The following is a 71215-nucleotide window of genomic DNA, read 5'->3' on the forward strand; positions in this document are numbered from 1 at the left end:
AGGCGGTGCCGCAATGGATCTTGATTGGCTTTGCTGCTACTTTGAAACCCAGGGTGGGCCGCAGTGTTGAAAGTTGTAGCCGTTGTGGTCCCTTCTGAGTCTCAACAGCTTGTCTTCACCTTTCAATAAATGTCAAGCGAGCAGGCTGAAATGGTGTGGAAATTACCTTTTCCATCCATTGAAGGGCAGTGGGATTTTCTACCAGAGGTTTCAGTAATAAAAAACAAAACAAAATTCATTTTGTAACAAGAAGAGGAGCCTGCAGGGCTAGGGAGAAGTGGAGGCCCCGGTTCCTTGCGGATATCCTGAAACCCAGACTAGCAATGGTGTCCCCAGGACAGGTTGGGAAGAGGAACTCCTCCTCCATGCTAATATCTGTCTGTTTTTTGTCATGCAGGCAGGTTTTTTATTCTGAGCTCCAAACCATCCCCAAGTCTGACGAACAGGACACAGAACACCAACAATGCTTTATTTCTTTATTTGACCTTTTTTTTTTTTTTAAGAAATGCGATGAATCAGATGCAAAGCACTATCCAGCACTTGCAGGCGGAGCAAGGTTTGGCCCGGGGGGGAGCCCGAGTGCGGGCTGGGAGGAGGAAGAGGAGGGGCCTGGCCAGGGCTGCAAACAGAGAGGAGGAAGTGCAGCGCTGGCCATGGCAGCAGGATTAATCTTCAGGCAGGTAAGAGCCTGGGGCAGAGGCGAGGGATCCCTCGCAAAACAGAAGAGGTCGGGAAGGTGAGCGGATAAGCCCCTTCCCCACCCCCCACCGGGAGGCACAGGCTGGGCTTTGCCACAGTGCATCTGTGGACACAGTTTCTGCCTTTCGTGACATTTCAAAGCAGATTACATCCAGGTACTGTAGGCATGTGCCTGTCTCCCAGTTACAATTTAACTTTATATCAGGGGAAGGTGGAGTGACTTGCCTTGGGTTAGGATCTGAACCCCTGCTTCCCAGGTTCACAGCTCTAACCACGACTTTCCAGGGAAATCGGAGGCATGCATGCACTGAGAGTACTATCGGGACTGACTCAAGTCATCCGGCCCCCTAACTCGCATGCTACTGCCCTGGCACCTGAAGAGACATCGTCGTAGGCTGGCTGGTTAGAATACTGAGTAATACTACCATGAATGTCTCTTATGATATAAGAGGTGTTGGCTCGCCGTACCTGCTGCTGGGCAAAGCTCTGTGCTTTTTTATTTGTATGTATTTATTTTTTTTTATCTCAACCGTTCTGAGAGGGCCGTTGAGAAATGCTGGTCCCAGGTTCTTTAAAAAAAAATGTAACCAACCTGTTATAAAGTGGGAGCTCCTGGGCAAACAAAACTAATTATCCCTTGCAGTCCTCATGAGTCTGGCTAATTATCAGCCTGGGTACAGCGGTCCCAGCAGCCCGTGGAAAGTGCAGCGCATATAAAGATGCCCAGGTTAGCTGGGAAACCTGCCCTCTCTCCCCCCCAACCCCTTATGAACTAAAACCAGGACTACAATTCCATGCATGCACTGGGGCAAAATCAGAATTTAGGTGAGCCTGGCATGGAGGTAGGTGGAAACCCTGGCCTTGATCCACACGGAGAATGTGCTTTCCCGCAGGAGAACGGACAAGGTCTGGCTGGGTGAGGAAGGGGAACTTGGAAATTGCAGGTGCGTGAGAGGCGCAGCAGCAGCCGTCGATGGCCTGCTTGAACGATTGGGGCCGACATCCCTGACAACTTGACCTCCAAGTCGCCATCATTTCCGCGGGACTCTCTGTCCTTTGAGCCCTGCATTTCTGCTGGAGCTGAGACTCCAACTAACACATCCGAGTCTCCGGCAAAACCTGAAACTCATCGAGCAGGGTGGGGAACATAAGAAATTGCCATACTGGGTCAGACCAAGGGTCCATCAAGCCCAGCATCCTGTTTCCAACAGGATGCTGGGCATGAAGGCCGGGGGGGGAGGGTCCCTCTTGGTTTTGGGTGGAATGGGTGAGGCCGGTGGGCAGGATGGAGGAGGAGGCGAATGATCTGTAATTCTGTGACGGTGCTGGCTCACTGTGACTCAGCTTGTAACAGAAATATGTTGTCAGACTTCCTTCCCCCGCCGCGCCTGCCACTAGACCTGCAAAGATTGTGCTGCATAGGGATGGACGAAACTGGCCAGAAGCAGCTCCCTCGCTGTACAGCACGTGCCAGCCTTGGAAAGCTCTCGCTGGGGAGATTATACGGGGGAGAGGGGGCGTTATCTCTCATCTCCAACTCAAAGGCTCGGAGGCCCGGGGATTCCACAGCTCTTGGGAGGGGGAAAGCGGGAAACAGCTCAAGGTTTAGCCTAATAAGAGGGAGATTAGGCCTCGTCAAGGAGCATTTGGGAATGCCTCACCCCTTCAAGGTAAACGGCTGATGCCAAATATCTACGAACCATACATTGCTGTCCCATCCTGGTGCTGGGCTGGCTGGATCCGGAGACAGTGAATTGCTTTGTGCTTTTCCTGGGTGCATCGTGTCATTCACACGCAGTTCCATCTCCAGCTCAGGGAGAACGAGGCATTGCAGGGTACACGAGGCCCATGGCTTACTTCTCAAGACAACCGAATAGGACATCTCTGTCCTGTCAGCGTACCTGTGTGTGTGTGTGTGTGTTTGTCAGGAGGCAGGCAGTACCAGCAGTAACCACATGGTGTCAGTAGAGGCTGTGCTAACTGGAAGCAGACACGAGGTGTGAGCACAGCAGATTATTATTATTATTATTATTTGAATAGGGCAGCTGCAGTACCAATAGTGACCACGTGGAATCACTAATACGGATTAATCAGAGTTTGCAATAACCAGTGGTGGCCACAGGGTGTCGGTGTGAGCACCGTGAAGCAGGGACTCGGGTGCGCCTAGTAGCGCTAATGAAATGTTAAGCAGTGATGCTGTAACGGATTAATTAGAGGCTGTAGTACCAGCAGCAGCCATGAGGTGTCAGTAGAATGCCTGTAATGGGAGAGGAGTTCCACTCACACAGCAGCTGGCTCATCCGGTCTGCCCAGAGATGTCTGTAGTAAGATATATTCTGTATTGGGAAGTCGCTGATCTGCTGAGGCGAGATAAGCCTGAGTTTGAGGAGGCCTCATCTCTCCGTCCCTGCCTTGGCTACGCTGCTGGGGCTCCGACTCAGCTCAGTCTCCCAGGTTTAATTATTACAAGGGAGGATCCCCTCTCACACCACAGCACAAGCCCTCTTGTTGTAAATTAGACCACACGGGACCTACCTTCCCGGAGGAGAGCAAGGTTTATTTACAAGGAATTGGTCATATTAGGGAGTTCTGTTTGGCATCTGCAGAGCTGCCACAGGCACCAGCTATCTAAGTGGCAGCATAGTTTACATGGCTACCTCCCGCCCCAGGCTTCCCAAACTTTTAGCCAATGTGAGCCCCATTTTAGCACTCAAAAATTCACATGACCCCCAAAGGATGACCAAAACAAATTAGCAAGGGTACAATTGGTGAGAAGAGGAGGCAGACTAATGACAGGCATAACATTTCTCACGGGTAGATTCAGTGGTGGGTGAGGGAACGGGAACTATGGCGGCCTTCATGGGCCCCATGCACGTTCAGCCCTCTCCTCTCCTCATGGCCGGTCCTAAGCACGACTGTGATGTGCCAGCAGCAGCAGCGTTAGTAGTGAAAGTCAGCACTGGGTCAGGGCCACCGCTGGACCTGTGAGTGTGTGCTGGCTCGCAGGCCCCACGCTGCAAACAGCTTCTGGCATCTGAAGCGTGCATCTGTTTGAGGCCCTTGTGACCCCCAGCTGAAGGACGCGTGACCCCCACAGTCTGGGAAGCCCTGCTTTAGCCAGAGTCTGTGGAAGAAGCAGAGATGGGAGAGGGCGCGACCGAGGCTTGCGGTTGGTCCTGGCTTTCTGATCTCCCCTCTCTGATGCAGTACTGATGTCAAACAGAAGAGGCACGGCCAGAAGTCATCTCTCTGGGAACCAGGTGACTTGGGAGCACGCCGACCAGAGTCAATCCTCTCTTTATCGCCATGGCCAGTGTGGCCCCTGAGAATACCAGAGCGGCGCCTATCCCAGAATGCATTGCAGAAGCACTGCCACCTGACCCAGGTTTGCCCTGCCAGGCGGATCCGTTCCTGGTTTTCCTGCATGACGTTTGCTGATTGCAGAGAAATGGGAACTACAGGTCCAGAGATGTAATGGAGTAAACCCAGGACTGGATCCGCCTGGCAAGGCCACTAAGAACCACACTGTTGTAGGTCAGGGCTGCCATTTTCAAAGTGGGACGTCAATAGCCCCCACCAGCTCTGGGTGCCAAGATATCTGCCACGAATATTCATGAGCTGGAGTTGCATAATATGGTCTAAGAGCCAGACTCAGCTGCCAAGTTACCCAGTTCCAGGAGGGACTTACATCCCAGTGCAGTGTGGGATTTGTAGTCCTTGATTCTACCCATTGAAAACAGCACTGCAGGTACCAGAAGGCACCAGAATGGCATTGTGAGAAACCCCGGACTGGCCTAAAATCTCCTTCCTGGAATTGGGTAACTTGTCAGCTCTGCCCAGGCTGATTTGCTTCTTTTGCTTGCCCTGAAACTCTGCTGCACCAGTGTCCATGGTGAAAGCAGGTTGTTTCTTTCCCCTAACCCGGACCTCACCCCCTGTCCAGGGAATGCAGGATCTGAAGGTACACAGACCTTTCCTGTTGCTGGCGGGTCCGTGCACGTTCCACTGTTGAGATGGAGGCGCGGAGCAGAATTGGCTTCCTGCCAGCGGGCTCCCTGCTATGCCCCATGCCCCTGCTCTGCATGCACAACAGCCCTGTGAACAGTGCAGTGGCTTTAACGTGCTCTTACGCCCTCCTTGGGTCCTGTTCCTGGTTTAGGAAAGCCTCGCGTTTGGTGCAGAGCATATCGTGATATAATACTGCGAAGCTGTGGTGCTGCCTGCCGTATCGTGATATATCGGTCATCACAAGGATGCAGGCGGGCTCTCTGAGCCTGGGAGCTCTGTGAGAGGCCAGGGCTCAGCTGGATCCTATTTGTGTCACAGACAAAGCCGCTGACCCTGCACCGATCTTATTTATCATTCTCCCTCTCTTCCCACAGCTGTTTGAGCAGAAAAGCTCCACCTACAGTTACCTCCTGGCTGATGCGGAGACCAAGGAGGCTGTGATCATCGACCCAGTTCTGGAGACGGTGGAGAGAGATGTCCGTCTGATCAGGGAGCTGGGACTGACGCTGTTGTATGCAGGTGCAGGTTTCAGCTCGCTCTCCTCTTTTCCCCGGGATAAATAGTGGAGGCCATTCTCAAGATCAAAATCATAGAACATATAGAAAGACATGGTTTAATGGAACAAAGTCAGCATGGCTTTACCCAGGGCAAGTCTTGCCTCACAAATCTGCTTCACTTTTTTGAAGGGGTTAATAAACATGTGGATAAAGGTGAACCGGTAGATGTAGTGTACTTGGATTTTCAGAAGGCGTTTGACAAAGTTCCTCATGAGAGGCTTCTAGGAAAAGTAAAAAGTCATGGGATAGGTGGCGATGTTCTTTCGTGGATTACAAACTGGCTAAAAGACAGGAAACAGAGAGTAGGATTGAATGGGCAATTTTCTCAGTCCAGGCTCAAGGCCCGGGCCCGCCAGCTTACGCGTGGAGCCGTGCTCCCTGACCAAGGACGGCAGGAGGGGGGGAGTTAGAAAGGAATTCATTGCCAACCCCCCCATCCCAACAGGGTGAATCCTGGAGGAACTGGAAGAAGCTGCTGGGGGCAGGGGAGATGGGGAAGGGGGGTGATTAAAAAAAAGAAAATCCCATGCAGTATGGATTCCAGATGTAAATGCATCACTGCTACGGACGTTCTAGTAACGAGGAAATACGCACAACATTTGGCTAGAGCTGATACTTTTACAAGAGCAACACGTGTTTAACAATGCCAGCATTCGGGGCTTTCTCGGGGACACGTTAGTAATCCGGGAAACCTGTATTTTTATTCTAATCTGACATTCATGCCCCATTTCTCCCTAAACTTTCTTTTATCTAAAATAGGTTCTGGTGGACTAATGCACTTTTGTATTTGCTATTTTGGTTCCTGACAGTGTTGCAGACTTTCATCTGTTATCCATAGGGAGGGGGTTGATTTATATGGTACCGTTCATTGCCCCCGCCCCGCTACACACACACGCACACACACGAGATCCCAGTGCGCTTCAGAAACGTGTGCGCAGCCACCTCCACGGCGGATGGCCACGCATGGTGACTTGCTCACAGGGCTGAAGCTGGCAGGGGGTGCCCACCATGACCACGGGAATCTCCATGTGGCCTGAGGAACGGGCGCCAAAGAGTCTTTTTTTTCTCGGACTCGGAGCTTGGCTCCCGGACCTCTGGCGCCTTTCTGGCCTTTCTGGCGAATGCGAGGATGCGCGCCGCTTGCTAACGTGACCGGGCTCTTGCTTTCCAGCCAACACACACGTCCATGCTGATCACGTGACGGGCTCCGGGAGGCTGAAGGAGAAGATCCCCGGGTGTCGCAGCGTGCTGTCCAGGGAGAGCGGCGGCAAGGCCGACACTTACATTCAGGCCGGCGACACAGTGAAGTTTGGAGGCATGGTAAGGAATCTGCTGCAGCCTCGCACCTTTATTAACATGGGAAGAGGGACAAACCTTAGACTGCTTTGGGATGGATGCTAGGAAAATCCCACTGTCAGCGTGAAGCAGTTCTAAGGTTGCCAGATGGCTCCAGGTCATCAAGGATAAGTTGAGCCAGTCCTAGCTCTCACACCCCCCCCCCCCCTTCTCTCCTCCCCACTGAAAACAATGAGAACAGAACCAGGCCTGGCTCAGTTTGTCCCTGATGACCGCGGCGGCATCTGGTAACGCAACCACTGACGAGCCCAAGGTTAGGGAGACCGTCAGGCCGAAAGCTGGCGTAAAGGGACAGAAACCGCAGAGTTGCCAAGTGACACAGCTCCAGGCAGGAAACCTTCAGCCAGTCCTGGATTTCTGACGACCCCCATCCTGATGCATTCTGGTATGTGCCGTGGCTGACTTCAAATGGTTGAAGCAGGGACTGCAAATCCCACAGTGCACTGGGATATGAGTTTGAAAACCAAGAATGGCCAAAAAGCCTCTCTCCTTAAGGTGGTGGTAGTGGTGGTGTGTGTATGGGGGGTTGTCACGTGGCAGCTCTGAAACTGCGGCGTTGTGCCTTCCCCTTACAGCAGAGTGACTGGATGATGCCAGGTTAGTAGGGACAGGCACTGTGCCAGGCTGGGTTTTACCTCTGTTGCATCTAGGGCATTGTGGCTCCCCTATAAGAGAAGCCAGAACTACAAGCCCCAAGATGCACTGGAGCAAACTCAGGATTGCTTCAACCTGTCCCCGACGACCTGGGAAATGGCTGGAAATCCTGGTAAAAGCCACATGGAAAGTGGCCATCGGTCAGTCCTGGCTGTTCTGTTTCCTGGGCTGTGCCGCTGGGAATATTGCCAGTTATCTGATTGTTAGCTGAGTTAGTTCTTTCCAGCTACATTCCTACCATTTAGCAGGCTAACTCGTTACCTGGATAAGTAGTTATCTAGCTAAGTGCTGGCTGCTGAATATGCAGACGTTGCCACTGAGTCGGAGAAGTCCCTATTTATCTGGCTGAGTGGCGCTGAATAACGACACCTTCTACTTAAACTTTTTTATTACATGAAATTTTATATTACAAAAGCCAAGTGTGTGTTGGTTCCTTAGGCACTCCCAACCAGATACAGTCTCTCAACGTTTTCATATTTTTCCCCCCTCTCAAGAACAGAGATAGCACGATGATAACATTAAGGGCGCCCTCTGCCTTTCTCTGCCCAGCCCCCCTACCCTCACAACCGTAAAACTATAAACCAGAGAATACGGTAGGCAGGTCGGTCTTCTCCGATGAGTCTTTTTCCCCTTCAACTCAATTGACGGAAAAGGAGGAGGCCTCCTGCAGTTGTAAAATTTTGGGAATCATGCTACAGGAGCAACGATTCCAGGCAGGCGGGAAGGGCCGTGGCGTTCCGCAGCGCCGGCCACGTTCTCCAGCTGCGCAGTGCAGTGTAGCACGTTTCGCCAATACCAAAAAAAGACCCTTCCGTGCCGACAGGATAACGAAACCCTTTCAAACAAATAATTGTTCCCCCTTTGTGCCCTTATCCGCAAATATCGACCTTTTTAATATCTAATTTTGTATTGAGCGAACTCCCTGAAGGGCTTTGAGCCAGGACTCTCTGCTCCTGATGACCTGGAGCCAGGCGTCACCTTTTCTCCCACGTCTAAAGAGCCTCTTCTCTCCCAGCACCACAGATACTGACTTGATTCAAAGGCCATGCTTGGGGGTCTGTCATTAACCAGCTTGATGGACTGCGTTACTGAGAGATTATCCCTTTTAAGAGAGAAGAGAGAGGTATTTGTAACTCAGGCTTGGGGTTTTGTCCTTTGTGAAGAGGAGCAGGGAGCGACTCGGGTTTCTCGTGCTTTGCGTAGTATCCGCGGAGCGTTCCTTGCACGCCCTAACTGATTCCGCACCACAGTGTGGCCGTGTCTGGATCCCGTCATGATTCCCTGCCTTGTGTCCCACCTCCTGCAGGCTCTGGAGGTGAGAGCCACTCCAGGCCACACAAGTGGCTGCGTCACCTACGTCCTGAGTGACCACAGCATGGCCTTCACTGGAGACGCTCTGCTCATCCGAGGCTGCGGCAGGACTGACTTCCAGCAGGGTAAGCAGGTCTGGGAGAGAGTCATTCCTTATGTGTGTGTGTGGGGGGGATGGGGGGGGGGGGGGAGCGGGCCTAGTGGGGTGGAAGGGGAGAGAGTGTGTGTTTTGGGAAACCCCAGGGCTCATGTACTTTACAGTGTCGTTCTAGTATTTTCATGCATAGAATATGTTTGTCAGTTTTACAAGAAGCTACGTATAATCCAGGAACTCAGTCTAAGAAAGTATGTGACTTAAAAATTACCCCATGGTTTGATACTTGTTCCTGTCTTCAACCAGGGAATCCCGAGATGTTATACAGATCAGTTCATGAAGAAATTCTATCCCTCCCAGACGAGTGCAAGCTGTATCCTGCACACGACTACACAGGTACACCTCGCTCCCTCTATAAGGTAGTGCTACAGCAAGAGGGGCCGATTCCTAGCTCTCCAAATGAAAATCTTCCAGTTATCCACAGGATAGGTACAGCTCGGGCAACAGCAATACAGAGATCCTCCTCCCCCACACCACTCCACCACAGAACAGGCACAGCACAGACAGCAGCAGCGCAAGCTGCCCTTAAACACATGCACACAATAACACACACACGCACGCACTAAATGCTCCCCCGCAGAACAGGTACAGCACGGGTGGCGGCAGGGCCCGGGTCCAGAGATGTCCCAGTTCTTTGAAATAAATATATTTGCCTTACTGACCGGACAAATGTGCAGGGAGAGCTGACTTTCCTTATTGACAGCATTGATAGGATCTGTGTTTCCTCTATTTAATTCCAGGGCAAACAGTGACAACGGTGGCTGAAGAGAAGCAGTTTAACCCCCGGCTGACAAAGTCTTTGTCTGAGTTCTGCAAGATCATGAAGAACCTCAACCTGCCGTACCCCAAGCAAATAGGCAAGGCCCATGCACCTTGGCAAGGGAGCTGGAGGGGTGGAATAATATTACATGGAAACAGTCTACACTCTGCTGCTACCTCTATAGTGATTCCAAGACTGAATGCTGGGAGGGTGGTACATGAAAACTCTGTAGCTACACCATTGTCTGAGGCGATCCCTGCTAGAAGAGGCTGGGAAGACAGGAGATATTAGGTCCCCCCAGAGTCAGCAGTCCTTTCCCTGCAGCAGTGGTTCTCAACCCTCACTGGAAGGAGAATATCAACTAAAATCACTGTAGTAGCATTTAACTTTAAAAGAGACTATGAAACACTAAAGAAATTGGAAAAAACTGAAAAGGAGCAAGGGGTTCAAAATTTGCATGAAGCATGGAGAATATTTAAAAATGCCATCTTGGAAGCCCAGATAAAATGTATTCAATGCATTAAAAAGGTCAAAGGAAGACCAAACAACTGCTAGCACGGTTAAATGGTGAGGGGAAAGAGGCTATTAAAATTTAAAAATCCATCTTTAAAGAAATGGAAGGCAGGTCCAGATGAGGAGAATAGATAAGAATATAAAATTTCTTAATGTTTTATTTCTAAGATACCCACACTGGTAATTTTTTAAGGTGATAATTTAGAGGAACTTCAGCAAATAACTGTGAAACTGGAATATGTAATAGAGCAACTTGACAAACTAAAGATTTAACAAATCATCAGGTTCAGATGGTATTTATCCCAGAGTTCTAAAAGAACTGAAATATGAAATTGCAAACCTGTTACTAGCAATCTGTAACCTATCATTGAAATCAGCCCCTGTGCCTGAAGAATAGAGGGTGGCCATTGTAATACCGATTTTTAAAAAGTGTTCCAGGGATGATTTGGGAAACTATAGACTAGTGAGCCTGACATCAGTGCTGGGCAAAATGGTAGATGCTATTTATTTAGTACTTTTTAATATACCGACGTTCAGGACAAAAAGTCTTATCACGCTGGTTTACATCAAACATAACCTGGGAAAGTTACAAATAACAAGGCAAGTAAACAAGATAAATTAATAAATAGATGTATACATATATAAATAAATAGATTACAAATAACAGGAGGAGTAACCAGAAAAATTCCAGAATCTAGACAGAAGTTAGTTAGAACTTGGCTCCTAACTTAAGAGAGGGTGGGGAGGGGAGGGGAAAAATAAGGGGGGAATGCCTGGGGGAAATGGGGTGCTAGAATTCTGAATACAGGGAACATTAAATTGTAAAAGTAGCTTAATGAAAGGCTGATCACAGCATGTTGGTGAACTGATGAGGAGGATGATGTGTTAGTGCCGCCTCCGATTAAGGAAAGGCTCGTCTGAAAAGCCAAGTCTTCAGATTCTTTCTAAATGTACTCGGGCATTGTTCCTGTCGTAATTCTGATGGTAATGAGTTCCAGAGAGATGGACCAGCTGTAGAGAAGGCGCGTTTCATTATGGAGGAGTGTAGCGTGAACTTGGCAGGTGGGGGTTGGAGGGTTGTAGGGATAGGCATAGCTTAATGGGAAGAGCCAACACAGATTCAGCAAAGAGAAATCTTGCCTTACCAATCTATTAGAATTTTTGGAAGGGTGTAAATAAACATGTAGATAAAAGTGAGCCAGTCAATACAGTGTATCTGGATTTTCAGAAGGCATTTAACAAAGTTCCCCATGAGACTCCTCAGGAAATTACAAAATCCTGGAATTGGAGGCAGTGTCCTGTGGTAGACTGGTAAGTGGTTCCGCGATTTGAAACAGACAGTTGGACTAAGTGTCAGTTTTCCCCAATGGAGAAAGGCATATAGTGACGTGCCCCCGTGGATCTGTCCTGAGGCCAGCGTTGTTTAACTTTTTATGATCTGAAAAAAGGCGATCGAATTTGCAGAGGACACAAAAATTATTCAAAGTTGTTATTAAAAAAAAAAAAAGAGTGGACTATGAAGATCTTCAGAAAGACCTTGACAGACTGGGGCATTGGGAATGTAAATGACAGAGGAAGTTTAATGTGGACAAGCGCAAAGTGATGCACATAGGGAAAAATGAGCCCAATTACAGGTACATAATGCAGGGTTCTATATTGAGCATCACTAATCACGAGAAGGATCTTGGAGTCATTGTGCACAATACTTTGAAATGCTCAGTTTGGTGGGCAGTGCGGTCAACAAGTAAATAGAATGCTCGGGATTATTAGGAAAGGAATGGAGAATAAAACAGAGAATATCATAATGCCTCTGTGTCGCTCCATGGTGCGACCTCATCTTGAGTATTGTGTGCAGTTCTGGTCACCGCATCTCAAGAAAGATCTAGCAGAATCAGAGAAGGTACAGAGAAGGGCGACCAAGATGATAAAGGGGATGGAACGAGTCCCCTATGAGGAAAGATTGAACAGGTTAAGGCTCTTCAGCTTGGAGGTGACTGAGAGGAAACAAATTGACATTTATAAAATCACGAATGGGGTGGAACGGATAAATAGGGGACAGTTATTTACCTTTTCAAACAGATTTATTTATTTATTTATTTAGATTTTTATATTCTGCTTTTCGCACTTTTTTTCGGCACTTCAAAGCGGATTACATTCAGGTACTGCAGGTATTTCCTGTCCGCAAATAGTACTAAAGCAAAGGGTCTCTCCATGAAACTAACACATTGGAGAAAGTATTTTTTCATACAATGCACAATCAAGCTGTGAAATTTTGTTGCTGGAGGATGTGGTGAAGGCATCTAGCGTACTGGGGTTTAAAAGGGATTTGGAGAAATTCGTAGATACACAGTTCATAAACCATTATTAGCCAGGTAGACTTGGGAAAGCCACCAGTTATCCCTGAGAGTAAGCAACGAGGACTTCTACTCTTTGGGATCCTACTGGGTACTCTTGGCCTGGATTGACCACTGTCGGAGGCTGGATTCTTGCCTTGATCGGCTTTTGGTCTGACTCGGCATGGCTCATCTCCTATACTGGAGGCATATCTAATTGGTCTGGGTTTCAGGATCTCCTCAGTGAATATGCACGAGACAGACCTGCTTACATCGGGTATGCGGACCTCTTACATGTTCAGTGTGGAGATTCTGAAAACCAAATCAGCAAGGGCAGGGTTGAGAACCACTGGGAAACTCTGGCACTGCAGGGATGGTTATATACAGTGAATATTTGCCCTTTTATCTTTGCTAGCCTGTGAAGGAGAAAGGGCACAGCCTGCTTATTCTCTGCCAGACTGACTGGGCGGTATCTGACACTGGAAAAGCCAGAATAGCCAGGGACCTGAAGGTCAGGGAAGAAACACAGAGTGTGCCCTGCGGCGGGGCTACCTAACATAGACGCAGTGCAGGCAAGAAAAAGCTGATAGGGAGGAAAACAGTGAGAGTGGAAATAACACCTCACGATTTAATGTCATTTCTTTTCCCTTCCAGATCGAGCTGTTCCGGCTAACTTGTTGTGTGGGCTACAGGAGGACTGTTAAACTGTCTGCAGGAGGGGGCTGACAGATGCCTTTTGCTAGCTAAGGGGATGTGGTCTCTGCTACGGCCTTCCCGCCCACCCCTCATCCCAATCCATGGGATGATATTGAATGAACTATGAAACCTTTTATAGAAATGCCCCCTCCCATGCTTGCTGGGGGGAGGGGGGGTTGCATTTAGATTAAGGCTACTGAAATGCTGGTTACGATGTTTAAAATCCAGCATCCTTCCAAGTGACCTGGGGCAGTCCTGGGCTTAACAGAGGGCGCTAGGAAGGGTCCAGCACTATCACAAGACAAGGCTGAACATCTGGGTGTAACCTGGAAGGTCACCAGAGCAGCCCTTCTATTGTAATTGGATGCAAATCTTTTTTTCCAAACGTTTTCTAGCACTGTTTGGTTGATCTCGTGTATGTACTGTATATGTACATATGTGTGTGTGTTTAATTGTCAGCATGTGGTGAATTTGCTGAAACTAATTTGGAGCAGAGGTAGTAAGGGACGTTGAAAATGGTTTGATGATGTTTTGAATGGGAAAATACTGGTAAGGCAATTACTGTTAGCTGCTGGATAGCATAGGGAATGGTAAACAAACTGTGTATGTTAAAGAATGGAAGATTCTAGGTGGAAAGTTTATTGGTTTCTGTTGGTGTGTGTCTGCGTGACTTCTACATAGAGTATTATTGGGACTAGTTGTGATGGAGAAGGTACAGAGAGGGACAATCAAAATGATAAAGGGAATGGAACAGCTTCCCTATGAGGAAAGACTAAAGAGGTTAGGGCTGTTCAGCTTGGAGAAGAGACGACTGAGGGGGGATATGATAGAGGTCTTTAAGATCATGAGCGGTCTTGAACGGGTAGATGTGAATCGGTTATTTACTCTTTCGGATAATAGAAGGACTAGGGGGCACTCCATGAAGTTAGCATGGGGCACATTTAAAACTAATCTGAGAAAGTTCTTTTTCACTCAACGCACAATTAAACTCTGGAATTTGTTGCCAGAGGATGTGGTTAGTGCAGTTAGTATAGCTGTGTTTAAAAAAGGATTGGATAAGTTCTTGGAGGAGAAGTCCATTACCTGCTATTAAGTTCACTTAGAGAATAGCCACTGCCATTAGCAATGGTTACATGGAATAGACTTAGTTTTTGGGTAATTGCCAGGTTCTTATGGCCTGGATTGGCCACTGTTGGAAACAGGATGCTGGGCTTGATGGACCCTTGGTCTGACCCAGTATGGCATGTTCTTATCTTCTTATTTAAGACCGTGTTCGAGGTTTGGGGGGAGGAGCTGGGATGCCTCCTTAAGGAAAGGATTTCTTCAAGGAGAAAGACCCGAGGCTGCAGTAATGTTTCTCCCTGCAAGGGAAACAGCCACAGGACTTGGCCTGGGTCCTGAGAGTGCAGGAGTGGCCAGGGGCGCCACCATCAGTGGGAGCCCTGGAGAAGAGGAGGTCTTGAGGTGTGTGTGTGTGGGGGGGGGGGGATGATAGCTGGGGAAATCCTTGGCTACTCTTGATTCATTCTTATGAAACGCTTCAAACGAGTCAATCAGACTAAGCGATGTACAGTGCAATAAAACATAAATCCTGTATAAAACTAACAAAAACATGTCTACTGCTTGAAAGAGATGGCGTGAGGGAGTGTATAGGAAACTCCCTCGGAGCACCTGAAAGGACTGACCCCAGTTATCTGGTCTGGGCCTCCTTCAGCACCGACCCAGCAAGGGATTCTGGGTCCAGGAAGGTTCGTTGGGCACAGGATAAGCAGGCAGGGCCCAGGCAGGAAGCTGCTGTATAGATTACCACTTACGTTTAAGGGCTTTGAACCACTAAGGTCTGCAAAGATAAGCAGCCTCTTGTTCTGTACTTTTGTGGGTTTTTTTGTAAATAAAGTTTGAGTGTGGAAGCAGCCAGAGCCTGGCTCCATCTGTCCTGGCTGTTTCCCAAGCTGTGGTCACTCCTGGTTGCCAGAAATGGATACAAGGAGGACATGGAGTTACCTGTCCTGACGAGATGAGCAGCGTAACCTTTTTTTATTAAATGAATGAGCACTGATGTGAATTGCTTAGTGGGGGGATGTGAGTAATGAAGACCCTTGTAGGAGAGAGTTAATGGGAATGAACTGATGAAAATCACGGAGATGTCAGGGGAGTAACGGAGTCTGCCAGGGTGGAGAACGGAGGAGCACTTTGGGGTATTTCTCCTCGCACAGGGGAAGAGGTTTCCAGATGACCTAAGAGAATTTGGTTAATGTTTATTGTGATGCCGCTGAAGCTGCAGCCTTGCCTCTGAACCTCCTGATTAAATCAGTGGGGCCTGATATTCTGTGCCACTTAGCTGGCTCAGTGAGGGCCAACTTGGGGCATTCCAGGGTGGGGACCCTTGTCCAGTTTATTTAGCCTGATAAGTGCTGATATTCAGCATTACTCGGCTTGGCCGGATAAGTCTAGGACTGCTAAAGCTAGCCAGATACGCTTACCCAGCTAAGTGTAAGATAACCGAGTACATTCTGTGGCATGGCTGTGCTACTCAATATCTCGGCCACGTTTATCTGGCTAACTTGTGCAGTTGCATAGTGGCTGAATGTCAGCCCCAGGGTCTTTTCATCTCTCTTACTATTTTGTATGTGCCTGACCTCTGGAAACCCCACAAAATAAAGTTCTGTTTTGTTGATGATACCTTGGTGTATGAGACTCTCCTTTAACTCAAGGTGAGTGTGGTACAGCCCTGGATTTGTCAGTAGGCAGCCATTTTACCTGTGCCCAGGGCGGCAGGGGCAGCAGGCTGTCTAATATTTGTTTCCTTCCAGCTCTGCTGAATCTCATTTAGCAGAGAACAGCCCTCTGCTGTCCTGTAACGACCTGTACAGGAGGTTGGGGGGGACCATAAAATCACCGAAAGTTCCTAAGGGCGGCATAATCCTAAATCCGTCCCTGCAGGTGGATATGTAAAAAGCCTGGTATCAGAACAGGAGCAAGGGGGGTCAGAGAGGGGAAGCAAGGCTGGACAGGTTTCCCTTTCCTTCTGGGCCTGGTCCACTACACCAGTGGTCCCCTACCCTGTCCTGGGGGCCCACCAGCCAGTCAGGATTTTAGGATATCCATAATGAATATGCATGAGAGAAAATTTGCATTCATTGCCTCCATAACATGCAAATTTTTCTCTCATGCATATTCATTGTGGATATCCTGAAAACCCGACTGGCTGGTGGGCCCCCAGGACAGGGTTGGGGACCACTGCACTACACCATCTGTTTGACCAAACTGCTAGTGAATCCAGCAAGAGCCTGGCGCTCCGCTCCAAAACAGACATCCAATATCTCTCACCTTTTAACGTGCTAATCTGCCGGCATGGCTGACTTCACAGTCTGACAAGTGATGCGAGCGTTTCTAGCACCTGTCCCCTTCCATGGGCTTTGCGGTTTCTAGGTGTGCCGTAGTCTTGCATATCGCCGAGCCCCTCCTTTGCTTAGGAGGACGGTGTCGTGTAGGTTGAGTGCGTGAGTACCTGCTATGGTAAGAGCTTTTCTCAGGCACTGTCGAAGACTTTTCCAGTTGTCTTCCAGGTTGCCAGTGAAGTTCAGGTCCGAGGCTGGGTTTGAGGTGCTCCATCCTGCTGCCTCCTCCCTCCGCACTGCTTTTTTTTCCCCCCGTTTTTTTATTTCTCTGCATGTTACTCCTGGTGTTGGCAAATAACACGATTTTATGAAAAGCACCACAGTTGCTTCCAGTTAAACTACCAGCCACACCCTGGATCTGAGAGGCATCAGTACTCAGACTTTCTCTAACACTTAAAAGAGACACTAACCAATATAGTACATCATCTTCTAGTGGTTAAAGCATTGAGCTAGGAGCTGGGAGAAGTCCCAGGCCAATAAGGGTAAGCCACCGACTCTCTGCATGACCTCGGGCAAGGAACGCTGTTGGCCATGCCTCCAGGAGTCAGTTGGTCTTGCTAGATTTTCTGGTCAACTAGAGAACAGATTAAATCTGTTTTGTATGTGGTATTCTGATGACCTTCAGGTAGAGCTGCTATCATCTCAGGCTGTACAGAGCAAGATTTGTGAAAGTCAATAGCAAATATGATCAAGCACCGAAACGAAAAAAAAAAAGATTTGATTTTGAAGCTGTTAGGTTAGCACTTTGATAGTTGACTGTGATGTCACTGATGACAGACAATGTTACCTCATGACAGTAAAAGCAGATTGCAGTAGCGACGCATTGCTTATGTTTTCACAGTCGTGCCTGCTTGTGATATGTTTACACTTCAAAGGAGACTGAGAAACTAAATGCTTGCTCTGTCTGAGCTGGGATGATGAAGCTTACACAGGACACAGTATTCCTAGGGTCTGTCGAAGCAGGGCAGTCCGAGCAGGCAAACAACACCGGTCCAGAAGCCAAAGCGAGAGGTGGAAAGCCAGGCTGAGGTCAAGATGCTGAGTAGTTGATCCAAAGCAGGAGCTGCTGGGAAGGATACAGGAGTAGGCTGGAGGCAGGAACGAGGCAGAGAAGGAGATACCAGAAGCAGGGCTAGTCAATATGAACAGAGGAATAGGTCATTCTGAGCCGTGGGAGCAGCAGGGAGCCAGAGCAGGGTCCAGAAAATAAACAGTGCTGCCCATAGAAGACTGAGTGCTTCAGGTCAGTCAGAGCCCTGGCCCATGCAGGCACACATGAGCGAGAGAGCATCAAGGAGGACCTGAGTGAAGGAAGGAGCCTCCTAGACATGCACAACAAGGTTGTTTTTAGAATGACAGTGCATCCATACATCCATCCCTAGCAGGAGCAGAACTGGCCATGTTGGGTGAGGGAGAGAGGAGTTCTGCCATCTCGCTCCTCTCTCCCTACTGAAAGATGTCGTGGTGCCTTCAGCCTCTGCACCATCCAACCATGCACGACCGAGTACGCCCCCCCCCCCCCCCCCCCGGCCTGCTGCCGGGGCCAGGATGCCTCTGCAGAGCTGATCCAAAGGGAACTGCCCCGTGGGGAGCTCTGCAGGGAGTGAATTAGTGGGTGTGTGTGCGTGTGGGTGGGTACTTGGTGGGGTCTAGGATGGCTTAGTCTTCTCCATTTGATCTATGTGTTAGTTTTTGGGAGTAGGTTAAGATGTGGGGATGGTTAATCAGTTAGGATGGGGATTGTTTAGGACTTAACTTTTTAATGTTTTTTTTTAATGTATGGGTTTGGTGGAGGTGTAAATTCCACCTAGCTCATTTGTTCACTATAGTCGGAATAGAAACATTTAAAAATAAATAATAAAATAAATTGATGTTTTGTTAGTTTGCTACGCAGTTTGTTTTAGCTCGCTGGTGAGACTGGGGGGCGGGGAGATTGTACTAGGGATTTGTATATTGACGCACTGTAGATGGATCTATTATTATGGCCTTGCATTGGATTATTTATATTGCTGTATTATTGTATGTTAGGCCCTTGGAGCACGTGTTGGGTGTGGGCTGTGCCCGCGGAAAGGCCGGAGTAAGCTGACACCACATTAGGTGCTGAGCAGCTCACTCCGAGCTGTTCAGGACCAGAGGTTGTGGACAGCTCCCTGCGCAGTTGTTCTGTCTCCCAGCGCTGCAGGTTCCCAGCTCAAAGCCCAGGCCTTCCCGCATAGCATAAGAAATGCAAGATCCTTTTACTAGGACTATGGTAAAACTCTCCCAAGCGTTTAAGGATTTGAGCTGCAGAGGAGGCTGAAGGGCGCAGGTAGGAAGTAAGCTGAAGCTGTTTAAAAGTTTAAGTCCAAGGGTGGGGGAGAGAGGACTGTGGTAAAAAGGGAGGAGGGAACAAGAAGGAACAGCAAAACGCCACCTCCACCTGGTGCTCACTTTTCACCCTGTACCCTCCCGCAAGTGAGATTGCAACCCCAGCACCTTTGAGAAGGAAGAAGGATCAATAGGGGAGGGGGGATGGGTGGGATTTCCCCTCATACTTTCTCTGGACTCCTCCTTCCCCCCCTATTGCCTCTTCTCTTCCCCCCTTCTTCTCTCAAATGTTCCCTTTTTCACCCGCTGCTGCCTTCCTCCTCAGGACACCTGCTCCTCCACCCTGTCTTCCCTCGTTCCTCCCACCGCTTACAATGTGGTTCCAACATCACCTGGCATGAGGGGGGCGAGACAGAAGACCTGAGCGCACAGGGAGGCAGGGACAGAAACATAGAAACATAGAAACATAGAAATGACGGCAGAAGAGAGAGCCCCCTGCAATGACAGGTACCAGAACCACCTGTCAGCCACACCCTGGGGTCTCTCCCGACCTGCGGCAGCAGGTGAGCCCCATCCCGGTGCTTCGGCTTCCCTTCCAAAGCAGAGCCGGAGTCTCTCAGCAGACCCAGGAGCTTTGGATTGGGAGCTGAAAAAACCAGTAGCAGCTCGCCGGGCGGTGCCTGATGCCCTGGAGTCAAGTGCGGTCACTGGATACCCCCCCCCTCTCCCACCACCATCCCGTGATCCATCCTATTAAAACACACACACACGACCTTCATGCCTTATGTAAGAGGATCTTCTCAGGAAGTCTGGGATGTTGGCCCAGGGCTCAGGGTTACCCCTACACCAGTGCTTCTGCCCCCCCCCCCCCCCAGTCCATGGGGCACACCTAGCAGGTCAGGTTTTCAGGATATTCACAACCAATATGAGAAAGATAAGATTTACATGCGGTGGAGGCAGTGCCTGCAAAACTCTCTCATGCATATTCATTGTGGATATCCTGAAATTTCTTATGTTCTTATGAAAACCTGACCGGCTAGGTGTGCCCCAAGGACTGGAGGGGGAGGAGCACTGCCTCACACCATGACTTGGAGGCGGGGAGGGTGTGACGGGGGGGGGGGGGGGGGGGGGGGATGGACAGCCCTGCCCTTGCCCTGTTTCTGCTGTAGCTGCTGGGGCAGACTTGGGTTTGACACAGTAGGGCAGCTTTTTTTTTTTGTTTTTGTTTCCGGGATCTTGTTTTATTAGGAAGGGCTCCTGGCATTGTACATTGGAAAGAAATTTCCGCCAGTATGAAAATGAGACAGAAATCTGACACATTCGGTGTGGTCCAAAAAGTCTGACACATTCTTTGTTGACCCATATAGGTAAGATTCATTTTTATTACATTTTTAATTATACAGTCTGGGGACAATGTACACAACTTGGGAGGGAAGGGTGAGGAGCAGGAGATAAACTTTAGTTCTTTTAGAATACATGTTCTAAATATTGTCTACATCCTGCATGTATAAGTCTCCTTTTATAGATTATATATATATATACACACACATACTTATACATACATTTAGAGGGCCTAGTAACACTGTGCTCCCAATTTTTCAACAGGGCAGTTCTCTTCCCCAATACTGCATTGGCTCTTAAATGTAAGGGTCTCTTAATAATCTCATAATCACACAAGTCATTAGGGACAGGCTAATCCAAGGCTATTTATTAATCCATCACTACATGCTGAGACATGTAGCTCTACAGTTGACCAGTAAGACTACAATTCCCAGCATACATGTGAGAAAGCAGAGCCTACTTCTGGGCCACATGGCAACCAGAATCTTCTTATAGAGAAGTTGACACCAATCCCTAGCAAGGGGACTACTCCAGGCTTTGCTGGCCAATGGAGTCAAATGCATTCTGCGAATTATAGTCCTGATTGCATGGGGGAGGAGGGTCAGTATCAAAGAAATAGAAACAACTCTTGCAGCCTGTTGACCCAGATCTAGTTGGGTTGATACTGATAAAAAAAAAAAAATCATCAAGGGATGCTGCTGTGCCTAAACACACAGCTGGAAAGCTACTTCCAGTCATGCGTTTGTAGCAAATCCCTCCCCCCCTCCCTGAAGTCCCCATCTCAATGCGTGATTACAGCCAGCACAGTGCATGGTGGGAAGACGATGATGGGTTGGGGATGACGCTCCATGGTGTCTTGCTATGAACAGAGGGATTACTGAAAATTATGGAGCCAACATATCTTTACAGATTAGTGAATCCTTGAAATACAGAGCAACCTACAGAGAAGGAAGGGAGACAGAGAGAGCTTGTATGTCCTCTCCAAAACCACGCAGCATCATAAGCCCCTCAGCTGCATGGTGGCAGAGAGGGAAAGGCTAGGAAATGGTAAGCATGCACAGCAGCACAGCAAGGCCGAAACGTTGTGCTAGGAGGCGGTCTTTCCAAAAACTAAGCTTAAAAGGAGGGAAGGGGAAGGGAAGGCCACCAGGACAACTCCAACAGGTCTTCCAAGCTCTTTGCCATCCCACCAGGCAGAAAACGGGTGACCAAGGAGGAGCGTGCTCCAGGGCACTGCCAGGGAACCGTCTGTAAGAAGCGAGCTTGCTGGCGAGAGAAGGGTGAAAAATAAGAAAAGAGCGTCTCCCAGCACAAGAATCATGCGGATTGAAATAATTACAGATGACACACACACAAAAGAAAACAACCCTGAACCATATAACACATCATTAAACAAAGAAAAGGTCTTATTCAAGGTTTTAGTAAAGAAATCAAATTCATTTCAATGCTGGTTTAATTCCCTTTGAAACTGGTTTGCGGGAGCCTTGGTTTCAGCGCGCCGGGTTGCATTCAGTGTCTTTCCATAGAAAGGAATGGGGACGATTCCGATACCAGGAAACAGCATGAGGCACCTGGTGAAGGATGGCGCCATGCTGGAGCCTGACCTGGTTTGGCTCCCATTGCATGCAGGGAGATGTAGTCCCTGCTTTTTATTAAGGGCATCAGAACTTCATCCCCACTTCATGCAATGGGGAAGAACCAGGACCAGCTCAGCTTGATCTTTTGACCTGGTCACCCTAGTGACTGCCTTAAATACGAGGGTTTCAGCTTCTAGGTCATGGGGAGATGAATGATATAAGGTCAGGTCCTCTGTAAGGCCTGCTGAGAGCTGCAAGGCCTATACATTATACCTTCAGTGGCTTCCTTTTAACCCACGACAACCTCTACCTCCTTGCATTGGCTTTGTTGAGGCTGAGGCGTGCCCCTCATTCTCCTTTAATTTCACGCTTGCCTTCCTCAATTCACCCGGTTTTCTCTTGGACCATGTCCTGACCCAACCCAAGTCCCTGTCTTGTACAAAGTGTTCTACAGAACACAAGTAGAAACATGGCCCGGTGGAACAGGGTCAGGAGCAGTGCAGGGTCGAGGTCCTTATAACGTTCATGCACTGCAGGGCCAAGAGAAAACATAAGTGAAACCATAAAATGTGAAGTAAAAACCTGATATTCTTCTTAACACTCCATGAGAACAGAAAACAGGAAGGTACAATCTGGCATCAAGCTGACCAACCCCCCACCCCAAAAAAGGGAATTAAACCAGCTTGAATCATACTGCAGACTTGCCTTAGTGATTCCAGGGCCTTAAGAGAACCTGAAGCCAGTTCTGATTGTGCCAGCTCCTTTACCATTGCATTCTGGGACTTGTAGTTCTGTGTCGTGACATCTTCACAACAGATTAACCAACAAAAGCCAAGGTAGTTGGGGAAGTTTACAGTTTAGCTCTATCCTGGATTTTTTTAACTCTTACCTTTAACGATTCTAGGATTTGTAGCTTTGCTTTTGCTGTTGAAGAAAAGAAGGCTACAAATCCCAGCATGCTCAGAGAAGGCAGTTTAAAAAAATCAAATCAAATGGTTTCTAATGGCTTGAGGTTAGTTAGGCCTCCAGACCTGTTGGAGCGCAGTTGGCCACTGCCGGACTACAAGTACCAGAAGGCACTGCAGCTGGAGTTCAGAAGATGAGTGAGGTCTTAAGTCATGGAGCAGAATCACTGGGCAGCTCAGCGATGGCCTCCAACAATACAAATAGATTTAGGCTTGGCTCCTTTTCAGGCTGAACATTATTCAGGCCAAAGCCATTATTAAAAGCATTTGGCAGTGGAAGGTACAAGATGGTGCATCGTTTACGGGATCACAAGACATTTGGGGTAAGAGGGTGATGGAGGTTGTGGTGAAACTGAAAAGAAATGCTCCAGTCGTCATGTTCAGTACAGTTCAAAGGTTGATGGGAGCTTTCTGCCATTAAGAAAATTCATTCTTATGAAGAGGACCCACAGATGGTAATGGTAGTTGTTGGCTTTACCCCTTCTTGGGTAAGAGAAGAAAGTGATCGAAGAGATGGCCAACTTCTCCACTTTAAGACATAGTCTTCATCTTTCCCTGGCCGGATATAAACCTCTCTCTCACCTTCTCCTAAGAGTTCTCTTGCAAAAGTGCGGGTGAGTGGAACGTTGACACCTCTCTGTGTTTATCATTCTATTTTTTCCCCTATTAAGAAGTTTCAAATCTTGGTACTATACTGGGACAGCGTAAAAACCCTAGTTAGGAAGAAGGTAGATAAACCAATCAAAAGCATATTGTTTCCAGGGTTTTGATTATTTTTTTCAGTACGATACTATTGCACTAGAAAAAAAAAGCAGTGCCATGCTGGGTCAGACCAGTGGTCCATTGAGCCCAGCATTTTGTCTCTGATAGTGGCCAATCTGAGTCACAAGCACCCGGCCAATGCTAATGGGAAAACCCATTTCTTGCAGCTCATTTCCAGAAGTAAGGGATATGAAGTCTGATCAGGGAATATTAATAGACCAACATCAAGAAGAGGCTGTTTTGTAAAACATTGAAACACATTGCAAGAACTTGTCTTTTTAAAGAGAATAAATGTGTTTTATGTCTGTGGGGGGATGAGATCTAAGTGAAACAAAAGAAAAAGGAGGAGAATGAATGCAGAAAGCAATATAATGAGCCGGTGATCTTATACAAAGTACAGGAGCTATTCTAAATATCGACACAAGTGGAATGTTAAGATTGCTCTTCTTCAAGGTTGTATTTCCATGACTGAGAAGCAGCCTCCATTTCCCGACTTGTAAGGATCATACACAACTAAAATTAAAAAGAGATGCAGGAGGGTTCAGACTGGTGAAAAAAATCTTCTGGCCTAAAGGGTTTGTCCAAGAGAGGTAATATGACCTCATATAGAAGACAACGTCTCTTATTTGTCACTTATGTTATCTGTGACAGACGTTGATTGTCCCAAGCCTTTGAAAGAATATTTGTAGGTTCTTAATGTTAATTAGATGCTATATACTCTTGTATATTAATTAGCCATCACAGAAACAATAGAAAGAAGAAGATAGTGCTAAGTTGACTGCACCTTAAGAATAATTCCAAATTTGAAAGAGAACTACCCATCAACCTTTGAGGGTCTATGTTATTTAGAGATGCCCCACTAATGGGTCTTATATTTTAAAAAAATTCAAGTATTTAAACCACCAACTAGTTGCCATCTGAATCAGGTGTACCCTGACAGACTTAGTCAGTCCTAGTTTTGCCCCCATCACATCTGTGGTCTCATAGTTTCCTGCTTTTCTTGGAGAAATTGGAATTGCAAGGCCGTAGATGCAATGGGGCACAACCGGGTCAGGGTTCAGCATGTCAAGGTTGAGTTGGGTTAGGTGGCAACCTTATGCCTGGCCTAAGTGGTCGAGTGATGCACTTCAAGTGACTTAGGTGTACATGGAAGCCCTCTTATAGGCACTTATTGAAAATTAATTATGCGTGCAATTCTTTTAGGTGTGTAAGTGCAGTTTTTGAATATGGTGCCCAAATGGTGAACACAACAAGGAGGTCTTTAGAGAGACTGAACAGACCGGAGGAAATGTAATCAACCTCCAATAAATACAGCGTCAAAGAAGACCACCCCTTCACACACTCTTCCCTCACCCCATAATTCTTGGTCTTGATTAATTGTGTTTATTATTCCGTGTCACTTTTGATTAAATTTTTCAAGGCGTTCTTGAGACTGGTCTTGCTGGGAGACTTCACCGCGGCTCTGAGAGGTTCTTCCTCGCCGGCCTTGTCCCCCTTCATTTCCAGCTCAATGGTCATGACGACCTTTGAACTGCGAGGGGACCCGTCTTCCGCCTCCGGGGTACCTTCCCTGCCTGCTAACTGCTATTTCCTATCCTTCCGGGAATCCCCGGCCTTGGATTTCTTCTCACTGGACGACTTCAGCCTGCTGGATTGATCTAGCATAGCATACAAGACCGGAGTCTGAAAGTAAATTGGAATGGAGAGAACCATCAGACATGTATTTTAACTACAGCAACAAAGTCAATGACAATAGAGATCAATTGGCGCATCCAGACTGCCCAGACTGAGACCTTTTCCTCCCTGGTTTAATGGTTTAATGGTTTATTAAATTTTATATACCGACACATCGGACAAACCTTCACATCGGTTTACATAATGTAAAAATCGGAAATACAATAGTCATAAATAGTAACAGCTAAAATTATATAAAGTAAAAGAAGAAATTTAGCTGTTAAAAGAAATAAAACCTAAAATTAATAAATACATAATCATAAAATTATTATAAAACACATTAAACTAAATAGAATAAAAGATCTAGAAGGTAACTCCTCGAGATGGTTAAATACATCATTCTTATACTGTGTTTCCATATATATTTTCCTTAAACTGTGTTTACAAATATATCATTCTTATACTGTGTGGCTTATTTCTTAAACTGTGTTTACAAATATATCATTCTTATACTGTGTGGCTTATTTCTGTCAAGGCTGGTCAACTGGTTCAACTTCACTTTTCTCATAGTCAAAGCGTGGTTATTCGCTCACTCTTTTAGTTCTCTTTTGTAAGGTGGCTGCTTTTTGTTGAAGTAGCTCGTTTTATTGTATATTACGGGATCTGAACCTTTCCCCTACATTGTAATTCTGTTTTGGTCAGCTATGATACTTTGTGGGAGGTGTAATAAAGTTTGTTTCGGTCTATTCTTTATTAATTAGAGAGGGTTTGTTTTTCATTTTTGTCTCTGTGTTTTAGTGTTTCTTACACTCGTCTTTTGGCGTTTTTCATAGATTGTAACTATTGCTGGTGTTTATGTTTCATATCTGATGATTCTGTGTATCACCTTGAATGCAGGCAGGGTGGTTTTACAAATAAAGTGGGATTCGCACAACCTCTCAGAATCGAGATGGAGGACCTCGGTTCGGTGTGACCCTGTGCCCTTTCATGCATCAATCCTTCCAGTCCTGGATTAGTTAATCTGGCTTCACTCCTTATTCCAGTGATAGTGAACTCCAGTCCTCAAGTGCCACAAGCAGGCCAGGTTTTCAGGATATCCACAATGAATATGCATGAGGTAAGATTTGCGTACAGTGGAGGCAGTGCATGCATGTTTATGGCACGCGAGGACTGGCGTTTGCCATCACTGCTTATTCTGTTCACACAGGGTGACTATTCCAAGCTTAAATGCTGGATCGGTTTTCTCTTGGGTTCAGATTTAGTACTGCTGTTGAAGCCAGCATTCCCACACAACTTGTCCGGTATTCACTGCTCCTGAAACGGGTGGGATTCATTAAAGCAGGACTGATGTGGAGCTAACCATCTGCTTTCATTCAAACGTGAGTGCAAGCAGAAGTGAGTCTGGGGTGAATGCACATTCATAGGGCCGGACGTCGAAAGCATCTCCCGCCACGGACAAGGAGTTGTAGGGAGCCGTACTGGTGCTGGAGATAACTGGAACCCGGGTAGACTGCAACTCCCTCTTACTGAACCAACATGAAAAAAAAAGGTGGTGCAGTACCCGAGCTTTTGAGAGCACTCAAGTCGGGAGAAGAAGAAGAAGCCACAGACACAACGGGCCTCATTCGCTAAGCTTTTGCTGCATAGACACAGATTGGGACAAAAAGGGGGACCAGAAGTGGGAACGCTGAAGGTAGTCAGTGACAGACCTGAATGAGCCTGTGCCCTCCGCTTCCTCCTAAGCAGTTACCTCTACCCTACTCAACGAGAATCAACGCTCTTACTTCTTACTGCCCTCAGATTACTGCCTCCCACTCTCTCCCTTCCTGCCCTGCTCTCCCCCTCCTCCCTGTGATATGGCCATGGCTTTCCATCCCTCCTGCCCCCACCTCCCCCTCACTTTTCTGTCCCAGGGATATGAAGTCCTCAGTTTGTTTTGGGGCTCGGTCTTTTCAGCGCCTTGGTTGGCCATCACCATGCTCTCTTTTCTCTTCCCCCTCCCCCCCCCCCCCCATCTTCACTTTCCCTCTGCACCCTCTAAAACAATTAGCAGGAGTCAAAAAATGTCGGTGCAACCCAAGCCCCGTGAGGTGAGATGTAAGGATTTCAACACTGTGAACCCCGAAGGACAGGTGAGGATGCGACAGAGGAACTCTAATGGCGCAAATGACACCCATAAAACAACAAACCCCTTTCAACAGGAAGACAGTTCTAGGTCACGAGACGAGGCTCCAATCGGGCAGGCTCGGGAGACATTTAAGGAACTATTTTGAATGCAGAGGAAGGGGTGGAGGCCTGGGGCACACAGGGTCCTTCGGAGGTGGGGAAGTGAGGGATAAAGCTGGAGAATATAATCGCGTTGAGAATGTGGTGATGCGACAAGAAGGGGACCCGGGGAGACAGGAGAGGCCTGGGGGAGCCTACTGACTTCACGTTCCACATCACGGCCTAATTATCTGCTTCAGGACCTGTGTTATTCTTTCCTCTCTTTCTCATACTCTCTCTTCCCCACCCCCCCTTTTCTTCTCTCCTTCCCTGCTAAGGATAATTCAGCTCTGGAGTTCCCTTTGCTCACCTGTCGGCCACGCTTTGAGTCTTTGCCTGATTTGTGAAATTTTCCTCTTTCCATGGCACTGAAAGAAAATGACCAGCACATTACTATCACTGGAGGTGAAAGACTCACCTGTGTCCTCTGCACCCCAGTAATAATCATCCCCCTCCTCACCCCGTGTCCTCTGCACCCCAGTAATAATCATCCCCCTCCTCACCCTGTGTCCTCTGCACCCCAGTAATAATCATCCCCCTCCTCACCCCATGCACCCCCACTATTTATTTATTTATTTATTTATAATTTTTATATACCGACATTCTTACATTAAAATGCAAATCATACCGGTTTACATAAAACAGAAAAAGCAGGAAAAAATATTTCCATAGTCAAATACAGAGAACATTTATAATAAAATTGTTAACAAATGCATAAGGTAGGAACTTGAAAAAAGGTTACTTAACAGAAAACGTAAAAGAAAAAATAGTAAATGAAGCACAAAGAGTTGACGTCGGGGGAGGGGCATGGTCACACAGCACAGTCACCCATTTCCCCTCACCTCCTGATGATAACCATCCCCCTCCCTTCTCCTCACCCGTGTCCCCTACACCCCCAGTAATAACCATCACCCTCCCCTCCTATCACTCCTCACCCCATGTCCCCTACACCCCCAGTAATAACCATCCCCCTCCCCTCCTATCCCTCCTCACCCCATGTCCCCTACACCCCCAGTAATAACCATCACCCTGCCCTCCTATCACTCCTCACCCCGTGTCCCCTACACCCCCAGTAATAACCATCACCCTCCCCTCCTATCACTCCTCACCCCATCCCCTACACCCCCAGTAATAACCATCACCCTCTCCTCCTATCACTCCTCACCCCGTCCCCTACACCCCCAGTAATAACCATCCTTCTCTCCCTCCTATCACTCCTCACCCTGTGTCTTCTACATCCCAGTAGTAACCATCACCCTGCCCCCTCCTATCACTCCTCACTCCGTGTTCCTTATACCCCCCCAATAATAACCATCACTGTGCCCCTCCTATCATTCCTATAAAAGTATTCAGATGCATTCACCTGAGCAAAGACACATAACATATCAAGATAGATGTACATAAAGACACATATATACATACATGCAGCAATAAACTCACACACAGATATTCCTAAGCACAAGAGGTCCATATTCCAATGCATTTAGCTGTTTAACTAAGAACTTATCTGGCTAAATGAAAATTTGTAACACAGCTAAGTGGACTCCACCACTAACAGTGATCTATATATACAATCAATCTAATAGAACATTAACGTCCTATCACTGTGATATTAAATCAAAACTTGCTTTTGACACAATTTCATGAAATATTTATGTTTTAAACTAACCAGCAATCTCTGGCTCTAGTGTACTTTTAAATGTGAAAAAATCTTTAGCTTGTTTGTTGAGAAAAAAACGTTTTGGGGGGGGGGTAGGTTGGAGGTTGCATAAGTTGGAATAGCGCCCCAGCACTGTAATGTATGTATAATCATTAACTTCCAGCCACCTCCATATATATATTTTTTTTATTTTCTTAATGTGCAAAAGTCCCAAATTCTTTTCAAAACAGAGGTGGTTGGAAGTTAATAATTATACATACATTACAGCGCTGGGGCACTATTCCAATATATGCAACCTCCAACCTACCCCCCCAAAACGTTTTTTTCTCAACAAACAAGCTAAAGATTTTTTCAAATTTAAAAGTATACTAGAGCCAGAGATTGCTGGTTAGTTTAAAACATAAATATTTCATGAAATTGTGTCAAAAGCAAGTTTTGATTTAATATCACAGTGATAGGACGTTGACGTTCTATTAGATTGATTGTAAATTAAAATGTGGCCACTCATCTGGCCACATTCTAGCCAAGTTAGTATTTCTACAGCTAGAATTTGACTGAATAAGGGAGATGCTCCAGGGACAATGCCGAGGTGTTCCAGTGATGAATGAGTTAAGCTTAATTGGCTAACTTCGATATTCAGAGTTAGCCAGATTACTTATCCAGCTAAACACTGGTCATCCCGTCAAGCTATCCTAAAGATAGCCGGATAAACTTATCTGTCTAACTTTAAGATAGGAGGGTATATTCAGCAGCATGACTGGTTATCCGGCTAACTGGCAGAGCCGCACAGTGGCTGAATATGCACCTCACATGTGCCTATACTTAGGCACAGACAAGTATCCAGAATCACGTGAACACTGTGTTTACACGCAAACATATACATATAATGGACACAGCACGGAGGAGTGTATTGTGGACCTCACCTGAGCTCCCGGCGCAGTCTTGCCTGCCTCTTCAGCCAGCAGTATCGGATAAGGCAGGTGATGACTGCCACGATGATTACTAATCCCAGTGCGCCTCCAACAATGGCACCCAAGATGACCCCGGCTCGGATGGGCACTGTGAAGAGGGAAGCGGGTCGTTATAGCACGTTGGGCGCCGGTGAGGACGTGGGTCGCCTTCACGGGAACACATTGAAACATCATAAGCATTGTTCTCTCACTCTCTCCTCTGGAACAAGAGTCCACTGCCCCAGTCCTTTGCAGATGAGGTGGTGGGACATTGTGGTATCAAGCTGGTCTTGCCCCTACTGCATCAAGAGAGGCTTGAAGCTGGAGCTACAAGTCAGTGGACGCAGTGTGGGTCAACTTGACCAGGTGGCCACCCTAGCCCCAAAGCCCTCCTTCTCCCTCACCTTTTTCAAAGACATAGAGTTGCACGGAGGAAGACTTCCCCACGGCGTCAGGCGGGTTCTTCACGTCACAGGTGAAGGTCCCGTTGTCCGCATCGTCCAGGTTGTAAATCACGATGGAGCCGTCCTTCTTCCGCAGGTTCCCCACCCACTCTATGCGCTCCTTAAAGATCCCCTTGTCGATGTAGGCCTGTCCCTTTGTGAAATGGAATATCTGTCGGGGGGGGGGGTAAAGAGAAATGGCAATGGAAGCGGAAACAGGGAGCGAGGAAGGCGGGATAAAAAAAAAAGAGGTGGGGTTCATCCACAATATTATGATTGCATCCGTCTAGACAGAATCCAGAAAATGTTTGAACAACTTCATAACGTTGACAGACAGAGAACTCTGCAGCTGATGGCCTGGAGGAACATCTCCGGCACTTGGACAGCACGAAGGTTTCCGAAAAGGGGAGAAAGAGAGAAGCAATGATGTCACAGTTATCCAGTTACGGCAGCCCTAGGTCACGGGGGGAGAGGGTAGGGGGTAGAGCCCGGCTTAGAACTGCGATCCAGGGAGAGAACGCGACTGGTGCTAGGGGGTCACAGGGAGTCGGCGGCAGAGCTGGGAGCACAGCCGAGGCGCAGGGAGCGACAGCGACTCCCTCTGGGGGCCCAGCGTGTCAGGGGGGCAGAGCTGGGGTGAGAACTCAGGCATGGAGAGGCAAAGAGAGCAACGGACTGTCTGAGAAACTGCCCAGCCCTTACCCGGCTGAAAGTAACTATGGGGGGATGAAGGCCACATCTACTTTAGCAGGATCAAAAAGGTTGGCAGGCCCGGAGGGGTGGGAATTAGATTTTAAAATCTGCGGGCATGGTTTTGAAGGGAATAAAGAATCTGTAGTAAAAAGCAGGTGCAGATCTCGGCAGGCACTTCGTTACGTACTTTTGCTTTGACAACCGAGGCAAAGCTTGGGCTACGAGGGCCAGCAGAGTCTGCCCCCAGAGATCACACAGAGAGCCGGCGGCACAGCCGGGATTGGACCCGAGATAAGCAGACAGAAATAGCAAGGCAAATAGGGACAGGTGAGAAGCGGAGGGGCAGGGTGGGTGCTGCTTACAGAATTACTGTCCTTGCTGGTCTGAGGCTTGAAGTACCAAGTCACGGAGACGTCATCAGAGATCCATTCCTCCGACCAGAAGGTGCAGGAGAGGGTGATGCGGGACCCCAGCGTGCCATGGACCTCTCGACTGGTGTACACTTCAATTGCCAGGGCTGGCGAGAGCGCTGTGGGGGACACAAACACACGGGCATGGCTGGAGCAGAGTGCAAGGTCGGTCAGAGGTCACAACTCTCCGGCTGACAAAGGAGCAGGCACCTCCCATCCCCTGGGACCAAAAACATTAAAAGGTCATCAGGTTAGTGGGTGAGAAGTGGTCCAGGGAGAAGGAGGAGGTCTAGTATATAGTGTAGGAGACTCTGACTTAGGAGTCCTCCTGGGATGCAAATTCAAGCCCGCACCTCTCTGTGACCCCAGAGTTAAAGCGGAGGAAGTGTCTCCCTCCTCTCTGGCCCTCCAATCTTCCTGGTTTCCTCCTTGGCCCCCGTCACCCTTCCAGCTCATATTGTACTATAATAGCAGAATGTAGTAATGACAGCAGAAAAGGACCACATGGTCCATCCATTCTGCCCAGCAAGCTTCTTAAGGTCGTATCTGTCACGCTGTGTAGGTTACCTTCATTTTTCTCTTAAGGGTAGCGACTGTCGCTCCATGCGGTTATCCCCAAGCCTTATGATAACCCATAAACAATGACTGCTGGCAACATTTTTACTGGGTGAGGAGCTTTCTTGAAAACTCAGACAGCGCTTGCTTGATGTGCTTTGCTTACAGACTTGGCCCTAGAAGCCGTCCTGTGCTTTTTCACTTGTGTGTGCGTATTGGTACCCCAGAGTGTAAAAGTCAGGGCCTGTGCTGTCGTCTGAATCCAAGCCCCTTTTCCCCCTGCCATTGAAGCAGAGAGCGATGATGGAGTTGCATCAACAGTATAAAGGCTTATGGTTAAGGGTAGTAACCGACGCACCAGCAAGTTACCCCCATGCACTCTTTTCTTCATTTCCATACTCTAGACTTTTGGGATCCACAACGCCCCTTTGAATTCTTTCACCACCTCCTCCGGAAGGGCATTTCAGGCATCCACCCCCCTCTCTGTGAAGAAATATTTCCTGACATTGAGTCATCCTCCCTGGAGTTTCAGTTCATGACCCCTAGTTCTACTGATTTCTTTTCCAACGGAGAAGGTTTGTTGTTGATTATGCATCATTAAGACCTTTCATGTATCTGAAGGTCTGTATCCTGTCTCCCCTGCACCTCCTCTCCTCCAGGCTGTACATATTTAGGTCCTTCAACCTCTCTGCATAAATCATTTGATGGCCACCACCCACCATTTTGGTCGCCCTTCTCTGGACCGCCTCCATCCTGTCTCTGTCCCTTTTGAGATACGGGCTCCAGTACTGAACACAGTACTGAGGGTGAGGCCTCACCAAGAACCTGTACAAGGGGATTATCACCTCCTTTTTCTTACTGGTTATTCCTCTCTCTATGCAGCCCAGCATTCTTCTGGCTTTAGCCATGGCCTCGTCACTTTGTAATCCCCCTGTCATCCTCTCTTCTCTTCCCTCTGTGACTTGTTGAATTCTTTAACCTCACCCCCTCCCCTTCATTTTTGCTTCTTTCCCTCACACTTTTCTCCTTCCCCAGTGTCCCCCCCCCCCCTTTTCTCACCCCATGTCTGCCCTCACCCCGCTCTTTCCTTTCTGATCCCTCCCCCACCTAACAGAGTAACAGAGTGAATGACGGCAGATAAAGACCGAAGGGGCCCATCCAGCCTGTCCAGGAGATATTTACGGTGTAACCGCCGCTCCACCCATGCAGGTTCTCTTCAGGGACCGTGATTTCTCTCCTCTTCTCTTTTTTTTTTTGGTCCCTCTCCCTTCCCGGTTCCTCTTCTCTTCCCTTCCCACTCTCTTTTGGTTCCTCTCCTCTTTCCTTCCCTCCACCTTTCAGCTGCTCCTCACCCTCCCTCACATGCTTCCTTTCTGAATTGGAAGACGAGGTGAGGACTGGAAGGGCGGGGGTGGGACAAAGGATGAGGGAGGGGGGCAAGCGATCATGAGGGACTGAGCGTGCATGTTCACTGTTTAGGGCTGCCACCTCACCCCGGGTCAGCTGAGCAGGGCTGATCCAGTCCTGGTTTTCTCCCAGTGCAAGCAGGGATTTGTAGTTCCCATTTTCCCCATAGATTTGTAAGGGGGTAAAACCAGGGCTGGATCAACTTGTTCAACTGACCCAGGATGAAGAGGCAGCCCTGTGTCGCCTGCTGCTGTCTTCTCTCTTTCTCTGCTGCAGGTTCTCTCCACTGACCTCAATCGCTTCTCCTCTATGGTCGGACTGGCAGGAGCAAAATCAGAGCCAGCGCAAGTGTATTAGGCACCCTAGGCGAACCTTCAGCCTCGCTTCCCCTCCCTCCCACCCATTAACTTTCAGATCACCCTTCCTTCCCCCCAGAGTAATATTTAAACTCAACCATTGTGATGACCTCACCCCCCCCCCCTCCCAGAACAATCCTGTGAAATAAAAAAGTAATTGGACATAGGAAAAACCCTAAACGTACAGAGAGCTCAATGGGAAATTCTGCCTCTACTTTCTCCTTGAGACTCGGTGCAAAGCTTGTGGGTGAGAAAAGAGCCAGGACCTTGCACCAAAATGCACAGTTCTGAAAATCCCCCTTCCCCCATCTTTTTCAATGTCAGACACACACGTGATACGAACGAGTTTCAGAAATCACGTCCCGGCATCCGATGAACCTGTCACCTGTGAGATTACAAAAAGGGAAAAAAAAAAAAACCCCAACCCTAGAAAGAGGGTTATTTTCAAAGTACGGAAAGTCTGCCAGGATTATTTCAACTGCAGGTGTTCCAGCAGTTTTCAAAACGAATGTGCGCTCACAAACTCTCTCGCCGCAAAGTTATGCCTGCTAAGGGCGAGGATTAAGCCATGCGGGCGGATATATGCATGCACCTTTGGCAAACAAAAGGATGTGTGCAAATCTGAACTCCGCCCCTCCCCCCGGAACGCCTCTTTTTTTTTGCGTAAATAAAAGGATTCGCAATCCTGATTTGCATGCATACTTTTTGGGGCAAAGACCGTCAAATTTCTAATGTAGAAATGTGTGTAAATGGCTTTGAAACTTCACCACAAAACTGATAAATTAAAATAAATCCACACCTAATTGACTGAAGGTAATAAAGTTGGCTGGGCTGAACTAGGAGGCTTCCCCTTACTACTCACCATACAAAAAAACGTCCAGGTCCTTTTGTCTCCTCAGTAGCAGTGTGATAAACTCCCTCAGACACTTTGTGAAATAACACAAACCCCTGCTTAAAAGACGCTCGGAACCTCCATAATAAATCTTCTATACCAAAACAGCACCGACACCCAGAACACAAACAGCAACAACTCTACCTATGGAAAGGCAGCAATGCAAGTTTTACAGCAGGCCCTAGAACAGCATTACTGTTCTTCCCTTCAGGGAAAAGGAGTGGCCTAGAGTAATGGGCCGAGAACCAGAGACACCACTTACTCCACTGTCATGCCTGGGAACCTTCGTCCAGACCAATCAGAACTGCCTACCAAGACACCTTGTACGCCCCACAAGCCAAAACATCACTTAGAAAACACGCCATCTCAACAGCTGGTCCACACCAATGGATTGCATTACCCTGTGACCTGAGACGAGAACCCTGCCCCACTGTCTTCAAAAAGAGACTGAAAACATGGCTTTTTAGCCAAGCCTTTCAAGACACCTAATCGCCCCCCGCCTTCAACTGATCTCTCCCAAGCAAATCCTACATCTAGTCACTCTCCCCCCTCGCCTTTCTCCTAACTCTCCCATTCCCTCCCTCCGGCTAGACACTGCATTCCTCTTCCTTGCCTTCTCTTTCCCCCCTTCTACCTTCTCCTCTGTGCCTCCGTCCCCTGAGCTTATTTATGCACATCAATTATATTGATTTATTTATATTATTTACTGTATTTTCTGTTAATACGAGTTTCATGAGTTTTAGATTATGTTAAAATGAGTCTCTAGAGTTTTAGGTTAAGTTTAGTGTTTCTACTGTTAACTGGCCTCATTGTTCCATGTACCGCCTTAGAGTGAAATTGAAGTTTCATTGTAAACAGAATCCGATATGATTTGTACTTTTACAGGAATGTCGGTATAGAAAAAAATAAAAATAAAAATAAAATAAATAAATAAATAACCTTGCTGATGATTCCGATGTATTCGATTTTGCAGGGATTCAAAATACCAGAGGAGGGTCTGGTAAAAATGCAGAGAGAGGGCAGGGGCTGAGGCTACCAGAGGAAGCTCTGGCAACACGCAGAGAGTGCAGGGGGCGGAAAAAGCCAAAAGAGAGACGCGAGCAAAGCCTCCTCTGGAGTCTCCAGCCCCTGCTCTCTGCCTTTTGCTGGGGTCTCCCTCTGATATTTTCCGCTCTCGTGCCCTCTGCGTACCAGAAGAGCTTCCAGCAAAATGCAGACAGGACGATGCAACGCCAAGCGCGAAAAAAATATGAGCTTCCAAACTGGGCGCACGTTTTTTTTCCAACGTGCACACAGCCCCCTTTCCTGGGTGCCCGATGTAGTGCGCAAATGAGCTGCTGAGCTAAAAAGGACACGCTAGGGATACACTGAGCGTCCCTAGCACATCCATGGCATCGGGCGCTCAGGAGATGTGGCTGTGCACTGGTTAGGAAAAGGGATGCTCAGTTAACAAGCGGCCGGTGCCCTAACCTGACCACCGGCAAGATTTTTTTTTCTTGCTGCTTCCTGCGGTTCCTCCTACTTAGTATGGGGGCGATACTAACTGGGAGAACCCCAGAAAAGCAGTATTTATGGCTTTTTTTGTGGCAGCTTGGAGCGTGTTAAGTTTCGCACGTTAAAACATGCACTTCAGGCGCACGGTGATTTTTTTTTTCCACCGGGGGTAATAGCCAATAGCCTCGTCCATGTTGCATTTACATGCGATGAGCGCCATCAGCTCCGCGCTGGTTTGGACTCGCTCGTCCCATTATTGCATGGGTAGTTATTGTCGCGCGTCCAAAACGCACGTCCGACCCCACGGCAAGCTGTGCGCTAGGCTGAGTGCACTTTTGTATTGCATCGGCCTGAGAGAGAGAGCGCGGATTGAAAATGCAGAGGAATAGCAGGAGATCTGTTCAGCTTCCCTTCTGCCCTCCGAGGCTTATCAAGAAACAGAGCAGGTTCATCAGTCACCAGAGAAATCCCGAGCCTGAAGGGAGAGAGAAGCCAGCCAGCTCTCTCTGCAGCCTTTTATTTATGGAGGTGTTTAGTGGTTTTCACAAATTGACTCATTTGCTTGACGGATGCACCCGTCCGATAACGGAGATGGAACGTCTGCCGCCTGGCCCGGGCTCCGGAGCTTCTCTTCTCCCAGCCATTTCGCGTAACTTCTCGGCTTCCCCTGCAAGTACATTCTGCCTCGTGACAGCTGGCACCGCAAGCCGAAACCCCGGTGAAGTACGAGCGAGTCAGATTCATAAATCCGCCCGACTGCGAGCATTTTCCGCCTCAAGGAGGACCCTGGCTAGGAAGGTTCTTCCATTAAACGCAGAGGGAATGGTTAAAAGGAGGTGGGAGGTGCAGGAGAGGGGGAGAGGAATCTGAAATCCGGACTCTGGGTGGGACAAAGCCCAGCTCCTGGCCCCAGATCCCTCCCCCAGAGCAAAAGATGCTCAATCCCTCGTTCCCCTCTGACAGCTCCGCTCCCATCACTTCCTTTGAACTGGAAATGTTCATTTTTTTTGCTGCTTTTCCGGGCCTCTGGAAAGCGCTTCTGTGCTGTTCAGGCCGCCCGTCCCTTTGGATAACTTTCCAGCTGTCTGGGACCGTCCCTGTGACTTACGTTTAGGTGGAAATGCATTTAAATGTATATTTTATAGGGGAGGCTTCAGGTGGTTTTGTCTTACACGTGCGGATGTACCTGGGCCCTTGTGGCATCCTTTCGCTGACGATTGCTGATGGAATCCATATTGTGAACCCTAACCCCCCTCTATGGGTTGTGCTTTATTTGCGTGCAAGAGATTTCTCGGTTGGATTTCTGTTCTAATCCTTCAAAATGATAATAAGAGGGGGAAAAAAAAAGATGCATCAAGTTCTCCCACTCTACGTCTTCGCCTTCCTTCTCCCAGACGTCCCTGGGCTGTGCTCAGCAGGAGAAGAGTTTCAGCTCCCTCTGCCGCTGCGGAGCAGGGGGGTTAAGCGCTCGAGGGCTGGGGCAGCCCACGGCAGACTCCGGCACACGCAGCCCTCCCCCTCGGCTCAGTGGCCGGGGACGGCCTCCTTTGGGATGGCGCGAGCTGCCCCTTATGTTTTGGGTGGGGGGGGTCGTTCGTGGCCCCCACCTCACGGACCTCCCCAAACTCTATCCCGTGCTTGGTTGTCCCGGCAAGGAGCAGGAGCACTGTTCAGGCTGCAGGGCCCGTCGCAAGCAGCTTTTTGCCGAAAATGCCAGGAGGGAGGCTGCATTGGCAAAAGGCAAAGAATCAACCTGCACAGAGGCAAGATCGCAGGTCGGAAGGAAGAACAAGCTGACTCGGACTCCACTTTTCCCGCAGGACCACCTCATCACTGACTTTATGGCCAACTCAGAATAATCCAAGAGGCCAAGACATTTCCAGTTTACAATGACCTGATATAGCAATCCTTAACAGAGCCTTGCTTCTTAAAACTCCCTATCAGACATAACCCTGCTATCACTCTGCAAACACATCAGCCACACACACGCAGGCACGCACCCTTCCCATTCACACCCACTATTGCAATGTGTTCATCTTCTGCTCATTTTATTTTGACCTGAGGAGGTGAGCGTAAGCCCCCTGGAAAGCTAAGTCAATAACAAGGTATCAGGGATCACCTTGAATGATTTGCGTTAACTGGCCTCGCCTTCCGTGCATTCGCCTGCACTGACGTGGCAACCACACTACTTTATCGCAGCGGTGCAAAACCAGTCCCAGCCAGCCTGCCCTTCAGGGTCAGTTATTCACATGACAGAGCTGAGGAAATTGCAAAGAGCAGCTCTGAGCACATTATCCGACCAGGTTACACCTGCGCACTTTGACCCTGACTAATACCACTGGTTGCACCAAACATGTTAGGACCAAGATCCTGATTTACAAATGGGAAAAAACTATAGGAAAAAAAAAATGTAAGAAAACCATAACTGAGACCCAATGTGTTATCTGCACGCACCATAACTCATCTCAGCATCGCACTCAGCACTTGAATATACCGTGATATTATCATCCGATTCCATTTTTCTGCACCATCTCACGGAATTGTTCTGCTTTTAAATATTGTTATCATATCTCTCATTTCTGTCCTTTCATTGCTTCCTAATCCTGAGAAACAGGGTTGGCATAACTTCACTGTGCAAGAGACCCATTGCTTCCTCACCAGGTTTCACTGACCTCCCAAGGAGGAAATGTTGCAGTTGGTATAAAAATGCATTTTCCAAGGCACTCCCCCGTAGGAGTGGCCTCAGTGGTTTAGCCCGGGGTTTAGTGGCGTGGTCCCAGAGAAGGTTACAGCGGGGGGGTTGGAACAGGAAGGCATTCTCCTCCTGTCTCCCTAAGCAGGCAGTGGGTGCCTCACAGACAGTCACATCGTGGTGGTACAACCTGGCTGGCCATTGCAGCTCTTTGATTGCTGCAACCATTAACAGGGCTTGGAATTTTCCCCATTCCGAGGGAGTGAACCTCTCTGCACCCTGGGTTCTTCTCCAAGGGTGAGAGGACCTCCGGCCCCAGTTCTTGGAAGGAACTTACCACCCGTAGCAGCGCACAAAGAGTTGGCAGGACCTGTGTTTGGAAGGGGAAGGAGACTTGGACAATTATCTTAGCTCTTGTTTCCAGTCCCAATCTGGTGCTAAAGATTTGGGAAGGAGAAGTAAGAAGGAGAATGTGCCCTTCAGCACTCATCAAGTGGAAGAGGGTTGGAGAGACTGGATACTAAAGGAGTTACAAGGTGCTATGGAAAGTCCAAACAAGTTCAGGATAGTCCGCTGTGGTCGCCTGAAGGGAGTCCTAAAGCCGAGGGCAGCCTCTGCTTGTGTCAAGCTTTGTACCCAGAAGGAAATGCGCCATGTCGGATTGTCTCTATTCACCACTCTCCGTGTGGCTGGCGATTATTTTCTGGACTGCAAGTAGGTCACAGAGGCTCTTCCCTCCTGTTGGAGGAGCCTAAGGCAGTGTATTATGGCCCATCAGCTCCCAGAAGGGTCCCCTTGTCTGGTGATAGATTGGGGGGAAGGGGGATGGGGTTATGCCTAGGCAAACAAAGGAGACGCAACATAAAACTGAAACACTGTAAGCGACTGGAAAAGCAATAGCAAGTCGGTTATGTACTCCTGATCGTGGAGCAACAGCCGAGCTACCTAGCAAAAGAAGAATCAAAGAAATTTGCTCTCATAATATCCGGGGTTCTGATAAAAAAAACAACCAACAGAGTAATCGTAAACCTCCCCCCCCCCCCCCCCCACCCCAAGAAATCCCACCCAGAACTGCTGGAGTTTGCTGTCCTGAACTTGCGCACACTTATGTGTGTATCTCCAAACTATAGCCGGTCAGGATCCTCTCTGATCCCGTGACATGTCCTGAAAATTTGATGTGGATTGGGCACACACACTCTCTCTCTCTCTCACACACATACACACTCTCTCTCTCACACACACTCTCTCTTACACACATACACTCTCTCTAACACACTCTCTCTCACACACACACACATACACATGCTGAGCTCACAAATCTTCTTTCCTTTGTAAAGTAGGTTACAAAAGGAGACATTTCTAAGAAGTTTTTCATAGTTTCTTTGCGCCAGTGACTGCACTGCTGTTCCCTTTCCCAGAACCCTGGATGATAGGTGAGTGCCTTCCTTTGATTTAGCCTTTGCAAGCGCAGCCTGGCTGTTCCTCCACCATCATTAGTTCATAAATGACTTGCTGCCACTTTTCTGTTCCCACTTTCCTTGTTTCCTGGATGAAGGATGACCCCCCAAGGCATTAACACCCAGAGTCAGGACTAGGAATGGAAGAGAACCTCAGGGGTTCACCCAGAATCACAGAAAGACCTCAAGAGGTCACAGGGTCAGAAAAAGGCAGCAGTGGCAGGTACCTGAAGATTTTGTCTAAAACCATGGAAAGACGGGACCAGGAAGGACCTCAAGAGAGCCTGTACTCCACCCCCCCCCCCCCCCCCCCACCGCCTGCAGGCTAGCATCCACTGAACCTCTGCAGCTCACATACATCACGCTGATGTCCAGCCGACCTGAATTTACAATCCTTTGGTGATGGAGATTCCACTGCCTCTCTGCATGGATAACCTGCTGCATTTCTTTTTCGGCATTGTAATTGCCTCCTGCGGTTTGGGGGCATTCCCCTCAATTGGTATGGTCTCCATTAGGCTACGGTGCCAGACTCTGGGTGTTGCCACTGGGCAATAACCAAAACTCCCCCCTCCCACCGCCCCCCCCAGGCCCTGGAGACTGTGAATGTTGCCTCTGTAATAAGCTCATTCCTGGCTGACCCGGGGACCCCCCCCGTCAACCTGTTTCAATTCTTAATAATATTACTTATGGTTATACTGCTACTGGACGAATGGCGATAAGTATTCAGGTTCGAGAAGTTCCTGCCCCAAAAAGCTGCTAATCTAAGTGGGTACCTGAGGCGAGGAGACATTTGCTCAAGAACACGAGGAGTGACGGTGGGAGAAGCAGGATTTGAACCCTGGTTTCCCCAGTTCTCAGCCCACTAGGCCTCTTCTTCACGTTACTAACGTCACTGTGCTCCCTGAAGGCAATCACTTGGCATACAAATGCAGGAGAATTAATCAGAGAATAGATTTAGTTGTTCCAACCCTCTCCCCCCGAATTGGCTGTCCCGGGGGAGGGGGGGTGGTTTCTCTGCCACAGGAATCAAAGTTGGTGCAAAACTACTTACCCATTAACATTAAGGAAAGAAGAGAGGTCAGGAAGGCAGCATTTCCCCAACTGTTCTTAGGAGCCATGTCTCCGCCGTTCAGATTAAATCCTTGGATACATTGGGACATGGAATCACAAAACCCAGGTTCCCTCAATGAAGGACTGAGGGTGAGGTCCAGCCTGTAGTTGGCTTAAAAACCGCCCGTGGTCGGCGGGCGTGAGGTTTGCAAGCCGCCCGGCCAATGGAGGCTTGGCATTCAATTAGTGGGAGCCTCGAGGAGGGGAAAAAAAAAATATCAGGCAGCAGAAAGGAGAATTTTGTTTTCTGTTTGGAAATGTGTGGTGGCAAACATTCAGTGGTGAAATATTTTGACACACAGCGGGGCCTTTGTCACGCCTGCATTCTCCCTGCAGATGTAGGCGAATGTGTAGCCCCCAATAGGAATGCGGTGACAGACACACAGAGGATAGAGAGAGGGCGAGAGAGACAGAGAGAGAGGGGAAGGAGGGGAAGAGACAGAGAGAGAGAGAGAGAGGGATACAGAGAGAAGGGGACAGAGGAAGCGTGGAATACAAAAAAAAACCACCCAAGCACTTTTGTGCACATAAAAGATTTGTATCCGCAGAAAGCATGCTTTGTGTGCACACATCCTGGCTACTGCCCAGAGACTAATCTTAGCCCTGGAAGCTTGGCTTCATCTCTGGCTAGGAGGTAAGTTTCCAGGGCTGAGTGAAAGCAGCGCACCTCTCTGCGTTGGGATTTGCACGAGAGCGCGCTAACTTGCACGCACCTCGCTGTGCGCGTGTGCTTTGCGCACAAAGTTCATTGCTGCAAAACATTTGGCACTAAGGTTTGCACACAAAAAAAAAAAATGTGCACCCAACTGCGAGTTAAACTCTGTTCAGCAGGACCTTGTTACATTGGCCCTAGAGAGAGGGGGAAGGGGGGGGGGGGGGGCAGAGAGGGATACGGATTCAGAGAACGAGAGAGAGGTGAGCAAACGGGAGGTAAGGGAAGAGAGAGACAGAGAGAGGAGGATCCAGGAAAAAATGGTGCTACAAAGAGGGGAAGAGGGGGGAAGAGAGAAGAAGGGAGAGAGGTACAAAGGGATATGAATAGAAAGGGACAGAGAGAGAGGGGGGGGGAGAGAAGGAACTGGGTCACACTGGGACTTTTTTCTGGGAGGATAGGCCAGGTTTGAGTCTATGAGACCATGAGTATTGACTCTGGGATGGAAGGCAGGGCTGGAGTGAACCATCTGGCTCTGTCTCTTACGTCCTCTCGTTCTTGGAGGTTGTTATTGCTTTTTCACAACTGCTCTTTGGTGCACCGCTGCGTGCAGATTATACCTGCTTTAAATAAACAAAGGGAAAAGAGAAAAATAGGGTAGAGATTGCTCAAACATTGCAACTGATTTCTCCCTTAAAACATCTCCATTGTTTTCTTTCACCTTGGAAAGCCGCCAGGGCAGAACTGGACCAAATCTGTCCCTTAGGGTCTCTTAGGGTTCTTGGAGGAGAAGTCCATTACCTGCTATTAAGTCACTTAGAGAACAGCCACTGCCATTAGCAATGGTTACATGGAATAGACTTAGTTTTTGGGTACTTGCCAGGTTCTTATGGCCTGGATTGGCCACTGTTGGAAACAGGATGCTGGGCTTGATGGACCCTTGGTCTGACCCAGTATGGCATTTTCTTATGTTCTTATGTTCTTATGCAAAAGGGGGCAGCCCATCTGCCGTGAAGTCTTATTACACATAAGGTGGATACAGCAGCCTTCAGGGTTATGTGGGAATAACTTCTACAGTATCAGCACCTTTCCAACCGACCGCAGGCTAGAGCACAGAAGATCAAGGCAAGTAGACAATGCGGAAGGTCACCCAGAGCCAGTAATAGTAAGTAACTTCTGCTCTGTCCCACCACCAGTCAAATGCATCACACTGCGCTGCTGGGCCCCAGTTAATGTCAACTCATGGTCATTCACCCTCTTAATCTTAAGTGATAGCTATCAGCCCTCTTAATAGGAACTCACTGACATTGAGCCTTTTAGTGTGAACTGATGGTTTTCTAGGAATTAATAAGAACCCATCCCATTAGGGAGTGATAGGTCTGGACCCTGTTTGTGTGACCTGCCTTAACATGACCCGCTGTGCATCCTTCCTGTCAGCACAAGCAGCAGCAGCACATCCAGGACTCCAAAGACAGCACTGACATAAGACCATAAGAAATTGCCATACTGGGTCAGAGCATCCTGTTTCCAACAGTGGCCAATCCAGGCTACAAGTATCTGGCAAGTACCCAAAAACTAAGAAGATCCCATGCTTCTGATGCCAGTAATAGCAGTGGTTATTCCCTAAGTCAACTTGATTAATAGCAGGTAATGGACTTCTCCTCCAAGAACTTATCCAAACCTTTTTTCAACCCAGCTACACTAACTGCGCTAACCACATCCTCTGGCAACAAATTCCAGAGCTTAATTGTGCCTTGAGTGAAAAAGAATTTTCTCTGATTAGTCTTAAATGTGCTACTTACTAACTTCATGGAGTGCCCCCTAGTCCTTCTATTATCCAAAACAGTAAATAACAGATTCACATTTACCCATTCTGGACCTTTCATGATCTTAAAGACCTCGATCATATCCCCCCTCAGCCGTCTCTTCTCCAAGCTGAACAGCCCTAATACACTCTTATTTAAGCCAGCAGCATTGGTATATGTGTTACTGCTCAAAATGGCTACAATGTCCCTTCCCCCAGGAGCTTACAGACTGGGTTTGAGTTCATGGAGAGCAAGTGGTTTGTTCGAGGTAGCACTGTGAGTGGATAAGGGGAGTGCACCTGGAGTCTCCAGATTTGTGGCTCTGTGCTTTAATCAAGAGACCACCATACTGCCCCCCCCCCCCCCACACACACACACCAGCAGCTCACCAGCTGAGCCATAAAACACACCAATCCCATGCCAGTCTCAGGAAACATTTCTGACTGCATTAAGTGATGTAGACAGTGGTGGCTGGGGGGAAATAAATATGTTATTCCTGTTAAAGAGCAAAAAAATGTATTTCCTGGGAGGGACACACAACAAGCCTTGTGCTGGCTTCTTCCGTAGCCCAGGGTTCAGAGGATGTAGCTCTGCTATTGACTGATGCCCAACCCCTCTCGTAGGCACGACTGTGGGAGGCTAAAGACCAGGACCACACTTTGTCCATTCTGGGAGGGTCTGAGATCCCTGCTGGGATGCTTTTTTAGCTGAATAAGGGGGATGGGGTTAAGAACTTTCATAAGAATTGCCGTACTGGGTCAGGACAAGGGTCCATGAAGCCCAACATCCTGCTTCCAACAGTGGCCAATCCAGGTCACAAGTACCTGACAGGATCCCAAATAGTAGATAGATCCCGTGCTTCTAAAACCCTGGGATGAGTAGTGGCTTTCCTCAAGTCTATTTGGTTAATGTTTATGGACTTTTCCTCTAAGAACTCCTCCAAACCTTTTTTAAACCCAGCTATACTAACTGCTTTCACCGCATCCTCTGGCAATGAATTCCAGAGCTTAATTGTGTTTTGAGTGAAAAAAATATTCCTCCAATTTGTTTTAAATGTGCTACTTACTAACTTCATGGGACGCCCCCTAATATTTGTATTTATTGAAAGAGTAAAGCAACTGATTTACATTTACCCATTTTATTCCACTCATGATTTTATAGACCTCTATTATATCCCCCCTCAGCCGTCTCTTCTCCAAGCTGAACAGCCCTAACCTCTTCAGCCTTTCCTCATAGGGGAGCTGTTCCATCCCCTTTATCATTTTGGTTGCCCTCCTTGGAACCTTTTTCCAGTTCAGCTGTATCTTTTTTTGAGCTACAGTGACCAGAACTGAACACAGTACAATTCTCTATTATTATTCCCCCCTGTTTTTCTTCCTGGGGCCCGGTGAGAAGCCCTGTGGGTTGGATTTAAAGATGAGGTCGAATTCCTACTGCACAGATTTTTTTTTTTCTCCACCGGAAATTGCAGGAAATCAAATCCTTGGGAAGCGATGAGCAGGTACAGAACGTGCCCTCATTTTTTTCCAGACGCTTGAAACTTTGGTCCTAAATGTCAAGCAGAGGTCATTAACAACATCTGAGAATACTTGTGCCTATTCATGTCCTTTCAACTGAAGCTAAGAAGCTATGAGAGGGATTCAACTGAAGCTAAGAAGCTATGAGAGGGAGGCAGAGCTAGGGAGGAAAGAGTGCACTGGCAGCACTCAGCTTCCAGCTTTTCTTTTCTAGCCTGGGACCCAATAAAATAATAAGAAGAGATAAACACTACTGAGGAATGATCCTGCTTAAATAGCATCGCTGGAGGCTCTCTGCCTTCCAAGAGCTGCATAAAAAAAAAAAAGAGTTTTCAAATAGATGGCTCTCTCTCTCTCTCTGAATTACCCATCTGCTTGTCCTCTGCAGGCTTGCATCAATCTGTGCTGCTCCCATACCGAGTACCTCCCCTCCCTCCCTCCCTCCCTCCCTCCACCCCTCCATCTTCTCTCAGACTGTAGACTTGCCTCTAGCTGCTGGCTCAGCACAAAGACAATAGGGGTCATTGAAGGAGGCTGTGGGCTGCCTGCAGCATGGGGGGGGGGAGGGTCATGGGGGGATGTGCCCCTTCTCTGCTGCACTGCACATAGGGCTGCTGTCATGCTGAGCTCAGCACCAAGCGGCCGATCCGGGCCTGGTCCTGTCGCATTGCATGCAGAGGCTTGTAGCTCTGATACCTTCAGTACCTGCAGTGTAATCTGATATGTCACAAAAGTTGGAACATAAATAAAATATATTATTATTATTATTATTTGAGTTTACCTGAGGGATGTGGCCATCCACCTACAGGGAGGTCACACGTCTCCCAGCTAGAGATGCACAAAATTGTTAAAGGCTTGTGGAAAAAATGTGCAAAGCGTTCTCCCCTTCTGCCAATTATTTCATCTTAGAAAGCAATGGCAAATTACTAGGTGAAACCAGGGCAAAATCAGGACTGGCTGTCCCTGTCCCTGATGACCTAAATCTATCTGGTGACCCTAAAACCAGCCATCACAATGAAAGTCCTCAGTAAGGGGCCAGAGATCAAGGCTCCATTAGAAACACAGTACACAAGTACCCACCTATAAGTGTCACTATTGAGCAATGACCAGGGCATCTTCTTTCCCAGGGGGTATCAGCATTGTCCCCAAAACATATCCAGCCCTTGCTGGCCTGGGGAAGCAGAAGCTGAGCCCAGGAATCAAACCCAGATCTTCTATGTACCAGCCTGTGGCACTGCTACTGGGCCCTCAAGCCTCTGCCCAGTTTCTGCAAGTTTACAATACTTGATCTTCTAAAACCATGATCTGCCCTTAACAAGAATCATGGCGGGATCTGTACCAGACGTCTAGAGTAGGGAAGGGTGACACTGGGCAGGATTAGAGGGGGGAGGAGTCGCTTGAGGCCAGAGGTGAAAGGATCAAGGTGGGATCACAGGTGATGATAGGCAAGGCCAAGGGATAGGAAAGACATGGCAAGCTCAAGGGGGCAGAGCGTGAAGACGAGAGTGGTGAGACACCTCTGGCCAGTGGTAGGAGCAAAGAAGACCTGGGAACCGAAGTAGTAAGAGAGGAGCGAGTCAGGGAAAGGGTCAGTTAGGAGAGAGGGGTGCAGATTATATTCTGTGGGTGTTCAGATATTTGGTTTAAAGAAGCTTCAATATGACACAAGAACTGACCAGTAGAATTGTGGCAGCCCATTATTTTAAGGTCTGGGGTGGTGACAGGTAAACTGAAATCCCCCTCTCTCCCTAATGATAGGAGATGGAAACTGCAGCTGAAGAAAGTATCTCCCATTGCTTGGCCAATGGGTGGATTCATCTCTGGTCAGCGTTTCCTAGTCTTCTCCTAGAGGCACACCTATCCAGTCGGGTTTCAGGATTGCCACAATGAATATGCATGAGATGTATTTGCATACACTGGTGTATGCAAGTATATCTCATGCATGATATTTGTGCTTCAGCCTTGGACTTGTTTTCCTAGACACACAGATGCTGTAAGTTAGATAAAGATGCTGAACTACAAGGTTATAGAACACACACCAGGCCAGCTGACATTCCAACTAAGGTTATAGAACATTCTTAAACAGATACAAGGCCAGCTGACATTCCAACTAACTGTGAGCCATAGATAAAAATTGTTTACATTCAAGGCAAAGGTAATTAGCATGGAGACCAAGAGCAAATTACTATATGGCCATTCAGATTACTTGTTTGTAATAGAAAGCCAATTACAGAATTCTTTGACAAGTATGTAACCATGAAAATGTACAAGTAAAAATTATATATAAAGCTGTGTTATCAGTACAATTATTTGAGAGGGAGTTTATACTGATGCCTTGCATGGCTCCACTCATCTCCATAAGGTGCCTTATTATTATTATATAATATTTAAGATTTATATTATTTTATAGCATTTAAATAAAAAGCTTTTCTCCACAGCTGTTGGTTCTATTTTCAGAGAACCACAACAGTGGCAAGACTCAGAGGTTCACAAACCCTTCCTGGAGGCCCCCCAGTCAGTTAGGTTTTCAGGATATCCACAATGAATATGCATGTGATAAAATGTGTATGCTATAGAAGCAGTGCATGCAGATTTATCTCATGTATATTCAGATTTATCTCTTGCATGTTGATTGTGGATATCTCAAAAACCTGACTGGCTGGGGCTCCTCCAGGACAGGTTTGGGAATCACTGCCTTAGGTAATCAGCAGAGCTGTAGCTTGCAGATCAGAGGGTCTCTCGCCCTAATGCTGGGCTAGGACACCTCTCCTCAGTCATTCTTATATTGGGCATGCATAAAATAGACATGCAAGCTTCGATTTCTTGATCTCTGAGAAGATACTAGAACAGGTTGGTCCAGATGCTGACTACCTCAGGTACCAGGCATTTGCAAAAACTCTGTGGATGGACTGGCAGAGTTCATTTTGAGCAACATAAAACAAAAACTGGTTTACAAAACTATTTGGCCTTTAAGGTAAAGCTCCATGTCACTGTGTGAAACAGTCACACACACACACACACACACACACACACACACACATACACCTCAGCTCCCTTCCACAGTGCACAAAGGTTACACAGCTGTCTCCACACCCTGCTCTCTCTTCCATCTTCATATCAGGATGCAGTGAATCAGATCATTCAGCAGATAACAAAACCTGCAGGGAGGAGAAGAATGCACCACAGCACCTCCAGTTTGCCCATCCTTCTTAGTCTGAGCAGTTCACTAGTGCTTTGGGAGGCAAGCCCAAACGTCATTAAATCAGCACCTCCTGACCTGGACAGCTATCTCCCCAGCACCAAGCCTGGCTCCTGCAGCTCTGATCTAACAAGGGTTCCTTCTGTCACTGTCAAATCATAAGCAGGGACCTTCTCGCCCTGTCCAACTATAGAACAATCCACATGCAGAAATCAGAAACCACAATAGAGATTGCATCCTGAAGCTTTGGCAGACTATTAAAAGTGAAGCTTTATCCCTGGGATTGGCAAGGAGAAAAGAATGCTGGAGTGCTCTGGGACAGCCCAGAGATACAGAGCCTGTCACCTCTAGAACCGGAGGGCTCAGGGGATAGGGATGAGGGACACAGAGCCTGTCACCTCTAGGACTGGAGAGCTCAGGGGATGGATGCAGGGATACAGAGCCTGTCACCTCTAGGACTGGAGGGCTCAGGGGATGGGCGCAGGGATATAGAGCCTGTCACCTCTAGGACTGGAGGGCTCAGAAGGATGGGAGCAGGGATACAGAGCCTGTCACCTCTAGGACTGGAGGGCTCAGGGGATGGGCGCAGGGATACAGAGCCTGTCACCTCTAGGACTGGAGGGCTCAGGGGATGGGCGCAGGGATACAGAGCCTGTCACCTCTAGGACTGGAGGGCTCAGGGGATGGATGCTGGGATACAGAGCCTTTCTCCACTAGAACCAGAGGGCTCAGGGGATAGGGATGAGGGATACAGAGCCTGTCACCTCTAGGACTGGAGGGCTTAGGAGATGGGAACAGGGATATAGAGCCTGCAGTCTGTAGGAGTGGTATAGAGGGTATCTGTGTTAAAACACACTGTCAGACCTAGAACAGATTTTTATACTAGTAGATATTCCTAAACTGTCCCAGTCCATCAATTTAACCCACATCCGAACATGAAGCCGCCTTTTTCATGCATTCTTTGGCAGGCACCTCAGCTCTTAAACTGAAGACAGCAGAGCCTCAGCTTGCAGAGCAGCATTCACTGCTCTGTGAGTGGGTGGGAGATTAAGAAAAATCCACAAGACTCAGGAGGATTTCAGCTTCAGTTTACAAAGAGAAGGCTGTTGTCTCCTGGGCTGGGTATTTGCATGTGGGTAGTAAAGACCAGTGCATATGTTCCCAGAATAAATATATACAGAGAGCCATGTACAGAGATACTACATTCTGCACAGCCCAGTGCCCACATAGGAAGCCATGCAGAAAGATGCCATGAGCTGCACAGGGATACAAAGTATTAAATCTATAGGCAGGATAGACACAGAGATACAGAGCCTGTCACCTCTAGGACTGGAGGGCCCAGGGGATGGGAGCAGGGATACAGAGCCTGTCACCTCTAGGACTGGAGGGATCAGGGGATGGGAGCAGGGATACAGAGCCTGTCACCTCTAGGACTGGAAGGCTCAGGGGATGGGTACAGGGATACAGAGCCTGTCACCTCTAGGTCTGGAGGGCTCAGGGGATGGGAGCAGGGATACAGAGCCTGTTACCTCTAGGATTGGAGTGCTCAGGGGATGGGAGCAGGGATACAGAGCCTGTCACCTCTAGGACTGGAAGGCTCAGGGGATGGGTACAGGGATACAGAGCCTGTCACCTCTAGGACTGGAGGGCTCAGGGGATGGGCTGTTACCTCTAGGACTGGAGGGCTCAGGGAATGGGAGCAGGGATACAGAGCCTGTCACCTCTAGGACTGGAAGGCTCAGGGGATGGGTACAGGGATACAGAGCCTGTCACCTCTAGGACTGGAGGGCTCAGGGGATGGGAGCAGGGATACAGAGCCTGTTACCTCTAGGACTGGAGGGCTCAGGGGATGGGAGCAGGGATACAGAGCCTGTCATCTCTAGGACTGGAGTGCTCAGGGGATGGGAGCAGGGATACAGAGCCTGTCACCTCTAGGACTGGAGTGCTCAGGGGATGGGAGCAGGGTTACAGAGCCTGTCACCTTTAGGACTGGAGAGCTCAAGGGATGGGAGCAGGGTTACAGAGCCTGTCACCTCTAGGACCGAAAGGCTCATACAGGCCGATTCAGTAAAGTCTGCGGGAGAGCGGACGAACGCCCGCTCTCCCGGCGCGTGCACCGGCCACTTGCTGGTGCACGCGATTCAGCATTCAAATTAGGTGGGGTGGTAGAAACGGGGAAAAGGAGGCGCTAGGGACACTAGCGCATCCATAGCGCCTCCTTTTAGCCCGGAGCGGCAGCTGTCAGCTTAATTTTGCCAGCGTCGGTTCTCGAGCCCGCTGACAGCCATGGGCTCGGAAACCGGACGCCGGCAAAATTGAGCATTTGGTTTTCAGCCCGACAGCTGCGGGCCAAATTCAATTTTTTTTTAAATCTTTTTTTACTCTTTGGGACCTCAGACTTAATATCACCATGATATTAAGTCGGAGGGTGCACAGAAAAGCAGTCTCCCGGTGCCGGAAGAAATTAGCGCCTACCTTTGGGTCGGCGCTAATTTCTGAAAGTAAAATGTGCGGCTTGGCGCTCTGTCGGAGTGCACTGTACTGTATCGGCCTGATAACTGGAGGGGTTGGCCTAATGATCTCACACTGTGGGTGGGGCTTCCAAAGTGGAGTAGGGCTCAGATGTTGCTTCAGTTTGGTTCCCCTAAGGATGATTCTGGTTTTGCTCCATTACATGCATGGAATTGTAGTCTTGCTTTTCTTGGGAAACTCAGAATTACAAGGTCATGTATGCAATGGGGTGAAACTAGGACAGTGCCTGATAAACTGGAGCCAGTTGGCCACTTTACTTCCACCATTGTATGTGCTTTCTTTGTAATCTGGACTTAAAGAAGGGGGAACAGGTGTGGCCACAGACATGGAAAGTGCATGCTTAATGTGTCTCCAACCTGTCAGTTTGCTATCACTGTGATTAATTTAGGAGATGGAGGAAGGGCGATATTCACAATAGGTTTTACCAAGGGGACGTTCTGTATTCTGGGATGCATCAGAGGTCGCTCTGTGGCATCACAAAGAGAGAGCTGAGGGTGCATATGTGCTCCCAGACCCTGCAGCCACTGTCTCCTCCACTTCACAGCACGTCTGGCGAGGAGGAGGTGGCAGACATGGGCATGCTCGCTGCTCACTGTGCAGTCCCCACTCCTAGGCCATGTGGAGTGAGGAAAAGGACTGGAGAGACTGGGGAGAGGAGGACCCAGGGAAGACGTTTTAGGGGCACAGATGGGACACGGAGGGAGGAGGGTATAGGGTGCAGGACAGCAGAGAAGGGGAGAGAAGTGGGTGCTGATGGGGAGGAGAAAGCAATCGGCATTGAGGGAAGGGGCAAAGGAAGCATTGGATTCAAGGTAAGAGAGGGAACAAGAAATGGGAAGGTGGGAGATGGAGGAATGCAACAGAGGAAGTAAAATAAGGGATAGATATAGGGAGAGAGGAGGAAGAAAAGTGAAGTTAGCGATGGAGGGGAAGAGAGAAAGGCAGAAAAGAGAAAAAGGTGGAAAGTGACATGACAGAGCATGTGTGCAGACAGGGAAGAGAACGGAGAAGAAACAAAGAAGGAAAAAAGAACTGGGGAAAACGTTTAGTATAAAAGAGAGAAGAGACTGAGAAAACTGAAACAGGCAATAACGACAGTAAAATAAAAGTGATTATCAGATTGTGATTTTTGGCCTTCATGTATTTTAATTGTTTGTTTTGTTTTTTTTGAAGCGGGAAGAGAATGATTTTCAAAGTACTTGGGTTGTACTTGGGTTTCACTGCAGTGCTAGTGTATCTGATCTCCACTTTCACTTCCTTTTTAGTTTTGCAATGGTGTGAGGTCTGTGTCGCCAGACCTAAGAGGAGAGGCTGAAGGATCTGAACATGTACACCCTGGAGGAGAGGAGGTGCAGAGAAGACAGGATACAGAGCTTCAGACCCCTGAAAGGTTTCAAGGATGCAGGAACTTCAATCCTTTTCTGCTGGAAAAGAAACTGTAAAACTAAGGATCACAAAATGAAACTCCAGGGGAGGACGATTCAGAAGCGACTCAGGAAATATTTCTTCACAGAAAGGGTGGTGAATGCCTGGAACACCCTCCCGAAAGAGGTGGTGAGGATGCAAATGTATTCAAATAGGCATGGGATAAGCAGTGCAGATTCTTAGAGGCTAAGAATTAGAGTAAACCTCATTAACTTTAGATGTAGCACTTCTGCATGGAAGGGACTTAATGTGCATGGAGTGGCAGTTACCCCCCCCCCCCCTTAACGGAAGGCATGGAGTGGGGGAGGGGATACATGCACAAAGCAGCACTTACAACCATAAGTAACTTGCTGGGAAGACTTGATGGACCATTTGGTCTTCATCTGCCATCAATTACTATGTTGCATATTAGCTCAATGTATTTATTTTCTATATTTTGTTTTAACATATTCTTAATGGATTGGAATGTTTATTTTTCATGACTTTCTTTTTCCGGAGGGGGAGATTTTATACTAAAAAATGCAAAGTCATTTTTGTGGATTGCAAAAATCCAAGGGAGTGAACCACTATAGGGGCAAATTTCTTTTATGCCCAAAATAAGCATGGGATCTGGGAGTGATCATTTCTAATGATCTCAAGGCGGCCAAACGTGTTAATAAGGCAATGGCAAAAACCAGAAAGATGCTGGAGTGGAAAAGGAGGTGCAATTGCCCCTGTACAAGTACCTGGTGAGACCTCATTTAGAATACTGCCTACAGTTCTGGAGACATTTAAATACCTCCAGGGTTTCCATGCACAGGAGATGAGCCTCTTTCAGTGGAAAGGAGGATCTGAAATGAGGGTTCATAGGATGAGGGTGAAAGGGAGTAGACTCAGGAGTAATTTTAGAAAACATTTTACAGAAAGGGTAGTGAATGTATAGAACCGCCTCCCTTTGGAGATGGTGAAGACAAAGACAGTATCTGATGTCAAGAAAGCAAGGAATAAACAGGGGATTTCTGAAGGAATTGTAAACTTAATTAGTTGGTATGTGTGTTGGGGAGAGAGGGGGTGGTGTGGCAGGGCCTTAACCTCCCATATTCTACATGTAGATGGTAGAAATTGACCCATCCATGCTTTCCAGGTTTTGGTGCCTACACTACAAGTATAGATCCCAGTTGCCAGTTTTTGTATTTTTCCTCCTTAGTTGCCTACCCTCCTGGCTGCTAAATCTCAGGTCAAGAAGCAAAAAGATCATTTTCTGCTCACAGAACATAACATAAGAACATAAGACTTGTCATACTGAGAACATAAGAACCAAGGGTCCATCAAGCCCAGCATCCTGTTTCTAACAGTGGCCAATCCAGGCCATAAGAACCTGGCAAGTACCCAAAAACTAAGTCTATTCCATGTTACTGTTGCTAGTAATAGCAGTGGCTATTTTCTAAGTCAACTTAATTAATAGCAAGTAATGGACTTCTCCTCCAAGAGCTTATCCAATCCTTTTTTAAACACAGCTATACTAACTGAACTAACCACATCCTCTGGCAACAAATTCCAGAGTTTAATTATGCGCTGAGTGAAAAAGAACATTCTCGATTAGTTTTAAATTTATTTATTATTATTTATTTATAAACTTTTCTATAACGATATTCGTAGCAACATCATATCAGTTTACATATTTATTTATTTATTTATTTATTTAAAATTTTTATATACCGACGTTCATCCGGGATATCACATCGGTTTACAGTGTAACTGAAACAGGCGCCTGGGATGGCGGTTTACATCGAACAGATATAACGAATTTAACATATGAACAAATGAGGAGGGGGAAAAAAGGAGGGAAATAATTAGACAAAACTTATGAGCAAAATTTACAAATATATATAGAGTATCACTATGTACAAAGTATTCATAAATACAGCAATGCCATGGAAATACAATTGTGTAGAGTTATAAGAGAGGAGGGGGGATGGGGAGGGGGTGAGGGGTGTAGGAGGGGAGGAGGGGTGGATGGGGTAAAAGGAGAAGGCGAGCTGAGAAATCAGGAGAAGGTAAGAGGACTGAACAGGTAGGGGGCAAAGGAGGAATTTAGAGGTGGGAGTGAGGAATGGGGGAGAGGGCAGGAGAGTATGGGTGTGAAAGTGGGGGAATTAGGTGTATGCTTTGGTGAAGAGCCAGGTCTTTAGCTTGCATTTGAATGTTTTTGTGCATTCTTCTTGTCGTAGTTCGACAGGCATTGCGTTCCAAAGGGTGGGCCCGGCGATAGAGAGCGCTCGGGCTCTCGTGGAGGTAAGTTTGTAATGTTTGGGAGAAGGTGTAGGCATGGAGGCGAGGTGTTGGTGTCTGATGGGCCTGTTGGATTGGTGGAGGCGGAAGGATTCGTTGAACCAGTTCATTTCAGGGTTGTATAAAGCCTTGTGGACAAGGGAGAGAGTCTTATATTGGATGCGTGATGCAATTGGGAGCCAGTGTAGGTCTTTTAATACCGGTGTGATATGGTCATTTCTGCATGAGTTAGTCAGGATCCGGGCTGTTGTGTTTTGTAATATTTGAATGGGTTGGATGGCATTGTTCGGTAGGCCAAGGAGGAGAGCATTACAATAGTCGGTTTTGGCAAAGATGGTGGTTTGAAGAACTGTGCGGAAGTCGGGGGGATGTAGTAGGGGTTTTAGTTTTTTTAGGGAGTGTAGTTTAAAAAAGAATTAACAGCAGTAGGAAATGTGCCACTTGCTAACTTCATGGAGTGCCCCCTAGTCTTTCTATTATCTGAAAGAGTAAATAACCGATTCACATCTACCCGTTCTAGACCTCTCATGATTTTAAACACCTCTATCATAACCCCCCTCAGCCATCTCTTCTCCAAGCTAAAAAGTCCTAACCTCTTTAGTCTTTCCTCATAGGGGAGCTGTTCCATTCCCTTTATCATTTTGGTCGCCCTTCTCTGTACGTTCTCCATCGCAACTATATCTTTTTTGAGATGCGGCGACCAGAATTGTACACAGTATTCAAGATGCGGTCTCACCATGGAGCGATACAGAGGCATTATGACATTTTCCATTTTATTCACCATTCCCTTTCTAATAATTCCCAACATTCTATTTGTTTTCTTGACTGCCGCAGCACACTGCAGTCCATCAAGCCCAGTATCCTGTCTCCAACAGTGGCTAATCCAAGTTACAAGTTCCTGGCAAGTACCCAAAAATTAAATAAACCTCAAGCTACTATTCCTTATTAATTAATAGCAGTTTATGGATTTTTCTTCTAGGAACTTATCCAAATCTTTTTTTAAACCCAGTTTCACTAACTGCTGTAACCAAATCCTCTGGCAATGAATTCCAGAGCTTAACTATGCGCTCAGTGAAAAAGAATTTTCTTTGGTTTTAAATGAGTTACTTGCTAACTTCATGAGTGCCCCCTAGTCCTGTTATCTGAGAGAGTAAATCACTGATTTACATTAACTTGTTCAAGACTTTCATGATTTTGTAGACGTCTATCATATCCCCCCTCAGTCATCTCTTCTCCAAATTGAACAGCCCTAACTTTCTTAGATTTTCTCATAGGGCAGCCTTCCATGCCATCCATCAGTTTCACTCTTTTCTGCACTTTCTCCACTGGAACTATATCTTTTTTGAGATGCGGGGACCAGGCACAGCTCAGGGACTGCGTTTAGTTTCTGGCTACAAAGAGGCTGTTTAATCTATAGAAAGACCAAAAGAGGTGGTGGAGATGAGCAACTATGAGAATTCAAGAAAACACAGGAGAAGCAGAAAGGATCTCTGAGAGAGAGGAAAGGACTATAAAGCTGAGCAGGAGATGTGGATCATGTTCTAGGTTTCTGTGTGTATTTGCTGACGACAGATATGAATGCTTCTGACTACCAACATGCCGGCCGAGCCCTTTAAATGTACGACGTCAGCAGGGCCGACTTCCGCCCTTAGCCTGGCAGGCGGACTCCACGCCTCGCGTCAGATTCGAGTCCTCCCCCTGCCTCTTTTTGCCCTTTGTCTTTCTCCTCAGGGATTAATTTATTTTCCGGCTCTCGCTCGGGCCGCAGTTTTTTGTTTTGTTTTGTTTTGTTACGCTCGTTAAATACAGCCGGTTTTCTTGAGGAGGACAACAACATCCCCTGCAGGCGCTCGACGGGGGCCCGAGAGTGAGGCGGTTTGCGGCTACGTCATTTCCGGGCGCGGCAAGTGAAAAGATGGCGGCGCTGCTATTGAGGTGACTTTTCTGCTTGGGAGGAGGGATGGGCAGAGGGGTGCAGGGAGCGTAGTCTGGTGTTTCTGGGGGTGGGGGATAGGGGAGTCGGTATACTCCGGGGAAGGGCTGGTCTTTTTTTTTTTGCAGAGGGGGCGGGAGGTGTAGGGAATGATAGGCGGGGAGTGTCCTGCTGCCTCCGGGCCTCTGCTTTAGGGTCCTCTCTCTGCCTTGCCCAGGCCACTGCTTCATCCTTCCCCCCCTCCCTTGGCTTGCCTACCCTCGGCTGTACGATCTACCAGAGATTTGATTTCTCTGGGCCCCTGCGCGAACCTTCCCCTGCTGGGACGGACCCTCTTCCAGTTAATCTGCGTCCCGGAAAATCTGCGAGCAGGGCACTAGGAGTCTGTAGGATGACCTTTAATTTCCTTATCGTTCCCTTCGTTAGCCAGAGCAGAAATTACTGATTAATCCTTACAGCGGCCCCACTAATGGTGCTTTTACGTGTCATTAGCGGGCGGTTCTGAGTTCAATAGGACGAGATCGTTGTTGTTTTTATCACTCCCATCTCGTGTTTTTTTTTAACGTGTGTACACAAGTTTTTGGATGCGACCTGGTGTCTCTGAGTTAGTTTGCAGCCGTGCAAGTTTGTGACCTGGTCTGCGAAAAGCGCTTTCTAAATTAAAGCTGAGACTTGGAAAATTATGTTGGCGTACCAGTTGTTAAGCAGATGTGCTGTTCTGAAGCTCTCCCTTAGGCTCAGATGGAGGTCATCTGGGTGCTGTGCTATTTGAGCAATCATGAAAAAAGGTCCAAGTTACAGAAATCAAGTAATCTTTAAGTTAAAAGGTTTATTTTTTTTAATGTACATTTTACACTTGTTCTTGGCCAAAAGGTTGAGAAGCGAGCAGTGCTACGTTTAAACATTATCCTTTCATGGGCACTGAACCTAGTGGAAGTCCCTCTTTGCGTGTCTACTTGTTTTGCCTCCTGACAAGTTTTAGTAGACATAAATTTTAAGGAATTGCCAGGATGAGCAATAGTATCAGATTGTTGTATTGGCATGAAGCAGGTATGCAAAAACATGAGGTCTAGCACATTTCAGTATGAAGTACTATTTTTATATATATTCCACCTTTTATGCTACTTCAAAGATTACATACAGGTATCGTAGGTATTTCTCTGTCCCCACAGGGTTTACAATCTCAGGGCCAGATTTAGTAAATCTTTTCTCCCATTCTGTGTGTATAGGAAAAATGCTTAGTAAATGAGACCCTAAGTTTGTACCTGAGGCAATGGAGAATGATGTGATTTGCCCAAGGTCACAAAGAATGTCAGTGGGATTTGAACCCTGGTTTCCAGACCAAGTAATTTGTGTCCATACTGCAAGGATATAACTCAGCTGCCAACCATAGAGCATGACTGCTTGTAAGATCTTTCTCCTTATCCAATACAGTTTTTCTTGTCTTCCATCTTGGGCAAAGGAGCCTCCCACTTAATTCACACTTCCTTCCCCCCCCCCCCCCCCCCAATATGTCTATCCACAAAGTTTGTAATAATGTACTTTAGCTATTGTCCAGACATTTGGTCTCCAAAAATGGTAAGGGGAATGGAACAGCTCCCCTATGAGGAAAGACTAAAGAGGTTAGGACTTTTCAGCTTGGAGAAGAGATGGCTGAGGGGGGATATGATAGAGGTGTTTAAAATCATGAGAGGTCTAGAATGGGTAGATGTGAATCAGTTATTTACTCTTTTGGATAATAGAAGAACTAGGGGGCACTCCATGAAGTTAGCATGTGGCACATTTAAAACTAATCGGAGAAAATTGTTCTTCAGTCAACGCACAATTAAACTCTGGAATTTGTTGCCAGAGGATGTGGTTAGTGCAGTTAGTATAGCTGTGTTTAAAAAAGGATTGGATAAGTTCTTGGAGAAGTCCATTACCTGCTATTAATTAAGTTGACTTAGAAAATAGCCACTGCTATTATTAGCAATGGTAACATGAAATAGATTTAGTTTTTGGGTACTTGCCAGGTTCTTATGGCCTGGATTGGCACTGTTGGAAACAGGATGCTGGGCTTGATGGACCCTTGGTCTGACTGTGTCACAGTTGGTCTGCAGTGGTAATATTACATCACAGAATAACACTAACACAAATATAGTTCAGATAGTTTACTTGACAATAGTATAATGATAAAAGCCAATTCACATAGCATTAGAATGTAAAAATAATACAAATAGCATAAGCATATATATAATACAGATAGTTCCCTGTTATGAGTCTAATGTATCCTTTAAGCCTGCGGAACACAGTGCTGAAGAACAGGAGCATCCCTTCGGACACTGGGTCTCAAACAGCTTTCCCCTGGGTTGCTCGGTCTCTGCACTGGTCTCCAGTATTACCACTCTTTTTCTTACAGAACCTCCAGGTAAATTAGTGTCAGAACTGTTTCATTTTGCCTGCAGGCATCTCTGTAGCTATACTCTAACAGTTATCAGATCATCTGTCCATCCTGAGTCCTGTTTTTCCTCTACATGAGACTGATTTATTGCCCCTCTGCCTTCATAGATGTGCCACTGCATGTACCCTGCTACGTACACTTGTGGCACCATTAGGGGTGTAATTATAAAAGTGTTGTAAGCAGTATCATGAATATATATATTCATGGACCATAATGTCTACATTGTTCTGCTACCATTTCCCTAACTTGTACAATTATAGCCTTCACATCCGCTTAGTTTCTCCCTCTCAGCAATCACCACAGCCTGCCAGGTAGATCTGGCTGTATGAGCACCCTGGTTTTTAAAGGATTTCTAGTTATTATGGAATTCCAGCCTGCCAGACAGCCACTAATTAAATTCTCTGATTACAGCCTATCTAAATTGCTAACAATACTAGTGTGGCTGTTGCTGGACATCTAGCTTTTTAGGTTCCCAGTGTAGCCTGGCAATGTGAGCACCTGAATTTCCTGTAGGACTTCTAGTTATTACTGTACTTGCAGCCTGCCAGACAGACTTAGCTGCATGGTTGCCTGCATTTCTGCTAGGACTCCCTAATATTTCATATTATTAGCTTTGCTGTTCATTTTATTTCTTCAGATTAATTACACAGCAGATATTTTAAAAGTAAATGCAATCCACATTAAAAAAAACAAAACAATACGAACACAAAACAAATGTGGAATAAGTCCAAATGCCACCCTATAGAATTCTTAAGTCATGTGTAGACTAGGTTCCTAAATGAGTTTTCAGTAAATATATTAAATACCCACAGTAGTACAAACCCTAGTTGGGCCCCTAACTAGGTCAACATTAAAATCCCCAGCCTTCAAAATACCTCCCCATAAAAAGCCTCATTTTCTTCTAAAAGTGAATATAATTGAGCTCATGATGGAGTTCCAGAAAGTAGGCCCATAAAAAATTGAAAACCTGGCATATTTTACTTGATAAGTGTGGTCTGTATAGTGCTGGAATACTCAGTAACATGTGTTAGAATGATCTTAATAATCTACCTGTATGTTAGACAAGATGACTAATATTCTGGCTCATCCCTATGCAAAGAACATAAGAAAAGCCATACTGGGTCAGACTAAAGGTCTGTCAAGTCCAGCATCCTGTCTCCGGTGGCTAATTCAGCCCTCAAGTACTTGTCGGATCCCATAGAATAGGGCCAGTCCTCCTTGCTCATAACCAGGGGTAAGCAGTGGCTTTCCTACGTCTACATGGCTAATAGTGGTTTATGGACCTTTCCTCCAGGAACTTGTCTAGATCCTTTTTAAACTCAGTTTACTAACTGCTTTCATCACAAGCTCTGGCAACAAATTCCATAGTTTAATTGTGCACCGAGTGAAAAAAATACCTTCTCCGATTTGTTTTAAAAGTGATATCTATTAACCCATGAGGTGTCCCCTAGTTCTTGTGCTATTGGAAGGGGTAAATAACTGCTCCCTATTTATGCATTCCATCCCACCCATGATTTTATAGACCTCTCAGCTGTCTTTTCTTCAGGCTGAAGAGCCCTAACCTGTTTAGCCTTTCCTCATGTTCCATCCCCTATGTCGTTTTGATTGTCCTTCTCTGCCTTTTTGCTATATATCTTTTCCCTGTACGTACCCGGATCAGTCCAGACAGTGTATTTCTGTATTTCTCTGTCTCCAGCAGATGAAGGTAGCAAGGTATGGTCGCAATATGGATTGATACAGAAGCATTATGATACCTTCTGCTTTTTATTTTCCATTCCCTTCCTTACAAAACCTAACATTCTATTTTTTATTTTATTTTTTTTTTACCACTGCCACATACTGAGCTGAAGGTTTCAAAGTATCGTCCACAATGACTCAGATTCTTTTCCTTGGTGGTGACTCCTAATATGAAACGCAGCATCGTGTAACTATAGCATGGGTTATTTTTCCCTATATGCATCACTTTGCACTTGTCTATGTTAAATTTCATCTGCCATTTAGATGCTCAGCCCCATAATCTTGCAAGGTCCTCTTGCAGTTCCTCACAATTGCTCACAATTGGCTTCCTGCCTCAAAGTTAGAAGGGGTGGGGTTTACATTTATTAAACGTAAACTTACTTTGAATAACTTTTTGTCATCTGGAAAGTTAATAATCCCACTTATTGTGCATTAATACACCACTTTCTCAACCAGTTTGGTCAAAAAGGCGAGATTAAACACCAGATGATAGTTTGAGTGGTGTTCCTGTACATACTCAGATCATTCCAGACCAGTGGGTTGTGTATCCCTACCAGCAGATGGAGTCAGAGAACAAAAGCTTTGGGCACTGCTACATAAGAGAGTGTGCCACCTGCAGTCCCTCCGTATCTCTCTGACTCCAGCAAATGATAGAGATGCAAACCTGCGGTCTAGGGTTTAGTTTAAAAAAAAAAAAAAAGTGTAGTTAGTCCTGGCAAAACTGGCTATGAAAGTCAACTTGATGCTCTCTTCAAGAAGTAAGAAAATCTCTGGCTAATAATTATATTTGGATCTGGCCTCCAGAACTGTGTCCAGATCTTTAAATTCAGTTGTACTATTGCCTTAATCACATCTTCTGGCAGCAAGTTCTGTACCTTCATTATGTGTTGACTGAAAAAAATCTTTCTTAAATTTTGTTTTAAGTCTTCTATCTGTCAGTTGACAAACCTGGTCCCACTGGAGCGCACTCAAAAAATGTCAGCAATTTAGTAGTCCTAGGATCTAATTTCTAAGTAATAGGGTTAATGGCCTTAAGAATGAAAACCATCAAAAAAAGCCATTAGGGTGATGGTATTCACTCCCAGCCCTCAAGGGCTATTAACAAGTTGGGGTTTCAGGATATCCCTAATAAATATGCATGAGATAGATGTGTGTACAGTGCAGGCAGATGTGCTTGCAAGTCTATCTCATGCATATTTATTAAGGTTATCCTGAAAGCCCAACCTGTTGGCAGTCCTCGAGGACTGGGCGTGAATATCACTGCATTAGGGATTGTACCTTAGAATCCTTTAACATCAAACCATTGCCACTCAGCATCTTGATTATAGTCTCCTCTGGTCTGTAATTCTAGAGGGGATGCCTCTGACAGGTCAGTGACAGCTCTTGATGATGGTGATGTACCCTCCTTATTCAGTTCCTTAAAATCAAAGGCCCTCTCCCCAGCGTTAAAATCGTCATTGGAGACGGAGACTAGAGTGGAGACTGTAGCAGCAAAAGATGTCTGGATGATCTTTACTTTGTCAATAAAAACTAGCGCAATTATCATAGGAGAGATGTGTAAGATCTAAACTCTGCCCCATGAATTGTCCGAGCAACTGATAGAGCTTTTTCTAGCAGTTATCAGATATCGGAATATGCTGCCTTAGAACCACAGTACTTACTATGGGCCCCTCTTTATCATGATTATCCTTACTGCACCACTTTCTCTCTAGCTGGTGTAATTGTGTAACTCAGAATGATACTAAGGGGCACAGTATTTGATCTTTTTTTTTGGGGGGGGGGGATCATTACTGGCTTCCATTCTGGCAGCTCCAACACTAGTCTCTCATTCGAGTAGGACCCTTTAAATGCACGTAGCTAGGTTGTCTTTCTGCTAGGTCTTCACTCTTTGCAAGTAAAGGTTCTCCGTGCTTAGCCCATGCTTTCTTAAAGTCTGCGCCTCTTTTGTCCTCCATTGCCTCGGGGTGGGGAGGCATTCTGCACATCCACTGCTCTTTCTGTGAAAACATATTTCCCGATGTTGCTACTGGGCCTTCCCGCTCAGAGCTTCGTATCACAATCCCTTGTTCTAAAACATTCTTCCTGTTTGAAAAGGGTCATCTTATCCATAACTTGTGCAGGCCCTAGCTTCCGGGCATCCCCACCCCTGACCACGAAGATGCAATACGAGGTAAATAATGCTCTTTTATTGAGTGGAAGCCACGGCCAACAAACATTAACTCAAACATCAACAACCAAGAAATACTTTGAGCAAGCTTAACATTCACTTTTCAAGTATTTGAGGGTCTCTGCAGTCTAGGGTTTGCATTTTACTTCTGCCTTAACCATTTTGGTGTTCTCTTTCAGACATGCTGGTCGGTATTGCCTTCATGCTCGGCTGCGGCCAGTTTTCTGTGCCAGAAAGTAAGTTTTGGTTTTTTTTTTTTTTTGTTTTCTCCCCCAACAAAATTTCTGTTGGCGTACTCTATTGCCACAATAAAAGCTCAAGCCTTCGTCTGCCCGCTTTCGTTGGTGGGCAGGTAGGTGCCGAGGATCTTCCGTGTGTCGTCCTACATTTCTGATTTTTCTCTTTGCGTTCTTGGCTTTGTTTTGGGCCAGAAGGGAACATTTTTTTTTTATATTGAAGTTAGATGTGGCTGTTGGTATTGTTGCAAAAATCACAAAGCAGAGTGGTGAAAGCTGGAGGTTTCAAGTTGCAAACCAACCCTCCACCAGCCGCTCTGTGCCGTGCTGAAGCCTGAATTACTTGCCTTTTAAAGTGCCATTGTGACCGTGAGACTCGCTTGTGCAGTGCTGTGTACACTGATTGCTCTAGGTATGATAAATAGGTCAGCAGAGCCACACTTTTTTTTTTTTTTCTAGCCAGCGTGCTGCTGAATCTGAAGCTCTAGCTAAAGAATTAATTATTCTTTCATCGGGTATTTAATAGAAACTCCGATTTATTGAATAAGGCTAGCTTCAATTTGGCTGGAAACCAGAAGGAGCAGAAGGAAATTGCTGGCTGAGTCAGTACATAAGTAGATAAAATAAACAGATTACAAGCAGCTCATAAAAAAGGTAATCACAGTGTCTATAATGCCAGCAATTACCAGAGTCCACATATCTTTTGTAACTGAACTTACCCACATGGCTCTTCATTAGGAACAAGCTGTCAGTCCTGGTTTAACTTTTATCACATTCGGTAGCAAGCATGTGACAGCTTGCTTTATTTTATTTTTTTTAACTTTTATGCTTCTCCAGCCAGGAATCCCTCAGCAGACTGGATGGGCACACCCTCGGCTGCTGGAGGGTCAGAAGCGGCCACGATGTGTTGCCAACTCCTTATTTGTATAGGACTGTAATTGCAGCTATAAGCGGAAGTGGTGCACACTTGGCTTGAATTTAAGAGTCTTATTGCTTTGTCCTAGTGCTGTTCCCATGGGCACAACAGCAAAAGAAGAAATGGAGCAATTTTGGGACAAGAATACAAAGTCGAACCGCCCCATGTCTCCTCACGTTACCATCTACAGGTAAGGTGTCCATTTTCTTAATCCCCTGAGGTCTGTAGTTGTTGGGGGGGGGGGGGAGGGATGGGAGTAATGATCCTGAATCAGAGGCCCATATGTAACACTCTGCAAATGTTAAAAGTTAATCGACTTTTCCGTACAGTTAGGAGTAACTGATCAGAGTGCTCTGCTGTCTGACTGAGGTGATATTTTCACTTGGCTTCCTGTCCTACTGTCAACGGATGTGCTGCTTACTCCTGGTGTTCCTAGAGTACCGGGCTGCTGCTGCATGGGGGTGTATTGGTGGCTCAGATGTACACCTGGACAGGTGCATGTTTCATTAGTATTGCCTGCCTCTCTCATCACACCCCCCCCCCCCCCCCCCCCCCCCCCCAAAATCTGTGTTTCAGATGTGCTTTTAGATACACAGTGTGCATATCGGTCACCCCCTTTTGGTAATCTGTTTGTTCTGCTTTCCTTTATAAATGACGACTAAGTGGGCTGGTCTAGCGGTTATGGTCTTGTGCTGGAGGCTCTGTTGCGTACCTCAAATGTCTTGTGTTTTTGGGCCCCCCCCCCCCCCCGGGTCAGTAGGAGCTGGAGGGATGGCCCTCACAACCATAGAGGGAGTGTGCATCAGGCTTTAGGCAGCTAGCAACGCCTGCTGTCCAGTACAAGATCAGCACTGATTAACTATCACATGTGCTGTCACAGCCAAGGGAGCTCCGGGTGATGCCTTTGCCAGAGTGATCATGGAGGGGAGGAACTAGGTGGCTGCAAATGATGGATCTCAGTGCCCCAGCTCTAGGCCGCCTCAGTCACAGGATGGTGCGCCTGAAGCCCAAGATAAGAAAAAAAAAAACAAACCTTGCAATACTGAAAAAGGTGGGCTGAAGAGGCCAAATACGCAGGCGTTTGAATAACACGTTCAGTCCATGGTCACTAGGGCAGAGAGTTTTCTCTACTGCGGGTGTCTCTGGCCCGGCAGCCTCCTCTTACTCCTCCAGGCCATAGGGTCATGATCTTTCATTCGCGTTTCTATATTCCTGTGCCCCCCCCAACTCCTCCCTGCTGTAAGAGCATAAGATGTGCCATTTCCCTGTACGTACCTGGATCAGTCCAGACAGTGGGTTATGTCCCCAATCCAGCAGATGGAGTCAGCACAAGCTTTGAGGGGGCGTCACCATATATACTACTACCCCCTCTGCAGGAGTTCAGTATCTTCTGACTCCAGCAGATGCGAGTAGGGGAATCAGGCTTCCCCTCCTTTTCCTTCACTTTCTTGCTTGATTATGGCTTGTTGTTGTCTCTTTCTGTGGATCAAGTTTGTATCAAGTTTGTATTAAGTTTAAAAAAAAAAAAAAAAAAGGCAGAGTTCTTTCAACTTCTGGGGAGTGGCTTATCTTCCTTGTCTCTTCTCTGCGGCCTTGCTGTTTATTTCTCGTTGCAGCCAGGGGTAAGTTTGTTTTTCCTTTGTAGTTTTTTCCTTTACAGCTCAGCCCCCGGTGCCCGCAAAAGCCGGTGGAGCCGGCCTCTTCGCTCTTTACTCCCTCACCCGCGGCCATTTTACAGCTCCTCATGGGCTGCTGAGCCATTTAGGGAAAGATGTCTGGGGCGGGTCGTGTGGCCAGGAAGGCCCCCCCCCCCGCGGCACCCTCCTCTATTTTCAGACAGCGGGCAGTGCGGGCCGACCGGGCCCCCCCCGCAGCGGCGCCTTTGTGCGCGTGGCCCCCCCCCGTGGCTTTTTCTTTTCTCCTGCAGCGATCCCGATGCCGCGGCCGTCCCGCTGAGCGGCCTGCGGAGACCCGGGGTCCCGGATTTCCTGGGAGGGCATCTGTGCACGATGCCTTCCCGGGGGGGAAGGTACCTCACAGTCCCTGACTGATTTCTCTTTTTTGCCCGGGCGGTGCGGGCCGGCCACTCCGCCATTTTTGGCGGGAACGGCGGCCATTTTACATTCTGAGCGCCCTGAGGCGCAGGCCACGAGGGAGAACGGATCCCTGGAGGACTCTACCAGCGGGGGTGTTCCCCCGATTTTGGTGCAGGAACCAAGCACCCAGAGCCAGGGAGCAGGAACCACGCCGCCCCCGAAGCGCACCCGAGCAGGCCGGGGTTCTCTCCGGAGTTTATCCTGCTCATGCATACCGCTTATCTGCAGGGGCTGGAAGCACCTGTGGGACCCCCCCCCCCTCCTAAGATCCCTCGGATGTCGCCCTCGACGCCGGCCCCCCCCCGACCCTCCGGGAGTGGGGGCCTCCCGCCTTCCTACCCGGGTCCGATCCACGCCCGCGGCAGTGGGGGCGGTGCCAGACCCAGCGGGACATGGACTTGACCTCCCGGACGGGGGACAAGGGGACGGCACACAGGAGGGGGATGATCCGCGTACCCTACGCCTCTTCCAGAGGGAAGAGCTGGACGACCTCATCCCGCAGATCATCCAAGAATTAGATTTGGATCCGCCACCAGACCCGCCTGCCCCAGTAGCTCCCGCTGTCATCACTTCTTCAAGGAAGGGAGATCCTGTCCTGGCGGCACTCCGGCCGAGGGCTCGGGCTTTTCCCATTCATGACTCGTTTTTACAACTTCTCACCAGGGAATGGGACACCCCGGAGGCCTCCCTGAAGAGCAGCCGGGCTATGGAAAAGCTGTACCCTCTCCCCGAAGATTTTCTGGACCTCATCAAGGTCCCAAAGGTGGACTCCGCAGTGTCGGCGGTCACGAAGAGGACGACTATCCCAGTGACGGGAGGTGCGGCGTTGCGGGACACACAGGATATTAAGTTGGAAGTTTTCCTTAAGCGGGTTTTCGAGGTCTCCGCTCTGGGTATGCGGGCGGTGATGTGCAGTTCGCTTGCCCAGCGGGCTAGTCTCCTTTGGGTGCAACAACTCCTCACGTCTCAGAACCTGCCGTCCGATGAGGCTGCCCAGGCAGATCGGCTAGAAGCCGCAGTGGCGTATGGGGCGGACGCCTCGTACGACCTTTTTCGGGTCCTCGCAAGATCCATGGTTTCGGTAGTGGCAGCACGACGACTACTGTGGCTACGCAATTGGGCGTCTGATACGTCCTCTAAGTCCAGTCTGGGCTCTCTTCCCTTCAGGGGCAAGTTCCTCTTCGGGGAGGATTTGGACCAGATCATCAAGTCCCTGGGGGAGAACGCTGTTCATCGGCTGCCGGAGGATAGGTTTCGACCATCCAGAGCGTTTTCTTCTTCTCGGACCAGAGCCAGAGCGCAACGGCGCTACAGGGGCTACAGACAGACGGGCTCCCGGCCATCCGCCCCCAGGTCTCAGCCCTGGTTGCGCGCCTTCCGCGGGCATCGGCCCGCACGCACTACTCCCGGAACCGGGAACCCCCTATACCAAGTCTTCACAATGATGCCAGTCTCGCCCACTCCCCTGTCCCCAGGATTGGGGACCGACTAACGTATTTCTAAGCGGAGTGGGCACGGATCACCTCGGACCAGTGGGTCCTGGATACCATAAAACACGGCTACGCATTGGAATTTGTCCGCCCCCCCGCAGGGAAGGTTCATCTTTTCCCCCTGTGGCTCGGACCTCAAGAGAGGAGCGGTGCAGCTGACTCTGGACAGACTCCGGGAGATAGGCGCTACTGCGCCCGTGCCCTTCGGAGAGGTGGGCTCGGGCCACTATTCCATCTATTTCGTCGTACCAAAGAAGGACGGTTTCCTTCCGGCCTATCCTAGTCCTCAAGGAAGTCAACAAATCCCTTTGAGTCGTTCGGTTCCGCATGGAAACGCTCCGGTCAGTGATTGCGGCGGTGCATCGGGGGGAGTTCCTCGCCTCCCTGGACTTAACGGAGGCCTACCTGCACATTCCCATCCGCCCGGACCACCACAGTTTCCTTCGTTTCAAAATTCTGGACCAGCATTTTCAGTTCACGGCTCTCGCGTTTGGATTGGCGCCGGCGCTGCACACCTTCACCAAGATCATGGTAGTTGTGGCGGCAGCTCTCCGGAAGGAGGGCATCCTGGTTCATCCTTATCTGGACGATTGGCTCCTCCGGGCGAAGTCATTCGATCATGGACGCTCAGCGGTGACTCGAGTAGTACGGTTTCTACATTCCCTGGGATGGGTAGTGAACTTCTCCAAGAGCTCCCTCATGCCCTCGCAACGCTTGGGTTTTTTTTGGGGGCAACTTTCGACACCCTACTGGGCAAAGTTTTTCTGCGCCAGGACAAAGCTCAATCCTTGCGGGATCACACACGACTGTTCTCTGCGTTACCAGAGCCCACCTCCTGGGACTACCTGCAACTCCTGGGAATGATGGGGTCCACCATCGACCTTGTACCTTGGGCTTTCGCGCACCTCAGGACCTTACAGTGGGCGCTCTTCTCCCGTTGGAAACCAGTATTGCAGGACTATCAGATGATTCTCCCGCTCCCACAGAATGCCAGGGACAGTCTGGGCTGGTGGTTGGATCCGCCGAACCTGGCCCGTGGCATGTCCCTCGATCTGCCAAATTGGGTGGTGGTGACCACCTATGCCAGTCTAGCAGGCTGGGGTGCAGTCTGCGATCGAAGCGCCACGCAGGGGACGTGGTCCACGGTGGAGGCGAAGTGGTCAATCAACCGTCTGGAAACCAGAGCGGTCCGGCTAGCTCTGCGACATTTCCTCCCGCTTCTTCGGAACTGAGAAGTCAGAATCCTATCGGACAACGCTACCATCGTGGTCTACATCAACCGACAAGGAGGCACGCGCAGCCCGCAGGTCGCGCTCGAGGCGGCGCTGCTGATGCAATGGGCGGAGCGTCATCTCGTCCGGCTAGCGGCCTCGCACGTCGCCGGTGTGGACAACGTCCAGGCGGACTTCCTCAGTCGTCAACTGCTGGACCCGGAGAGTGGTCTCTCTCCGACAAAGCAATGCAACTTCTCGTCCATCGGTGGGGGGCCCCCCACTTGGATCTGATGGCGTCCGCTCTCAACGCCAAGGCTCCACGCTTCTTCAGTTGCCGGAGAGAGCGCGGAGGGAGTGGATGCCCTGGTCCTCCCGTGGCCGCCATATCTTTCTTTTCCACCATGGCCCCTGGTGGGCAGGATGCTCCGCAGAATAGAAAGCCATCAGGGGACCGTGGTTTTCGTCACCCCAGAATGGCCCAGGCGACCCTGGTTTGCGGACCTGCTACAGCTGGTGATCGACGAGCCAATCAGGCTGGGGCACCTCCCCCAGCTCCTACATCAGGGCCCGGTATTTTTCGAGCAGGCAGAATTCTTCTGTCTTGCAGCCTGGCTTTTGAGAGGCGCCGCCTCCGGCGTCGGGGCTACCTGGAGGCGGTAGTATCCACGCTATTGCGGGCACGAAAGACATCGACGTCGGCGGCCTATGTTCGGGTCTGGAAGGTGTTCGAGCTGTGGTGTACCAGCCAGGCCACGAGACCCGCTAAGGCTTCTGTACCTCAGATCCTTCAGTTTCTACAGGTGGGGGTGGAAAAAGGGCTCGCCTATAATTCACTACGGGTTCAGGTGGCCGCCCTTGGTTCGCTGTTGAGCGATGGGGGCTCTCTTCTACAGTATCCTGACATTGCTCGTTTTCTCAAGGGTGTCAAGCATATGCGTCCTCCGTTACGGGACCCTTGTCCCTCCTGGAGTCTTAACCTTGTGCTTTGCTCCCTGTCGGGACCACCGTTCGAGCCGCTGCGCAGCGCAACGATAAAGGATCTCACTCTCAAGACTGTATTTCTTGTGGCCATCTGTTCCGCTCGACGCATCTCGGAGCTGCAGGCTCTGTCGTGTAGAGAGCCCTATCTCCGTTTCTCCGACTCTGGAGTTTCGCTTCGCACCGTTCCCTCCTTTCTTCCGAAGGTGGTTTCTGCATTCCATGTGAACCAGACGGTGGAGTTGCCATCCTTCTCTTCCTCAGAGCCGAAGTCTCTCCGTCTCTTGAATGTCAAGCGCACTCTGCGCCTCTATCTGGAGGCTACAAATGAGTTCTGGACCTCTGACCATCTCTTCGTACTCTGGGCCGGTCCTAAGAAGGGGTCTCAGGCCTCGAAGACTACCATTGCCAGATGGCTGAAGGCCGGCATTGCTGCTTCTTACATTGGGTCGGGTCGGACTCCCCCACCCGGAATCATAGCGCATTCTACACGTTCTCAGGCGGCTTCCTGGGCGGAGGTTCGCTCGGTATCCTCGCAGGAAATTTGTAGGGCAGCCACCTGGAAATCGTTACACACGTTCTCGAGGCACTATCGTCTGCACCTCGCCTCTTCGGTCTCTGGACACTTTGGCGAGCAGGTTCCTCCGAGCAGGCCTCGCAGGACCCCACCCGATTTAGGGAAGCTTGGGTACATCCCACTGTCTGGACTGATCCAGGTACGTACAGGGAAAAGAAAATTATTATTTACCTGCTAATTTTCGTTCCTGTAGTACCATGGATCAGTCCAGACGCCCACCGCGTTTGGGTTCTTGATCCTGCTCAGCTCTGCGCTGCTTCTTGCTCGCAATGTTCTGTGTCTTCACAGTTGTTTCTTTTCGCTGTTTTTCACAGCTCCCTACAAGTTGGTAGGATGTTTGCAGTTACTTGTTGCGGTTACAATTGTTTTCATTATCTGTTTCCACAAACTTGATCCTTCGGGGGTTTCTACTCGGGCTTTGATATACTCGATACTGAACTCCTGCAGAGGGGGTAGTAGTATATATGGATACGCCCCCTCAAAGCTTGTGCTGACTCCATCTGCTGGATTGGGGACATAACCCACTGTCTGGACTGATCCATGGTACTACAGGAACGAAAATTAGCAGGTAAATAATA

General features: G+C 48.0%; 3 protein-coding genes across 3 annotated transcripts in view; 2 read left to right on the forward strand and 1 right to left on the reverse strand.

Annotated features, from left to right (window-relative positions):
• The first annotated feature begins 2941 nt into the window (after nucleotides 1-2941).
• LOC115078682 (persulfide dioxygenase ETHE1, mitochondrial-like) lies at nucleotides 2942-13857 on the forward strand. The gene is made up of 7 exons (XM_029581651.1): nucleotides 2942-3959; nucleotides 5082-5226; nucleotides 6436-6584; nucleotides 8581-8710; nucleotides 8986-9075; nucleotides 9480-9596; nucleotides 13000-13857. Exons 1-7 carry the CDS (start codon nucleotides 3912-3914, stop codon nucleotides 13047-13049), a joined length of 729 nt encoding a protein of 242 aa, XP_029437511.1. The 5' UTR covers nucleotides 2942-3911; the 3' UTR covers nucleotides 13050-13857.
• Nucleotides 13858-22540: 8683 nt separating this feature from the next.
• MPZ (myelin protein zero) lies at nucleotides 22541-41549 on the reverse strand. The gene is given in 6 exon segments (XM_029581128.1): nucleotides 22541-25077; nucleotides 27644-27701; nucleotides 29917-30052; nucleotides 30348-30558; nucleotides 31442-31608; nucleotides 41394-41549. Coding segments are annotated over 6 exon segments (978 nt in total). The 5' UTR covers nucleotides 41503-41549; the 3' UTR covers nucleotides 22541-24780.
• Nucleotides 41550-56526: 14977 nt separating this feature from the next.
• Nucleotides 56527-71215, forward strand: part of SDHC (succinate dehydrogenase complex subunit C) — a 44372-nt gene continuing 29683 nt past the window's right edge. The window contains exons 1-3 of the mRNA XM_029579491.1: nucleotides 56527-56788; nucleotides 63310-63366; nucleotides 64371-64472. Of these exons, the coding sequence (XP_029435351.1) occupies nucleotides 56769-56788; nucleotides 63310-63366; nucleotides 64371-64472 (179 nt within the window). The 5' untranslated portion in view covers nucleotides 56527-56768. The remainder of the gene's footprint in view (nucleotides 56789-63309; nucleotides 63367-64370; nucleotides 64473-71215) is intronic.

Source organism: Rhinatrema bivittatum, chromosome 16 (assembly GCF_901001135.1).
Source record: "Rhinatrema bivittatum chromosome 16, aRhiBiv1.1, whole genome shotgun sequence".
Classification (NCBI taxonomy): Eukaryota; Metazoa; Chordata; class Amphibia; order Gymnophiona; family Rhinatrematidae; genus Rhinatrema; species Rhinatrema bivittatum.

Bases quoted from the DNA above. Each gene is read 5' to 3' on its own strand.
- LOC115078682 (XM_029581651.1), top strand. From the start codon at position 3,912: ATGTCAAACAGAAGAGGCACGGCCAGAAGTCATCTCTCTGGGAACCAG. The intron at 3,960-5,081 runs GTGACTTGGGAG...CTCTTCCCACAG, and splicing joins GTCATCTCTCTGGGAACCAG to CTGTTTGAGCAGAAAAGCTC. The intron at 6,585-8,580 runs GTAAGGAATCTG...CACCTCCTGCAG, and splicing joins CAGTGAAGTTTGGAGGCATG to GCTCTGGAGGTGAGAGCCAC.